Genomic DNA, 54,167 nt, shown 5'->3' with positions numbered 1-54,167 from the left:
AATATCACACTTAGTTCATATATAGAAACCTGTATACCAAATTTCAAAGCTGTTAGACCAGTACTTTTTGAGAAACGCATTTTTTGACCAAAATGGCAAAAATTGCCCAAAAATACAAATTACAGATTTCATCAAAATTCAAATATATTACTAAGCTTATCTGTAGAAACCTGTAAACCAAATTTCAAAGCTATCAGACCAGTACTTTATGAGAAACACATTTTTTGACCAAAAATGGCAAAAATTGCCCCAAAATTACAAAATTGCAGATTTCATCATTATTTCCATAAATATCATTTAGTTCATCTGTAGAAACCTCTATACCAAATTTCAAAGCTATCAGATGAGTAGTTTTGGAAATACACATTTTTTGACCAAAAATGGCAAAAATTGCCCCAAAAATACAAAATTACAGATTTCATCAGAAATTCAATGTATATTACTTAGTTCATCTATAGAAACCTGTAAACCAAATTTCAAAACTATCAGACCAGTACTTTTTGAGAAATACATTTTTTGACCAAAAATGGCAAAAATTGCCTTAAAAATGCAAATTTGCATATTTCTGCACAATTTGAACAAATCTGAAATAGATCATCCCTAGGGACATATGTACCAAATATAAAAGCTATCTGACCAGTAGTTTTGAAGAAGAAGATTTTTAAAGATTTTTTTACCAAAAATGACAAAAATTGCCTTAAAAATACAAATATGCAAATTTCACTACCATTTGAACAAATCTGATTTAAGTCACCCTAAACAAACTGCATATCAAATTTCAAAGCAATCGGACGAGCGGTTTCAGAGAAGAAGATTTTTTTACCAAAAACACCAAAAAATGCCCCAAAAATACAAATATGCAAATTTCACCATGATTTGAACAAACTGAAGTGAGGTCACCCCAAGTGAACTGCATATAAAATTTCAAAGCAATTGGACTCGTGGTTTCAGAGGAGAAGGCAATTGTTGACGGACGACGACGGACGCCGGACGACGCGGACGCCGACGGATAATCACCTATTTGATAAGCTCCGCGTCGCTGACAGCGGAGCTAATCAAAGCAATGAATAAACTGCTATTTAAGCTTCAGATAGTCTACAGAACAATTCTGTCCACCGGCAGAGCTAGTAACCAAGAGCAGAAAATCTTATAATTCAAACTCACAAACTATGGTACCTTTACAACTAGCAAAGAAATCTGGCTATCTCCACAAGACTACCTAGATTATCAGTTCCAGAGTTGATTTGGACAGCTTTCACATTTTTGTACCAAAATGCATAATTATTGGTCAAGTACATTAATTTAATTAGAATCCAATCAGTATGATACATATGACACATTTAAACGATACTTGAAAACTTGTCTTTTTAGAGATTGTTATAGTATGTTTTGTGATCTGTGATTTTAATTACCTCCTTTTATTGTAGAATGTACAGAGCACTGAGACGAAGTGGAGTGCGCTTTTAATAAATAAATAATAATAATAATATACATCTTCACTCAAATACTGAGTGTGTAAATGTACATTCTTAAGATTTTGCCAGGGACACATCTAGTAAAGTACATGTTACTTTAACACTATGGTATACGATTAGGATTGACAACAAGATTTATATGACAACAAGATTTATAAAACGTCTGACTCTCAGATCCCAAACACAAAAATGCTATGTATATATTAGTACGTAATTCACAAAGTATCCCATAACAGCACTATCAAACATATATGCCAGTATGGCAGAAGTGAGCAAGCCTGAAATGCCGGCTCAAAGAAAGATGTACAGTCACCACTGCTGTATCAACACACATGAAATCCTCGCATAATATATATTATAGCCCACACATGGGACTATGTGCCCGAGGGTAGGTGACCATTTGCCCGACGTAAGGAGGGCAAATGGTCTCCTGCCCCGAGGGTACATAGTCCCTTGTTTGGGCTATAATGTTTTTATTACATGCCTCTCTTACTCAGTTTGCACCAAAAATATTTACGTTTATTGGCAAATTATAGTCAAATGCTTTATTTTCATTTTAGACGAAAAACGGTTAAAATAGAACGATTTTCATCATCGAATGGCGCACTGATATATTTAAACTACTGTTATGCGGTTTATCAATATTTTTATGCAAAATTTTCCAAAAAACCGGATTTTCTGTGCAAAACATGAAATTTCAAGACTTTTACATCCAAAAGTTTTCAAGTTGAAAATAGTTCCGGTTCATTTTCAGTCCAGTGATGACTATGCGGCCCGCGACGTCATCGGCGAGTTACCATTGAATCCTATGGAGCGCGCGACGTTCGATATACGAGGCATGTAATAAAACCTTACCTGACATGGATGATGTGTTGTCCTGACATAAGGTGCTTGAAAGACTCTCAAACGATTTTCCTAACTCACGTAGTTGGTCAAATTGTCTTGCGGCTTTACAAATTGCTGAACATTCTGAGAAAATACAGAAAATGTCACTTACAATTAAGCTTAAGCCACATAGAATTGATGTATCGTGACTGCATATAGCAGTAAAATTCATTGTGGTCAAATGTAACAGATGAGTCAGACACATGACTGTATCTCAAGCCTCACATACAATGAAGGTAAAGTGCTGGAGATATTTTTTTACCATTGGAGTTCATTTGGTAGGGTGTAGAACTTGCATCTTCCGTTTGTGGACATACACAGAAAACTCTAAAAGTGTGCTCTACGGTACAGCACATCATTCTTCTCAATTCCCATTATGAATAAGTTAGAAAAAGCTTTCAATTTTTGTGTGACTCCCCCACCCCCTTCTATTCCTCCGACCCCTCCAGGCCGTAAATAATGCCGGCTCCCTAATCTAAACATAAAGTTTTCGACCAATGGCCGCACCCGCGGTTCAGCTGTTGGTGCAGACAGTAGAAGTGATAAACCATATAATATTATATAGGGCTCAGCCCTTGGTGTCGCGCCAGGGGTTATTAAAGATTGGCAATGTTATTTGTATTGATTCATGATAAACTGTAATTGTTACTTCATAAACGTTTATATGACAACTATGCCCAGTTTCCCGCTGATGAAAGCAGTTCACGTACTTACACGACGTCAAACACTGCAGCAGGGCAGTATAGAGTTCTGTAGCGTGTAAAAATTTTGGACAAAAATTGGCAATTTTTACAATGATAACAGCCTATGGCGTTAAACAAGGGACGTATTATGCAATAATTATCATTGCAATGGTAACCGCACTGCCCACCTTCCACTTGCAAGCTGAAAACTATAGCGTTCCGTCTAAAAACTTGCAATTTTTGAATCTAATTATTGACACAGGGGGCGCTCTTCTATAATTCAATCCCAGCATTCTTTGCGTATGCCCCCCGTTCATATGCACGACAGTTTTCTCCGTTTATCTATATCAACGATACTTTGTATCAGCGACAAGGTGTATAATAACATTTACTGGCTAATAAAAGAGGTATATTTTATAAAAGGCATGTTATATCATAGTAATTTGTTTCGTATTTGTTTATTTACGAGTACTCAAAAAAAAAAACATGGCGGCGCCCAAGAAGAGAAAGAAGGGTACACTTCCGGTTACTCGCATAGTATATTATGAATAAGCGCATGCGTAGTCAGTAAGCCGCTGGCGCGACTATTAATTATTCCACGAATGGAGACATTCTGTAATCCTCTATAGACCCACGGGGACTACTTTATGGGGTTGACATACATGGTGGAGTATTACGGAGTAAATACCTTTAGGACTGAAGAGAATGCCACGTGTACCGGTATATCTGCCACTGGATACAGTCTTGTTACGAGTCGCTGTCTGTTGCTCTCGATCCCGTAAAGTTGTGCTGTTATTACTCATTATTCCCAATGATGCCATCTTGATACCACGATTCCTGTTGCTCAAAACCCTTAAAACGTGGAAATATTCCAAAATGTAATAACAGGAGAACATTACGGAAGAAATGGCTATTTTTAGCGTCGGTAGAGTGCTCACACCCCACCTGCGAGATGCTGACCCTACTGGTCTAGTCAAACGTTTGACCTTTGACCTGTCAAAGAAACACCCCCACCCCCCCTATTGTTGGGGGCGCTTTTCGCTGACAGACTTGAAGCACACGCGAAAAAGACGTTTTTAGGGTCCATGAGCGGTGTGAGGCTTATAGTCTGTTACATGCTGCAAGTTTATGCTACGTGTCGACGTTCTGATATTCTCCTGCTTCTAATGAAAAGGACACGGAAATGCATTCTTTAGGCCTACATCATTCAGACTTCGAAGGAGGGTCGGCCGGAAATCATTGGGAGTTTAGGTTGGGCTTGCACAAAATGCATTCTTTAAAAACATTTGTCATACGCATCTGTCCGCACTTCGACGTGAACATAGGTGTGAAGGATGCTGAAACGATAGATTATGTAACATTTGGTCATGACAAACTCGTTCCAAGCATTGCTCAGCTGCAATGTACACTGTGCTGCAGACGTTTCGTGTGATAAAGAATGTAGTTTGTGCAAGCCATCCAGACCACAGGTCCAGTAGGCATAATTTGTGATGAGTTTTTCCTATTTTTATCATAAAATAATTATGAATATTAATAAATTATTAATATGAATGTTACAGAATATTAAAACTTTTTTACACACAATGTCGTCTACTTTGTGTAAATGCCATCTAGAAACTCCATTGTTTTGATAATTATGATTATAAATAAATTATGATTATGATTATTAAAGTCATATTTTACATATTGTAATGTGCTTATGTGAACATCCCTCTGGAAACCCTTATATAGTTTCACAATCTATTCCAAAATATACAAGTGACACCTTTGCCCAGGTTCAGTCTACGGCGAGAGTTACCATTGCCCAGGTTCAGTCTACGGCGAGAGTTACTACACAGTATATGATGAGAAGGTAGCCAGCTCCACTGGACAGTAAACTGACATACCCATGAATTACCTCCGTTTTCTTCACTTCTGCATGTTGATTCTCAAAATTTCTCCCGTGTTGGCAAGTCCATAAATCAGCCATCAAATCTACCCAGTTTTGGCCACTTAGACGGAAAATTTGTGAAGTTTGAGGCTGCGAGAAGGTATATATCGCCAATGAAATGATGCTGCCTTAGCGGAATCGACAGCATCCGGGATCTTTTAGGGCCGTTTGCGAAATTTGAATGTAGCCGCCAAGCGGGCCGAGGGCGGAGCCATGATTTAACGTTATTAGATATGCTGACATAATTGATCGTACGGCCAATGAACGCTCGTGACCTTTGATTAGACCTCTCATCAGTTGACCCGAATGTACATGTGTCTGATGTCTGATCAACATCAAAACGTGGAATGAGTTTCATTTCTCTAGTTGGACGATGTATTTTTCGAACTTTATAGCAGTTGTAAGGTTGCTCCAAAGCAGCTTACTGGGTATGCGATCAATGGAGGTGGTAGCTTCAGCGAAACGGGGACAGCATCAACTGAACAAACACCGCAGCAGGCAGCTCAATATAGATTGCTGCGATCGTGTTTGCCAGCATTATATACACCTTATCCATATTATTTGATGACACCGTCATCACGTACGTCCATTACAAACGTCCAGATGAACTTCCGACGACAGTGAGCACACCGTCATCAACTGTGACCGACTCCTCTGCCCCTCCTCCGCCAAACACATCAGCGACTAATCCGTAGCAATTAAAATGTTTCCACTAGCTGTGATATTTGACCGTGGCGGTGACCTTTGATTTGAACGCGTTCGCCGCTGCGATATCATGGCACACAGTCCCTCGTGGGCTATTCAGCTCTGGGACTATTCGCCCCATAGACGAGTGTACAGAAGCGAGAAACAACCCGCTTCTGTACACTCGTCTATGGGGCGAATAGTCCCAGAGCTGAATAGCCCACCAAACGACTGTGATCACAGCTAGGTTTCCACGGTATCCACCTATTCCCGAAGAACCTCCGCCATGTGCACACCGTACCCACAAATTCCTTGAATAGCAAGGAACACGACTAACACTTCCAGGCTTACAAACATGCTGACACTTTCTTGCCCGTTCTCGTTTCAAAATTTTAGTGTTTTTTCCATAGACCCTGCTGCATCCGTGTGTAGCGTCAATTGTTTTTCCCGAAGACAGAAAGTCCTCGAACAGTTTCTGAGTGTGATAAAACTGCAGAGCTTCGGTTAGGATTTCCAAATCTGCGTAAGGCTGTTCGAAAATTGTTTTTCTATTTGCGTAAAATGTACCAAAAATGCGTACAACATGACTACATGTAAGTACACTGTACCAAATTGCCAGTTTGACCTCCTATCCCGGGGTGGACAAATCATGGTTAAATTTTCGGGGCAACCTTTGACTGGGCTTAGAATATTTGTGAATACGTCCTTTCTTTATCTGTAGTGACATTCAAGCTGAAAGTCACAACTTTACTGTAATTTGTGATCATAATGACGCTGAAGCAGGTGTAACTTTGACTTGCTTTTCCGAGTGGAAGAAGGAGACGAAGTACCACCTTTGTTTATAATTATACTCATGTGTATACGTATACAAAAGACATAGTTTGTCGTAAACGCACAAGCAGTGATTTGTACATTGTTAATCACCCCCGGTAAATTGCCGCTTTCTCTCACATTTGCCGGCATTATGAAACACAGCTATCTTTGTACATAATCACCTGGCAAAGTTAGAAGTAATATACGTTTATATTCCTCTTGTTACAATGATTTATTTTATCGAAGTTTTCGTCATGGTTATATATGTGCAAATATGGTCCAAAGCATCCAGGCGTTAAACATGCATATTATCGCTTCATACATATGTGGGACACAAGTATGATATAGGTGCTGCTGTTTCAAAGGGACAAAATGGCGGGTTTTACTCTATTTATCGGGATGGGAAAAGTATGGTGAAATCTGGTGGCAGCTTTGCCTAGGCTTGGAGCATTAGTGAATAATTCGAACTTTAATTTCAGTGACAATCATGATCAAAGAGGTAACTTTGAACTGGTTTCTTGCTCATTATGATGAAGGAGAAAAAACTCCTTTGACGTTGTTTATCAAGTTGACAAACTACAGTCAGAGTACCCGCTCTGACTATATTAACACCCATGCAGTATAAATACAAAAGACATGGTTTACCCTAAACGCATAAGCAGTGATTTGTACATTGTTAATCACCCCCGTAAATTGCCGCTTTCTCTCACATTTGCCGGCATTATGAAACACAGCTATCTTTGTACATAATCACCTGGCAAAGTTAGAAGTAATATACGTTTATATTCCTCTTGTTACAATGATTTATTTTATCGAAGTTTTCGTCATGGTTATATATGTGCAAATATGGTCCAAAGCATCCAGGCGTTAAACATGCATATTATTGCTTCATACATATGTGGGACACAAGTATGATATAGGTGCTGCTGTTACAAAGGGACAAAATGGCGGGTTTTACTCTATTTATCGGGATGGGAAAAGTATGGTGAAATCTGGTGGCAGCTTTGCCTAGGCTTGGGGCATTAGTGAATAATTCGAACCTTTAATTGCAGTGACAATCATGATCAAAGAGTTAACTTTGAACTGGTTTCTTGCTCATTATGACGAAGGAGTATATCCCCCTTTGGCTTTCCTTTCTAAATGGATAAACAACGGTCAAAGCACCAACTCTGACTATAATAACACCAATGCTGTATAAATACAAAAGACATGGTTTGCCCTAAACGCACAAGCAAGTGATTTAGACATTGTTAGTCACCCCCGGTAAATTGCCGCCTTCTCTCACATTTGCCGGCATTATAAACACAGCTATCTCTTGTACATAATCACCTGGCAAAGTTAGAAGTAATATACGTTTATATTCCTCTTGTTACAATGATTTATTTTATCGAAGTTTTCGTCATGGTTATATTTGTGCAAATATGGTCCAAAGCATCCAGGCGTTAAACACGCATATTATCGCTTCATACATATGTGGGACACAAGAATGATATAGGTGCTGCTGCTGTTACAAAGGGACAAAATGGCGGGTTTTACTCTATTTATAGGAATGGGAAAAGTATGGTGAAATCTGGTGGCAGCTTTGCCTAGGCTTGGAGCATTAGTGAATAATTCGAACCTTTAATTGCAGTGACAATCATGATCAAAGAGTTAACTTTGAACTGGTTTCTTGCTCATTATGATGAAGGAGAAAAAAACTCCTTTGACGTTGTTTATCAAGTTGACAAACTACATTCAGAGTACCCGCTCTGACTATATTAACACCCATGCAGTATAAATACAAAAGACATGGTTTACCCTAAAGCATAAGCAAGTGATTTGTACATTGTTAGTCACCCCCGGTAAATTGCCGCTTTCTCTCACATTTGCCGGCATTATGAAACACAGCTATCTTTGTACATAATCACCTGGCAAAGTTAGAAGTAATATACGTTTATATTCCTCTTGTTACAATGATTTATTTTATCGAAGTTTTCGTCATGGTTATATATGTGCAAATATGGTCCAAAGCATCCAGGCGTTAAACATGCATATTATCGCTTCATACATATGTGGGACACAAGTATGATATAGGTGCTGCTGTTACAAAGGGACAAAATGGCGGGTTTTACTCTATTTATCGGGATGGGAAAAGTATGGTGAAATCTGGTGGCAACTTTGCCTAGGCGTGGAGCATTAGTGAATAATTCAATCCTTAAATTGCAGTGACAATCATGATCAAAGAGGTAACTTTGAACTGGTTTCTTGCTCATTATGATGAAGGAGTATGTCCCCCTTTGGCTTTCCTTTCTAAATGGATAAACAACGGTCAAAGCACCAACTCTGACTATAATAACACCCATGCTGTATAAATACAAAAGACATGGTTTGCCCTAAACGCACAAGCAAGTGATTTATACATTGTTAGTCACCCCCGGTAAATTGCCGCTTTCTCTCACATTTGCCGGCATTATGAAACACAGCTATCTTTGTACATAATCACCTGGCAAAGTTAGAAGTAATATACGTTTATATTCCTCTTGTTACAATGATTTATTTTATCGAAGTTTTCGTCATGGTTATATTTGTGCAAATATGGTCCAAAGCATCCAGGCGTTAAACACGCATATTATCGCTTCATACATATGTGGGACACAAGTATGATATAGGTGCTGCTGTTACAAAGGGACAAAATGGCGGGTTTTACTCAATTTATCGGGATGGGAAAAGTATGGTGAAATCTGGTGGCAGCTTTGCCTAGGAGTGGAGCATTAGTGAATAATTCGAACCTTTAATTGCAGTGGCAATCACGATCAAAGCGGTAACTTTGAACTGGTTTCTTGCTCATTATGGCAAAGGAGAAAATCCCTCTTTGACCTTCCTTTCGAAATGGATAAACCACGGTCAAAGCACCAACTCTGACTATAATAACACCCATGCTGTATAAATACAAAAGACATAGTTTGACCTTCACGCATAAGCAGGTGATTTATACATTGTCAATCACCACGGTAAAGTGTTACACAGGACACAGTCCCTCTATAATACTGTGCACAGGAAGTTTCCTGGTGTGATAAAAATTGTTGTTTACATGCAATTTTTCCATTGAGATTATTGCGGTTCAAGAACGTAGATCTATTGTATCTTTGCCGGGCGAACAGTTGGTTTCGTCCACGGCGATGGGAATTGACCCCGAAAGTTGACATTGCCTCGCATTAGGAAACCTGCCAAGAAACGCAATGGATGCACTTGGTCCAATGTCACTGATAAGCATATTTACGCATAGATTAAGGCAATGGAACCCATCAACACTGCATAAGATGGTCAGAGTGTCTGGTCAGAGTTTGAGGTCTGCATGAGTTGACGATGTAATTAAACCCGGGTACCAGTGTTCGTGTCCATAGCAAATGTCAACTTTTATGTTCATAAAAAAGGTTTAAAGTTTTGTAATACCGCTGATCACGATTCCAGGTTTAATTCTTTATAATATGCTTCGACAGAATCTGACCATCTCATTGCCTGGAGCCAGGGTTATACTCTAGCGCGACACTGACACGACTGATTGGAATTCGGACAAAGTTTGTCGTTGCATGTGGAGCGGTTGCGTGCGCTTGAAGTCATGAATTTTACAGTGTAACTTTTAGTATCCATTGTAATACTAGCGGATTTTATTTTTCGTCGTTCGTCGAAAATGTATATGAATATTTATTTTTGCGTATCAAAGAAAGAAGAATGACGTCATTTGCGATCAGCACTATTTGCAATACAATAGAAGAAACGGCCAGTTACGAACTCGGCGAGCGGGAAAGCTCACTATTATAAAAATATAGTTTATGTGTTTTGCTTATCATTTAACTGCGTTTGCTTCGAAGTGATCCAACATAACGCGACTAGAATTACAAACAGTAGAAGCAAGATGAGTAATTCAATCTCAGTCCAATTCAGTGACGTAAACGACGCCAGACCGTTCAATCGGTTGGCCGCGGCCCCCGATTAGTGATAATCTAGTTTGATCGTTGCCGTGCCGTTCATGCATTTTTTGAATTTTTGAGAAGTAACAGTTTTGAAGCGCAGATTTTCGTATTCTTCATATAAAGGCAAACTCCAAAACCCGGGCCTAGTCGAGCCAAAAGCCAAGCCTAGTGGAACTCTCTCTCTCTATAGGTGAGCGACCGAAAACGTCCGAACGAGATGCACGGCTGCCTATCATATGCAGAAAGATTGTTTTTGCGTCTATTCTGTACGGTATACCTTTCGCATGTTATTGTAAGCAATGGCAAATCACTTATACGGTCCGCACACGTTTTGTGGAGTGACCTTGGTTCCCGCTACTCGGTCAGCAGATAGCTTGGGCTGATGAACAAAAACATTTTTACACGGATGTAAACATTTTAAATTTTGTGAACATCCAAACGTGTTGTATTACATAAAAACACTTCATTTCCCTTTTGTTTGAAAAAATAAATTGAGATTACTGCCTTCAACGTTGCAAACACGTTGTGCTCTGGAAAAAAACTGTCTCAGAAATAGATAATTATCGTTTTTATCCAATATATCCTGGAAAAGTTGCTTATCCAATAGACCCTGAGAAAAACGTTTCTTCAGCGTCATCGTATGTAGGTCCGATTTCTAAATGACTCAATCTTTTGTGAGCACGCAGCCGGGAGAAGGCGGCCTGCACGGCCGGCAACATATTTGATAAGGCTATTAGCATTAATTTGCATTAATCAGCACAAATGGACGTAATCGTCGTGTAACTAAGATTATCTCAACGCACCTTGGTCATTTTGAATTCCGGCATTTTGGTTACATTTATTTACATTTGTCTTCACGTCACATACTTGGTTCATTTGTCCCGAGACAGTCGAGAAACTTTCTCGACCGTCTATGATTTGTCATAAACACGAGCGGTGACTATTTGACAGTCTTTGTTTTTGACGCTCAATAAAAAAAAAATTCACAATTTTTCGTCAGCACAGATTTTTAATGCTTACTTACTGCCACATTTCTATACTTTTCTATACTTTGTGACATTCAATTCTTGCCCGTTGCAATGATCAATTCTATAGGAGGTACTATCTCGGGGGGGGGGGGCTCTATTGGAGAAGTCACATTTGAGCTTTGGATTTTAATATTTACTTCAGGGAAAAATGATAGTATTTTCCTGGTTTTACAAGACTGCTCCTACAAGCTCACATATTTTCCCTTGAAACACGACAGAAAATATGATTACAACAGAAATGGTGTACCAATGTTTGTTTCTAAATTTAGAACGCTAATTAGAGAGCGATAATTATCGTTTTTATCCGATATATCCTTTGAAAACTTTTTCAACCTCAGACTCGATTTTCTAAATTACAGTTAATTTCTAAATTTAGGACGCTATTTCGAAAACGATAATTATCTTTTTATCCAATATATAAAATTTCCTCTGGCTCCAGGACTACAGCTACAGCTCTTTTCTAAATTTAGAACACTATTTAGAAAGCGATAATTACCGTTTTATCCGGCACGACTTTTTTAACTACGGCTTTTTTTCTAAATTTAGAACGCTGTTTAGAAAGCGATAATTATCGTTTTCCCCGATATGTTCTTGGAAAACTTTTTCAATCTCAGGCCCGACTTTCTAAACAACAGCTAATTTCTAAACTGAGAACGATATTTAGTAAAGTGATAATTATCGTTTTTATCCGATATATCCTTGAAAAACTTTTTCAATCTCAGGCCCGACTTTCTCAACAATAGCTAATTTCTAAATTTTGAACGTTATTTCGAAAGCGATAGTTATCGTTTTTATCCGATATATCCTCGGAAAATGTTTTTTCACAAGAGGCCCAACTTTTTAAACTTCAGCTAATTTCTGAATGTAGAGCGCTTTTTAAAAAGTGATCATTATCGCTCTTTTTGGCCTTGTTTATTGTTTTTAACTAATTTAGCTCCAATAGGAAATACACGTATTTTTGAAATGGCTTTGAGGAAAAGACACAATTCTGCACCTAACTCGAGCTTGTAGCGGCGATGAGGTCTCTCGATACCCGTTCAAACTAATAGGGAGCCCCAAATACTGCATATTAGGGAAAGTACTTTTTTCTCAACGATGATGTTGTCTTCCCACTTTTTTCAGAAGAAAGACGAAACTTGCAGCTTTTCACGGAATGAACAGCGACGACGATAGTACAACGCCGTATAGGTGTTCATTGGTATTGAACCCTGCAAAAATAAAGATGGCGTGGAATGAGTGTTATTGCTCTTGTCCGTTTTTAAACTCGGGACTTGTATTTCAAGTGAATGCTAAACCAAAGCACGGTTTCTAGCCATTACCAAAATTATCATTGAAAGTCCACCGTAATGCTTAGGACAAAGCATGGTTACATCCATGGACACAGTGAACAGTCGATGACTGCATAGGATACGGCTGATCTGAGTCGAGGACACCGCGACATTGGACTTTTATATCATATCCGATATTTACGGCTACTAGACTATATCGAAGTTCGATTGGCTTAGCTAGATCTATAAAGGGCTGAAATCTCCGATATATCGGATATTTACTTGCGATTTGACTGAATCTAGTATCGTCTAGTATCGAAGCTAGAGTCAGTCCTATGAAGTCTGGTTTGGCGAGAATTGTGAGGTGGTGAAATCTCCGATATATATCGAATATTTACTTCCGATTTGAATGAATCTAGTATTTAGTTTGGTATCGAAGCTAGAGTCAGTCCTTGGAAATCGAGTCTGGCCAGAACTGTGAGGTGGTGAAATCTCCGATATAAATCGGATATTTACTTGCGATTTGACTAAATCTAGTATCGTCTAGTATCGAAGCTAGAGTCAGTCCTTGGAAGTCGAGTTTGGCCAGAACTGTGAGGTGGTGAAATCTCCGATATATATCGGATATTTACTTGCGATTTGACTGAATCTGGTATCGTCGTATCGAAGCTAGAGTCAGTCCTTGGAAGTCGGGTTTGGCCAGAACTCTGGGGTGATGAAATCTCCGATATATATCATATATTTACTTGCGATTTGAATGAATCTAGTATCGTCTAGTATCGAAGCTAGAGTCAGTCCTTGGAAGTCGGGTTTGGCCAGAACTGTAAGGTGGTGAAATCTCCGATATATATCGGATATTTACTTGCGATTTGACTGAATCTGGTATCGCCGTATCGAAGCTAGAGTCAGTCCTTGGAAGTTGGGTTTGGCCAGAACTCTGAGGTGATGAAATCTCCGATATATATCAGATATTTACTTGCGATTTGAATGAATCTAGTATCGTCTAGTATCGAAGCTAGAGTCAGTCCTTGGAAGTCGGGTTTGACCAGAACTGTAAGGTGGTGAAATCTCCGATATATATCGGATATTTACTTGCGATTTGACTGAATCTGGTATCGCCGTATCGAAGCTAGAGTCAGTCCTTGGAAGTTGGGTTTGGCCAGAACTCTGAGGTGATGAAATCTCCGATATATATCATATATTTACTTGCGATTTGAATGAATCTAGTATCGTCTAGTATCGAAGCTAGAGTCAGTCCTTGGAAGTCGGGTTTGGCCAGAACTGTAAGGTGGTGAAATCTCCGATATATATCGGATATTTACTTCCGATTCGAATGAATCTAGTATTTAGTCTGGTATCGAAGGTAGAGTCAGTCCTTGGAAATCGAGTCTGGCCAAACTGTGAGGTGGTGAAATCTACGATATAAATCGGATATTTACTTGCGATTTGAATGAATCTAGTATCGTCTAGTATCGAAGCTAGAGTCAGTCCTTGGAAGTCGGGTTTGGCCAGAACTGTAAGGTGGTGAAATCTCCGATATATATCGGATATTTACTTGCGATTTGACTGAATCTGGTATCGTCGTATCGAAGCTAGAGTCAGTCCTTGGAAGTTGGGTTTGGCCAGAACTCTGAGGTGATGAAATCTCCGATACTGTATATATCGGATATTTACTTGCGATTTGAATGAATCTAGTATCGTCTAGAATCGAAGCTAGAGTCAGTCCTTGGAAGTCGGGTTTGACCAGAACTGTAAGGTGGTGAAATCTCCGAGATGTATCGGATATTTACTTGCGATTTGACTGAATCTGGTATCGTCGTATCGAAGCTAGAGTCAGTCCTTGGAAGTCGGGTTTGGCCAGAACTCTGGGGTGATGAAATCTCCGATATATATCAGATATTTACTTGCGATTTGACTGAATCTAGTATCGTCTAGTATCGAAGCTAGAGTCAGTCCTTGGAAGTCGGGTTTGGCCAGAACTGTGAGGTGATGAAATCTCCAAGATATATCTCATATATTTACTTGCGATTTGAATGAATCTAGTATCGTCTAGTATCGAAGTTACAGTCATTCCTTGGAAGTCGGGTTTGATCAGAACGGTGAGGTGGTGATATCTCCGATATATATCGGAGATTTCACAGATCCTGCGTGCCGAGGCACCGGCAAGTCATTCTAGTATCGTGTAGTATCGATATTAGAGTCCCCAAATCGACGAAAAATATCGGGTAAATATCGTCGATTTCATAGACGCGGCTTCCCATGGGGACAACCGCAGTACATTCTACTATCGTCTAGTCGTCTAGTCCCGAAATCGTCGAGATGTCAAACTTCGATACTAGATTGTAAATATCCGATATTTAAAAATTGTGCAAAGTCGCGCCTTCATGGGTGATCGATCTCGTATGCGTACACGGTCCCTCCACAAAATGCCAGTAAGGTGCGGGGATGTGTTTTATCGTTTTTAGAAAGTTTAGCTAGAAGTTTAGAAAGCTAAATTAAAATTGTCTAAATCTAAATCTAAACTCCAGCTAAATTAAAAGTTTAGAACGCCATTTAGACCGGGCTAAATATCATAATTATCAGATATATCACAGGAAAAATGTTTGGACTCCTCAGAGCCGAGCTAAACTCCAGCTAAAGTAGAAAGTTTAGAACGCTCTCTTAGATAGGCTCTATAAGGAGTCCAATTTTTTTCCAGCGATATATCTGATAATTACGATATTTAGCCCGATCTAAATAGTGATCTAAACTTTCTAATTTTGCTGGAGTTTAGGAGTCCAATTTTTTCCAGCGATACATCCGATATTTAATGAAGATAGAAAAATGCATTCCCATTAGTTTGTTCCAAGTCACTGTGGTGAAAATGAGGGTCTTTGATTTATTCCTTCATTTTGACTGACAGGTCACAGTCCCTCTATCCACAGGGACTGTGGACAGGTGTAATAACTTCTTTCCTACAATCTTGGCTCACAGAAACAAAGTCCGTTGATAAAAACAATTAACACGTTTTAATCTGACGATTGTCAAATTATTAGATCACTTGGCACGGCCACACAAATATGCTCGACCACACTAAACCTGGAGCTCCCTGGGATCAAGTTTGTTCTAGTCTGTAAGCGCACAATGGAATGTCATAGCCTTTTGTTTTCCATTGAAATTGCAATCTACTAAGTACCCGGTAGATTTCCTCGCAAAACAATCTGACGCCAACCTCGGAGAAATGCATGAATTCAGTACTTGTTGACGTGAAAAAGCAGTACATCACTGGGTAAACTAACATACTGGGTATTTTTATCTCGGTTCAACAAGTTCTTTGTTTTGTCACAGTCCCTCTATCCACTGTGGTATTGTAGACGCTGCCTGTCACTTCCTTGAACGAACGCCAAAGAGGTGGGAACTGATCAGCAAATATGTCAGCAAGCGTGGTACAGGGGTCAATTCATAGAGAGTTCAAATCAGAAACAAACCAACAACCATCTATTTTTACCGCATAACACATCAACTATCGAGCAGCGTACAAGTTAATTTGGTTGCCCTCCTATATTTTATATAATTTTCTGGGTTCTACAATATGTCGTCTTCGTACTTTATCATTCTCTGAAAAGCACGTTACCAATATATCACATCTAAGAACAAATCGGAACAGAGAATTACCAGTTCTGGGGCTATCTTCAGAAATTGGTCCCATTTTTAAATTTAATTCAAGAATTTTTGTTTGTCCTCCTAGTATTTTATATAATTTTCTTGGTTCTACAATATGTCGTCTTCGAACCCATCGATCTTCAAGTTTGAAACACTCGTTAAATATTTCACATCACAGAACAAGTTGGAAAAGAGAATTAGCGGTGTAATTATTCGGATACATTGCTGAAATTACTTTTTGCTCCTCAGAGTCGATCTAAACTCCAGCTAAATTAGAAAGTTAAGAACGCTATTTAGATTGTGCTAAATATCGTAATCTAGCTGTGTTTTAACGTATTTAGCTTATTTAGCTCCCATTGAAAATACACAGAGTTTAGAACAGGAACACGGAGAGAGACACAATTCCGCTCCTAACCGAGAGAGAGAGAGAGAGAGAGAGAGAGAGAGAGAGAGAGAGAGAGAGAGAGAGAGAGAGAGAGAGAGTAAGGAAGGAGGGGCACTGGGACAGAACCCAGTCGTGGCAATGGGAATAGTGTTTTCAGTATTAAACCACAGACAACGAAAAGACTGTCTGTGATTAAAGAACAAGTCGCTGTTACCCTTTGCCATGGATGTAAAATCCCGATCATGCCCTTTGCTGATATGAAGAATACAACGAATACGTGCATAAATACGCTCAGTGTGTGAAATGATGCCTATGCAGAACCTCAAAATTGATGAAATGTGTAAGAAATAACCCCTTTGCTATCTCCCCTTTGCTGTATGAAAACATACGATTTTACGTGTGGCCTCTACACGAAAGAACCACTATTTTACAACTTTCTTTCCTGTGACAAATAAATATTGCCACAGTAGTAGATGTAAACATGCTTATTTTCATCATCATGAAAGGAACCTGCATTAAACAACGTAACGCAAACAAACAATGAACAAACAAATATCCATAAACCACCAACAGAATACATGTTAGCTATGCTAAACATTATTCTGAAAAACAACACATTCGAATTTAACAACGAATTCTACAAACAGACATGCGGGTGCGCAATGGGTTCCCCGTCGTCACCGAATATTGCTGACATCACATTTCACGAATTAGAACTGAAAATCACACATCAACACACAACAAAAATATCACTATGGTGTAGATTCAGAGACGACATTTTCCTAATCTTCATTGGAACTGAACACGAACTCCACGAAGTCATTACACTAATTAACAAAATGCATCCCACTTTCAAATTTTCATATGAAAGTTCCTCACACGAAATAACATATCTTGACCTAGTCATTTACAAAGGTCAACGATACAACAAGGAAAACATATATACTAGACACTAGAACACACACAAAACCAACAGATACATTCCAGTTCCTACAAAGGAAATCATGTCATCCAAAATCAACCTTCAAGGGCCTAATCAAAGGCGAAACATTAAGGTACATGAGGACATGTAACAATGAAGAAGATTTCAACAACAAAGTCAAAACATTTATGAAAAGCTATCAATGCGAGAATATCCACAACAAGAAATATCAAACATCAATGCGGAAACAGATTACGCTACACGAAGAACACATTTAAATCACAAACAAACGCAAAACAACAACACAAATAAATTGATATTTGCTACCAAATATAGTCCACACATCAAAACAAAAGACATCAAACAAGCACTCCTGAAGAACTGGGAAGAAATAGAAAGAGACCAAACACTAAATAATTTATTCACAATGAAACCGATCATCGCTTACAAAAGAAATCCAAACATTGGCGACACACTCATAAATGCACAAGTACAGTACACAATCTTAGAGAAACGACTGAACAAAATGCGACACAACAAACTGACCCAAACATAAGTATTCTAGCCTCCCTTCTAGACGAACAAAACACTGACAATAATTAAACCACGAATAGTGAAACACAAATCTAAGGAGAGCAACCAAGAAAAGCGACTGAGGAAGAAACCACACACTGGTTTCGAAACGTAGCGTCAAAGGATCACCCTGTCATTCGACAGCAGATTACGGCTACGTCTCGCCATGGCTTATATCTACACCGATAGCCAAACACACAAAATCAAACACAAACGAAAAAATAGTGTAGGCGATGTGTGCAGCCGCTTTCCCTTTATTACATAACAACTTTTCATAGCAAACAAAAGTCATAAAATAATCTCAAAAGAGCGACTTTGTCCCATTAAACAGAGAACCACCGACACCGACACTGAGGTGGGTTTTGGTTTGTAATCACCGAGGGCGGCAGGTACTGACGTGGTTGTTACTGCATAAATACATGTATGTGTCCGCCACCTATAATTTGTAAATTAATTAAAGGTCGTTTGCTGAAAGAAACATCACGGTATCTTAACATTTGCGAAACGAGAATGGTCACCAATAGTCCTCCAAGAAAGTGCTACTTTGCCCTGCCTAATTATTAAAGTGGGGTGAAAGGTACTAACAGGTTCCAAGACACCGTTTTAACCGTTCACGTCATCGATAAAATCGTCGAACACTCCGGTAAGAGTTGTTTGTTAAGTGACCGTGATTAGAGTTGAGGCCAGATGCTGACGTGATGCCATATTATCAGTTAATATCAAATTAAAATGAATATTATCATCTAACTATTAAGTTAGAGTTTAGTAATAGAAAGGGAACATGGGATGTTCAACACTGCATTTTATTGGATAATATAGGAATGAAAGCGATAGTCGATGTTAGCGGCTAATATGGAGTATGGAGACGGGACTTGAGAACCACCAAGCCGTTTTGTTGGCTAAAACTGTATTTAAGTTACAGTGGATTGTCCACTCCTCAATGTCTCATGAAAACAAAGTTATTCATCAATAAAAAAGTTTTAATTTAGAGTAAAATTATCCAATCTGATGCCAGTGTCGCACCTTCATGGTTTTGCATTAAATTTGAAAACTTCTCTTACATCAAACTTTTCAATCGAGCAAAGGAATCGTAGAGTCCAACGTTTTACAAGAGGGGAATGCGTTTGCGGCCACAACTACAAACTTGACTATACAGAAAAGATCCAGAAAAGAAAAAAAGTTCCCGATCCCGATATTGACAAGGACAACACAATTTTAGAACTTGTGTTTTTAATTTCTTGTCGAAGTTTTTGGAGAAAGGGTTGCACTAGTACTAACGTGTACACGCATATCATGTTCATCGACCTACCTATCCACTAATGTACACCAACCTTGTTTCGGAAAAAATAAAGCTACACACTCGTCTTTGTGTGTATTTTTGTTGCGTCCTTTACTGATAAAGGCGTCCAAAATATAAATTGGATATCAATATAACGCAGCTCACTCTCTATACCGTGAGTTCAAGTTTAATTGGTACTGTTTTGGTACGGTATATCAACAGGTACATGAAAAGCATTCATTATGGATTATAGTTCAACATTGGAAAGCAATGGATGCATGTCACTGCACACAGTGAAGCATGAATGAAAGCAATACAATTACAGTTTCCTGTATTATAGTTCTGCTGGCTTTACTTTTCCATTGTAAATGTAAGGGACTGGTCAGTTTCTTGGCCTGGGGGGGCCGGTGGATTCATGGGGGGGGGGTCACCCTGTTTTTGACTTTGGTGATAGGGGGGGTCACCATGTTTTTGAAATGCCCAATAGGGGGGGGGTCAGTGTGTTTTTGAATTTCGACACGGGCTCATCATTGCCTAAAATGCATTGTGTCAGCCACAAATTTCATCCAGTTGCATTTTTCGGCGCGCCCTTCGGGCGCGTAACTTTAATAATCAGACATATTTTTCAGCAAGCCCAACTTTAACATATCAGGCATACATATATCAGAAATATATGTATGTTCAATATTTTTCAGCGTGCTCTTCAAGCGCATTACTTTAATATATCAGACATTTTTCAGCACACCCTTCCTGTGCATTACTTTAATATACAAGACATATATATCAGAGATATCAGGATGTTTCATATTTTTCTCCGCGCCCTTCGGGCGCCATACTTTAATAAATCAGAGATATATGCCAGAGATATCTTGATGTTTGCTAAGTGAAAGTGTACTATTATGAAATCTGCATTTCATATGAAAAGCATGACAAATTCCTGATACTTTTCTGTTCTCTCTATGAGAATTCAGTATGAGAAAGCAACATGCACAAATATCAATGTTACAAGAAAAGGTCATCTCAGACTCTGCACACATTGGCTAAAATGCCTCTCTATTGTTCCTCAGGAGATTTAATTGGATTGCTGGCAAGTCTTAACACCCATCAAAGTTTTTGATTTACTGCTTTTTCCTGTTTGATATTAATGATTGACATCCATTTCTGTACAACAGTTCAGGACATCTGGTTAAGCATAGAAAGTGTGAAATACATTCACAGCTCATTCAAAATGTACTGTATTCAAACTTTAAGATTGACACTTTGAAATTCCTATCTTACAACTGACATGCCAACAATTTCATTAAAACACAGAATGACTTAAAATATAAATGTATGTAAAATATAACATATATATTTACATATATATATATATATATATATATATATATATATATATATATATATATATATATATATATATATATTACAGTATTATATTATTACATATTACAGTTGTCGCGTGCGGGGGGGGGGGTCACCCTGTTTTCAAAATTTGGAATAGGGGGGGTCACCCTGTTTTCAAAATTTGGAATAGGGGGGGTCAGCCACTTTTTGACGTCGGCAAAAAATAATCCACCGCCCCCCCCCCCAGGCCAAAGAAACTGACCAGTCCCTAATTACAATCCTTTCAAATATGTTTAAAATATTAAGTCTTGCCCTGATGGGTTGAAGTTCGTGATTTGAGTTGTGGTTATCTATTTTTAGTTTTCTGCATCGACAGAATACGCTGAAATGTTGAAAATTGAAAACGGCTCCTTATTCACATTTGCTTGAACTTCTTGTTCGCTTTTTCTCAAACTGGGGGCGGGAAGCCAGCTCCTTATTCGTATAGTACTCGAACTCGTAACTAGGAACTGGGAGCAAGTTCCTTACTCGCATTTACTCAAACTGGGAACTTGGAGCTAACTTCACACACTTCCGAAAAGTTCAGATCGATGGCACCCATTATGACCCAGACTTAGAGCGAAATTTCAAATAGTAGAGAGAAATTTTAAAGGGATATACATGTAGTCGTCTACGTACGATGGTCATTGATGAAAAGTTAAAACATGTAGACCTGTCATGATCTACGTCGTATAATTTAAATGTTGCAGCTATGATGATGAGGTGCGTCTAGATTTCTTGCACGAAATACATTGTTTGTAAACAAGAAACTTGCACAGGTTCAGTCCTGGCCACTATTTCCCTTTAAACAGTGGAGATAAATTTCCCACAGAAGAGATTTTAAACAGGAGAGAAAATTTCAAAACAGCGCGGAGAACTTTAAACAGCAGAGAGAAATTTCCAACAGCGCGGACAGCTTCCAACAGCGCGGAGAATTGTGGCTTTCGTCCACGGTACTGAGGATTGGGTGACTGGAACAGGTGCAAATCACCTATACAAAGCCAGACCCCCAATTCCCATTTTTAAACACAGATACACACATGAAGCAATGAGAAGTAAAGTTCCTTGCTCAAGGGCACAACATCAAGGCCATGAACTCACCATCCTCCGATAAGTCAATGGCCATGTCCGGGTCTGGGTACCGAACGCACGATCGATCCTACGATTGTGCACGAGTCCAGCACCTTCCGGCACTGGACCGAGATGCCTCCATATATATTCACGAACGCATTTAATTTTTGTGTGTCACGATACTAGGGTAGTTTTTACAGAGCGTGCTAACCTAAAACATAAAATCACCTCTTTTCATACAACAAAAGGGTAATATCTGACACTTTGGGGATTCTGCATTGACATAATTCTGCACCCTGAGTGACTTTTGTACATGTGATAAAATTGAAAACGTTGTCATGTCTTTTTTGATATTTTATTCTTCTTTGTAATACTATCAAAATGTGTAATAAAATATGGGCTACCATGCTAGTTTCTGAAATCTACGGCCATGAATTTAGGCGATAATGGACAAAAATCACTCAATGACACTCTACATACATAGATCCATCCATCCATCCATCCATCCATCATACATACATCATACATACATACATACATACATACATACATACATACATACATACATACATACATACATACATATATACATACATACATCATCCATCCATCCATCCATCCATCCATCCATCCAAACAGGCAGGCAGACATATGTGTGCTAACAATGCAGAGCTTGTGCTTTTAATAAGCCATATGTTGTTATCTCAATCCTTGGCAATGAATTGGGTTATAAATTCAAACATTTGTATGCAATATTTCATGATGGCAGCGATATTTGCCTAACAGGTCCAAACATTTTTTGTTATGTTTACACTATTTCTGTTGTGTGTGTCATTTGAAAAAATTTTTCTACTCTACAAAGCATGTTACATGTAAAATAACTATTTATTTTGTCAACACAGCACCTATAGGTGTACCGGTAAGATGCATGGTTATTGTCAACATTTGAATTCTAGTCCAGACTAGAAGTCACTGATTGACAATACAATACGCTTTACACATTTATAAGCTGTTGAATCCTTATTATCACATGGAGTGGTATATAAATCTGCAATTGACATACACAACAAAAATAGAAAGCATCAAAACTGGCAGTTGCTGGAGCATTTAAATCTAAATTGTGTGTTCTTTTACCTGTTCAGCACTTATTACCCAGAACTGTCTCACTTTAGCACTCATTACCCACAATCATCTCACTTCAGTTCAGCACTCATGACCCTCAACCATCTCACTGCTTCTTTAGTGTTGAAGCCTTATACAATGTACAACAAATAACTTAAATTTGAATTTAAGTCAATTTTATTACAGTGAAACATTTGACCATGGACATGTCAACTTCTTCAATAAGGTAAAAGTAGAATACATGTTTACCATAAAAACATATAATACATTTTTGAGATGCAGCAAAGGTGCCATTTATATAAATGTAAACATAGTATAAAACAACTTTATGTACAAATATCTTTACAAGGAATAATACTGTTGTAACTCTGTTAAACCCTCTTCTTACACATGTCCATGCACATGTAACATAAATCATGCTTACACTCTACACATACAGTTTCATTGGATATGGAATGACACACATTACTTTTTCTCTATTGATTGTATCATAGCCTGCAATGAATTTACTGTGAATTTTTTGCACTGGTATGAAGGATGCAGGACCACACATTTCATAAGCATCCTTGCACCAAACTTCCACTGGTTCACCATAGTAATTTTTGTTGTGGTGTTGTTGAAACCATCGCACCTTTGCAATTATAAACACTTCTGTTTTACCATCAACAGCTAAATACTGTGAAAAGTAGTACTCAACAATGCCTGGTCTAAGTGGACCTCTGATAAAGTCAATCTTGCCACCCAGTGTACACCACTGTGCTAAAATTAGTGAAGATCTCTTGTAACGGGAGTCTTCAGAACCTAATACATCTTCACACACTTTAACTGCTACAGATTTCTTTATGAATCCACTGATGGTATGCAGGAGAGATTCTCCGAGCAAAACACTGTACATATCTTTTAAGTTTCTGACCCATGATGCTTCTAGAAAGTCCATAGAAATAGGGCCCACCATGTCAAACAAATGCATTGTTTGAAGTACCCTTGAAAGATGGAAGTCAGAATTTCCCAATGACATTCTACTTAGCTGCATTATAGAAAAATCATTACTACATATTTGCAATGACTGAAAACTTAAAGGAAAGTATGCATTGAAATCCTGGTAATCAACTGGTCGAGGCATATTGTTCAATAACTGTTCATTCAGAAATTTCCGCATAATCTGTATCTCAATAGATCTATGATTGGCACAATAATCAGAAAGTATTCCATTGTAACGTTCATATGGAAATGTCCAGAAGGAATACACCGGTCCGTAATCTAAAATACAGTCAACCAGATGGGTGTGGTAGTGCATATTAGGTGTCGTCATTTCTGAGCCATAAATACTCTCAAATTGCCGACAAAACTGTAGTAGGTAAGAGTGGCCTTTTGCAATATTACTAATACTAATCACTGGAGAACAAAGAAGATGGCAAGCCATCACAAACAGACGCCACATCTCCATGTCTTTTCTAGGTAGAATGCCTTTGAGTGAAAACACAGAAAAAAGAGTGATCCAATGCTTCCATTGATCAGCAGTAAACCCACCGAAACTTGTAGCAATCTTTAATGGCATTCTACCCATTTCAGATGGAACCTTGGTAATATCAATTTTTTGTTGAATGGTTTCTAACTGTGCTTTAGAAATTTTTGGTTTGTCTTTGTTAAGCCAAACATTCTTCATGATGTGTTTCCCAGTTCCAAGAAATAAGTTATGAAGGGGGTCAATAACATGAAATCTAACGCAGTCAAAATAAGTCAGTTTCATTAATGATGTGTAACGCACACCATACTCTGACACTAATGAATCTCTCTTTGCTTTGGACATTTGCTCATCAGTCTCCTGTGCTTGTTTACGATGACGTGCATTGTGTCTGCTGTTTACTGGTTCAAACCACCAAAGTTAATTTTGTCACCAAATTTTCCAGTTATAAACTCTTTCTCACACTTAGAACACCCCTTTTTAGCCATATGACCAACAAAACCACACAGTTTTCTCGTAGCTGGTACATCTGAAACAACATTAATCAAGGCTGCTCTAAATTCACAAACTACCTTCTTACCAGATTCTATTATAGAACATGATAGTCCTTCACCCCATAACAACTTCATTTCATCAACAAAGGGTTCAAGAAATGCATTAATATTCAATGCAGGCTCCCTTGGACCTGGTAGTAACCCAACAAGAATGACATTTTCTTTTTTGTATCTCTCCGCACGTGGCAAATTCAGAATGACCAAATACAATGCTCCAACGCTATATGGCAGGTGTTTAAATGGACAAAACCAATCTAAATTCAACTGCATTGCATAGTTTTTAGGAGAGCTTAAGAATGGCCTGCCATTTACAGTTTGGAACTCTCTCCAAATTCTGCCATCATAAATATCGGACAAAACACCAGGAGATGGTGTCCTGTTACGCCAAAGTTCACATTTTTCCACGAAATTCCCTCGTTTGATAAGTTCTGACAAAGACTGTGTGACTGATTTGTAGCAATACACTTTAAAAGGGTACAACCGTTTTTTGTTTCCTTTTAGTTCTACTTCTTTAAGTAGAGGTGCCCCACAAGGTTGTCTGTGCTTTTTCTGTTTATGTGCTGGAAACTCTGTAAATTTGCATTTTACTGGTACATTTTGACTTCCTACACGTTTGTGACAATCCTCAAACTTGTAAATTGAACTGCACTTTGGGCAAACAACATATTTGATAAATCTGTCTTCATTGAGCCCTAATACTTTTTTGAGTTTGTATAAACTTGCAGGTAAAAGAACAGAAAAGCAATGAGGCATGGGAATATTTGCCCTAAAATAAGGAACAGTGTCCTGAAAATTCCAGTATTAATAGCATACATGTATCTGTTAAATTATGGAAATACCATAGGTAAGACAAAAACAAACAAAACCAATTTAATAGTGTCAACAACCTTGGGTCAGTTGACTCATCTGCAGACACTGAAACAAAGAGATTGGATGAGTTTGATTTTTCATTAAAATCCTCATTAAGTTCCTTTTCATTTACATTGTCCCAGATCTCAAAATTACACTGATCACTCCGGAAACAGCTCTCTTCTTCTGTATAAGGTTCATAAAAGTACTCTCTGTCTTCTTCTTCTAAAGTGTCTATGAAATTGTCAATGTTCTCTTGAGGTGTTTGTCCTCCAGCATTATCACCAGTAGTTGATTCATGCAAATCAAAAAAGCTGTTCAGGTCACCCTCATCGCAAGTGTTGTCGTATAAAACATCACTGATAGTCTGCAAGTCATCAGTTTCTGATTCAAAGTCATCCACTTTGGTCCAACTGTTGGAACGTTCATTGTAGTATTGTCTGCGATGCCGCTTGTAGACTTTGGTTACCAGTTCTTCATCACAGTGAGGACAATATTTTCGTTTTGTATCCATTTGATCACTAGTTAATAAAAACAATAAGACAGAAGATTACACACTAATACAAAGTAACACGCAAATGTGTGTGAAAACAATTCTGCTGGCATTATTGGTACAATCGATGTAGCTGTACCTTTGTGGAATTTTTAGCATATGCATTTTTAGAACTGTTCCTGAAAACATACAGAAAAAATCACAGAGTTTGACTTGTAAGGAATTACATTACCCCTATAAAGTTTTGTTTAGTTTGAATCCATTTTTCACTGATAATATCAACTATTACACATATACAAACTACACAACAAAAAAAATTTACACCTGTGACGGGCCCTGCATTGGCCCTGACACTACCCTCTGGTACAGGTCTGCATCAGCAAAGATTTCCCATTGCTGTGACAGGGGCTGATGTACATGTACAGGTCTGTGGCAAATGCTGTGAGGACATGGCTGTGTGCACAGTGCTGTGTGCACAGTGTTGTGACAGGGTCTGAAATTTTTGCCTGTCCCAGCACATGTATACACAGGACTGTATACAGTGCTGTGAACACAGACCTGTAACAGGTCCTGAATTTTTTCAGTGTTCACACAATAATGCTTGTATTCACTTCTATTTTCAAAATTGACCCATTTTACTAAACATGTACAACCCTGAAATCTTGCAATTTTAGGACCCTGTATCAGGCCCTGTAAATTCAACACTGGCACACCACTGTTTATACACTAATGTTTCAGCCCTGTGATCACAGCACTGGATACAGTCAGAAATTACACAAATGAAATTCAGGCCTGCACATGCAGCCCTGAAATCTGACCAATTTTACAGGCCCCGTAAAAGAGGTTTTTTTTCTCAGGACCTGTTACAGGTACTAATCAGCCCCTGTTACAAGCATATTCTGAAATCTGCCTGTAGTTTTCTAGCTGTATATATTTATAAACAAGACACTCAGAATTCTACGATTCAGTGTGTGTGTGTGTGTGTGTGTGTGTGTGTGTGGTGGGGGGGGGGGGCAAAAATGGTTGACTACAACAAGAGAGAAAATATCGAAAACTTGATGTAATTTGGCTTTTGACCACTTTTTGACAAGCAATCTATGAATTCAGATATGAGTGTCTGACTTAAGCAGCCATTCTTTGACCGAGCAACAATATCTCGTACCAAAGAACTCTTAAATCTGTTTTACTACAGGCTCTCTATCACACAGTCTTTTTTTTATCCTTGTGTACAGCTTCTAACAAAATGTCAAGAATAAAAATCATTGGCCAAAAAATCCTGGCACAGTCATACAATAGCCAATGCATGCTTTTATGGATCAATGTACATGTACCAGTATTTGTATGTATCACAGTAAATGAATTTTCTTGTGTATATTTTGTTCTTTGTTATCATCTGTTGTTATGTCTCCTGTTGCACTGTCAAAATAAAAAAAGGTGTGTTTCCTGTAACAGGGGCTTCAGAGCTTTTTCATTTTGCGACTCGGCTGAACGAAAGTGCGACACATTATTGATATTGAGAGGATGTTTACAATGATAAAGATGCAGTTATCATGTTGGACTGTGTTATATTACTGAAATAATGCTTGATTTCACTTTGTTCCCATGTCATGTAATCTCGCCCGACTTCCTTTCAATGTGATTGCTATACTGTCATGGTGAAGCCTTCAATATTGATTGGGGAAGCACTGTAAAATCAAAATGCTAAAAAGAGTTTAGGGTTGAGGCGAGGGGGGCTTGTTGAACTTGGGTAGGTCAGGTTACTGAAACACAATTTTTTTCTTGGTCTAAAAACACACTTTTTTAAAGCTTTGTCAACAAATTTATATACAACAGATTGCAGTTTGAATGGAGTGCAAAAACCAGCAACACCTTTATAATCCTCCTATCTCATTAAACAAACCTAATCCCAGGGATTCAGGAAACAGGTCAACGTACTATTAAGTAACATCTTTTGTGTCAAGGATCACCAGAATCCATCCTTGTCAAACTATTTGTTCCTTATTTGTTTATTTCTAAAAGGTGTCTGGCCAGCTGTATGGCTGTTTTTTTCGGCATGACATGTTGTATTCCTCCCCCCCGTTGTGAACCACTGGGGTCACAATGTCTGAGCACTTTACACTATCCATGACTATTGTCTCACAGCTTGCTGTGACTGCTTACAGGTGACATTTAGAATTCAACCCAAATTCCTAGTATCATGTTTAGGCAATTTGACCTTTTCAGATTTCAGAAAGGTTTGGATGTTGCAATGTACGTTACTATTTACAAGTCAGAAACTGAAAATTTTGTGGATTTAAAAGAAAAAGATAAAACTGCATACAAAAAATGATGTCTGGTCAAATAACCCTTATTTGCCTTAATTCTCTAGCAGACTGAGAAAAACAAAAATACCAAAGTAAAAAACTATTCTACTATAATAGTATGGCTAATTTTGTCATAACCTGAACAAATTAGAATAACAACCCTGTATACCATATAGTTAAAATTTCAATGCAATCAGGAAAGTAACTTTGAAAGTGTACAATAACACTTGTTAAAATGGAAGCTGGAATCAAGGCATTTGAGTGGGACAAGGCTTCCTTATGTTCCCCCATTGTAGTTGCGTACAGCTGGCATGCATTTAATTTTTAAAATCAATTTTTAAGTAAAATATTGCAGTACCCCTCACAAACTACACAACACTATACAACACCATCCCTACAAACCATTTTTCTTTTAGCAATCTGACCAAAAGATTCTTGAAATTTTAACTGTTGACCATTTTACATTTTCAGCCAATTTGCATGTTTGAACAAAACCCATTTACAAGTCCAGTATTAATCTACCCACCAAATGCCATGTTTTTGGAGAAGAAAGATACATTATACATTTAGAAACATACATATACTGTTAGATAATACAAGAACTATTTCTGGTCATGTCTTTGTTTCAAAAGTTTGACAGGTCTGGTTTCAAATCACCAGGTAGATGAGGAGGCTTTTATGTGATGTACACACTTGCCATTTCTACATTGAGTTGACACTGAAGTAACTAAAAGTATCAAGTCTAAATCAAACTACCAACACTCTGTCAGCAACACAATCTAACGCTTATGTGTAGTGACTAATCAAAGTTTTCAACGTTTTGCTTAAAGGCCCATGTGCTGCAACTATTGATATCATTTTCATGATTTTATATTTTGATTAAATTATTCACAGAAATGTTCCAACTCAAAGATGTTCACTCAAGTACAATTATCCACCAATTTGGACTGCATGCGGAGGTCTTAGCATGCCAAATAATAAACGGGTCCCACACCCAAATACGGACACCTCCATGCTACTATATCCAAAACAGCAAATTGTTACACATTTAAATTTTACAAATACAACACAGTGTAACCAAATGAAAGGATGGGAAAGGGATTCAATCCACATTGACAAAAAATGCTCCATTCTATACATTACATGACAAGATTTTGAAAATAGTGGGAATATGAAATGAACAAAAATCTATTCAATTTCTTGCCTACTTTGCCAGAAGAAAGTTGATGAGGCAAAGTTAATGATTATATCTGTCAGTTATAGGTAGCAATGAATATCTGAGAAAATTGGAAGGTATCTGAGGTTGCAGCTCATGGCTCTTTAAGGGAATGGGTCAGGGCACTGCAACTGTGCATTATAATGTGTTATGTTGATTAGCATCAGAAATCACGATAAAACCTAACAGCATCTTGCCCACAGTGGTCATTTGTATCAAAAAGATTAAAAGTTTGGTAGACTTCCTGTCATCTCCTTGAAAGACAATGAATCTTGTCATGGTGACAAGCCAAGAAAAGTGCGAATTGCAAACTGGGAATCATAGATTGACCAAATTTGCATAATAAAAGTCACAGATAAGCATTTATTTGCTAAAACTGTGTGCACAAAAATTGGTATGACTGAGGCATGTTTGGAAAATACACCAAATGAATAAAGAAATATACATTTCATAGTCATGAGATATAGATCTCTTAGATCGAGAAAGCATTACTGAAAATTCATCGCAGATCTGTGTCTGCCGACTTCACTGTGAACTTTTAACAATCAGCAACAACAGCAGACACCCAGGTAAAAAGTTAATAAAACAGGTTTTTTACATTGTACTTACCTATTGATTAATTACACAATCTGTTGAAACAGCAAATTACCGGAATGGTGCTGCAGGGAAAAAATTGGGAAAAAAATTGTTATAATATTTATGTGCAGAAGTCAGAGGAACCGAAATACAGTACATTTAACTTTGGGACCAACCTGTTGCGGTTCCGTACACCACAATTTCATCAATTATGTGTGGAAAGTTGTGCACTACGAACTGCAGCAACTTACCAGTACTTCGATAGGGGAAAAAGTGAGACCGGGTTATCTAGAAACCCTGCACTCCGCCCGATCCCGCAGCAAGAGCACACGCTTAATTTAAACAGAACTTATAAGATTTCGCTACGGCGAGTTTGAAGCAAATGATATACGTAGATATATGGACCCTCAGCACACGCAAACACCGCTGAGCTATTCGACGTGTGTTCCCGCTAAAGTTTTCACCTCCATGATTAGCCGTTCGAAGCGAGGCGGCTGCGAGTCGCCGTTGGCGAAGTAAAGGACATGCAATATCTCATAACGTTGGTTAGATAGCCGTTCGAGGCGAGCTAGCCGGGGGCTGCCGTTGGCGTAGCTACCTCAACGGCGGCCCACGGCCAGCTCGCCCCGAACGGCTATCCAGGCAACGCGCAGCGTTACGATAATCTGCGGGATAAGGTAAGCCAGCAGGTGACCTGGCTGTCTCGCCTCGGACGGCCTGCAGAGCAACACTACGAGAACCTGTATGAGCCCCGCGTGGTTTAGGGAGAGTAAAATTGAGTGATCAAAAACACAATCCAAGTTTGGGTGATCACGTTTTCAAACTCGGCCTATTCGAAGCACTTTCAAACACCGGCAACGGAGGCAACATGTAGCACAAGTAAAGAAATGATGAAAGAAAACTTCGTGCATGCCATCATTCATAACGCCGGTACCGGACAAGCAACAACCGATCCAGATTACTTGCAAATATTAATTATTTTTGCAGTAATGTTCTATAACTTACCTAAAATATCAGGAACTGCTGATTCAGCGTGAAGCTAGTTTACAGATAAATACAATCACTAATGTTACTTAGACGATAACGGTTATGTTAGAGAAGAACATAAACAACTGCACTACCGGAAGTCATCACATTCGTTTTCTAAACATCCCGGATCATACAGAGTAAAACATGGATTTGATTTGATGGTAATACTGTGTTCTGTTTTTGTATATAACCAGCGGTTTTCTTCTGTAAAAGTTAAAATATCATTCCCTTTTTTGAGCACAAAAAGGCAATATAAATCGCGTATTACATACTATAGAAATATTAGGATAATTTTCTTATATACGAGGATGTACCAACAGTTCAACGCTCAAGGTAGCTGTAAATATGGCTGATAGGCCGCGGGAGATTCATACTGCGAGAGTATCATCAGAAAGTCATCCATGATAGAAGATCAGCTCAGCACCATGGCAACGCCGAAAGTTTCAGTGCCGCTGGCCAGCTCCGAGTCAACATCATCAATGCCAGGTACACGTCGAGCGCTCCTGCAGGAAGACGACCCTGTCACCATCAGCAGGATCGAACTGCAGCACCTTATATAGAATCAAGAAGAAATGTTAAAAAAACGACAATTCCTAGAAGAGCGACTGGCGTTTGAATCTCGAGGAAGAAAAAAGCTACGACCAACATTGAAATTGAAGGTAAGGTGTTTTAAAATCTGGTGCGCTCGGCCAGGCTGTCTGATTGTTGTAAAGGTAGAGTGCACTCATGCCTTGGCCAGGCACTGGAGACGAGGGACGTGTTTTATACGTTTGACCACTCAGAGTCAGATCGGGAGTCAGATACACACACAGCACCTTTATTGTCAGCTCTGAATGTCAGGGCTGTGTGTTACCGGCGTTATACGGCCTCGGCCGTATAACGCCGGTTACACAGCCCTGCCATGCAGAGCTACATTTTTTGTGTGTTTCATTTGACGATAGCTAAAAGACACACCCCCTGAATTACCACGTTTCCCATTTTCTGACTAATTATTGGTATGTGTTCTTCAGGAAATACAACAATAGGCGAATAGGCGCCTTTCTCAATTCCTGGTTCTCGCATTAGCGAATGTGTCAACAGCCCATTAACAGTTTGTCATTCTTTTGTTTTCCATTGAATATTTTATCAAGGAAATAATGTAAATATTAGATAAATCTGATAATTGAGTGGGGCTTTTTAAACACCATTAACACCTTTCTTGATACTCCAGACTATTGTCCTGGTTGTATTATGCAAATTTGACTTTTAAGTTAAAAGTTCAAGTTGAGAATTTTCTGTACAATCAGCTTTTTGTACAATATATTTCTGTCTCACAGAAGTCGTGCAAACAAAGAGTAGAACATCAGCGTGAAAATTAGTAGATTTTCGGACTCTGGTGTTGCACTTGCACATGCAAGCTGCTGCTCCAAGTGGACCTTTCCTGTAAATATCTGGCAAAATCTGGCACAGAAACTGCAGTTATGATTATTCAGCTAACTCAATTAAGACATTTAGCTTACTCTCAAGACAATAACTACCTGGTTTTTGTGAAGTTTAACGTGATGGTTTTCTTCTGAATTAACTGATGTATGTCTCGCTTTCAAAATCAGTGATTTGATTGCAAGTGATGATGTTGTATACATCTTCAGACTTAATTCAAAATTAGGCCTTAAATTATTGTGTATTTCCAGATATGCCATTTTCAAAAGCATAGTTTGTTTTTCAACTTTTTGTCTCTGTCAAAGTAAAACAACTATATTTGACATGATGTACAGGATAGTGTCTGGCAACAGCAAACATGTTGTTTTGGTCAAACTGATAAAAATCCTGGTTACAGTACTCATGTATTTGAAAACTCCTTTTAAACATTTATGAACATGAGGTGTAACATTTCTGTTTTGCAGAATACAGTTCACACAATCTACAATGGACTTGTTGAGAATGGCCAGACATGGGATACAAGTAAACCGTAAGTATTACATTTGTAGCAAACCTATTTCCAACTCTTTTTACATAATTATTGGAGGCCATTTGCACTTAACCCCTAGGAATAATTTATTTTGCTTTCAAGAAGTGTCTGTACATTGTAAGTGTGATGCAACTAGTGCTGACTGATAGGTTCCCTTCAGAAATGCTCAATACTAAAGAAAAACTCTGTGTGCTGTTTTATATGATATCTAAATTTACAATAATCTCTGATCATAAAATAAAAATAAAATATTTCAGTGTACAGTTTTCAACACTTAACTTAAATCACATGCTTCTTCTAGCTTTGGTCATGCAATCACGTCGAAATAAATGATGAGATAAAGAAGGCATTGAATAACCAAGTGAGTGCAGATGAAGCAGTTATCCAAGGTGAGTCGTGTTGGTGCATGTGTATTTTCTTCTTTAATACCTAGTATTAGTCCAGTAAAACTGAAGATTGAGTACACTTCTGGAAATTGATTATTCTCTCAGTTTTGGTCATTTTAGTTTCAGTTGCCTGATATCCTATTAGTTGTAAGGAAGGGATACAGTTCTACCAAAATGTTCATGCTCTTTTAAGCTGGTAACAACAGCATTGATTCTGCAACACACACCTTGAAAAAAAGGTTTTGGTGATTTCACTAATTAGAAAATGTGGTTTTTCCACTTGTTTGATGAAATGTCAAAGCAAGTGAATTGTGTCCTTTGAGAGCCCAAGGTAAGCTGGTAAATTTTGAATTGCTGACAGAAAATACATCTTACACATGAAAAGGATGTGTTCACTGTGTAAGTATTGGGCTTGCCAACAGAAATACTGAGTAAAAGAAGGTCTAGGTACTGTACAGAATAAGATTAACTGGTTTGATGAAATCTTACGTTTATTTTATTTTGACAGTTGCCATGAAAACGTACTTTTTGACAAAAAGAAAAGAAAAGAAACGCTTGGCAAGTGGGAAGATGGATGCATTTCGTAAGAAGCAAGCCAGACGACAAAGAAAGCAGCAGGTAATGTATTAAGTAATGTTGTTTTGCCATTGGTTTTGGTTTATTTTGAAATAGTATTGATCTTGTTCAGTTCACTGAAATTGCTCATTCTCTGACGCAGACGAACTCCACCCGATACACTCAGATGATGCAAGATTGACTTCTATCATATGAAGATTGACTTCTATCATATGAAGTTTCCAAACTTTTAGTATGGAAAATAATTGGTTAACTTTAAAGCTTATTTATGTGAGAGTTTAGCCCTTTTCCTGCGCAGACAGTAATAACTGCATCATTTCCCCATTAGCCAAGTCAGTAAAAAGCGGTATTGAGCCAAAACATAACGTATTTTCACCCACTTGGCTTGGTATGTTAGAGCATCTTTTGTCCCAAAAAAATCAACTTTACAGTATTATGTTTTCAACAGCCTTCAAATGTACGGTATTATGTTAAAATACATCATGTGGAATACGTTGTGTTTTCATTAATTTTAACCATCTTGACCTGGTGGTGAAATATGGACTTGGCAGGAAAAGGGTTAGTACTGTTTTGTGTTTTAAATTGAATTGTTTTATTCTTGCTACAGACTGTATGGCCATGTAGAGGTCATAGGAGTGTAGATTACATGGTGTTAATAAATGTCTAGTAAACTTCCCTTCATTGTAAACAGGCAGACAAAAATGTTAGTATAGTTGTAAATGTTGCCTCAAACTCTACCTCTGTCATGAAACAGTAATTAATGTTAGCTAAAAATGTATGACTTGTTGTATTTAGGTGTTGATGCAAGAAGTAATAGCAACATTCATTCAGAGAGAATAATGTGATTGTTTATTGTCGCGATAAGGAAATAGAGTACCATGGCTGGTTTGCAGTCGATTTTTCTCTTACTATAGTTTTTTTTTCCCCCCAGAAATTGTTGAGGCGCAAGGAAGCCATGGAAAAGTCATCATCGATAGGGCAAACTGAAAGAAGTCTTATGAAGATGGTCATGACATCTTCATATATTTCAAGTGAGGACACTGATTCTTGCGTATCTATGGAGGAGTCATCGGATGATGATTTGTGCATCAGCGATAGAAGGAAGTCAAAACCTTTAAGGCGGCGGCCTCTGATTTGGCGCTCAAAAAGAGTTAATGACATTTTTGATTTATTAGATAGGAGACAAGAAAAGAAATTAAAAAAATGGGAGGAGGTTTTATACACAAACGAAGTGAAGGAGCACCATCACAACGCACTGCCCCTGAAGGTGCGCCATCTTGGGCAATCATTAATGAAACATAAATTTGATAATTAATTTAATTAACTTATTCTTATTGGTATTTTGAAATGAAAAGCAATTTTTCTATTTACAGTGGATTTGTATTTCTTAAATCAATTTTTGGGTCTCTTTTCGACTTTTTGTATAAATGATTTGTCAATTTTAATACTTCTTTGCTGCGATTTCTGTATGTTTGGATTGGTTATTGTGAAGGTCTGTTATGAAAGTTGTATGTATGCCCCTCGCAAGAATTTGTACTCGCAGCCTTACTTGTGGAGAGGTGACACAAGAGGTCACATTTTGCCATCATTTGTCAATGTCACATTTTGACCATTGTGGTAGCCCTTTTGCCCACCTTTGCCACCCCTGGCATTTTTTGGTGAAATTCCTGTATTTGTTTAGAGGTGACAAATAACAACTTTTGACATCATTTGTCAATGTCATATTATGACCATTGTAGTAGCCCTTTGCCCACCTTTGCCACCCCTGGCATTTTTTGGTGAAATTCCTGTATTTGTTGAGAGGTGACAAATCACAACCTTTGACGTCATTTGTCAAGGTCACATTATGACCATTGTAGTAGCCCTTTTGCCAACCTTTGCCACCCCTGGCATTTTTTGGTGAAATTCCTGGATTTGTTGAGAGGTGACAAATCACAACTTTTGACATCATTTGTCAAGGTCACATTTTGACCATTGTAGTAGCCCTTTTGCCCACCTTTGCCACCCCTGGCATTTTTTGGTGAAATTCCTGTATTTGTTTAGAGGTGACAAATCACAACCTTTGACATCATTTGTCAAGGTCACATTTTGACTGTTGTAGCAGCCCTATTGCCAACCTTTGCCGCCCCTGGCATTTTTTGGTGAAATTCCTGTATTTGTTGAGAGGTGACAAATCACAACCTTTGACATCATTTGTCAAGGTCACATTTTGACTGTTGTAGTAGCGCTTTTGCCAACCTTTGCCGCCCCTGGCATTTTTTGGTGAAATTCCTTGATTTGTGGAGAGGTGACAAATAACAACCTTTGACATCATTTGTCAAGGTCACATTTTGACTGTTGTAGCAGCCCTATTGCCAACCTTTGCCGCCCCTGGCATTTTTTGGTGAAATTCCTGTATTTGTTGAGAGGTGACAAATCACAACCTTTGACATCATTTGTCAAGGTCACATTTTGACTGTTGTAGTAGCCCTTTTGCCAACCTTTGCCGCCCCTGGCATTTTTTGGTGAAATTCCTGTATTTGTGGAGAGGTGACAAATCACAACTTTTGACATCATTTGTCAAGGTCACATTTTGACCATTGTAGTAGCCCTTTTGCCCACCTTTGCCACCCCTGGCATTTTTTGGTGAAATTCCTGTATTTGTTTAGAGGTGACAAATCACAACCTTTGACGTCATTTGTCAAGGTCACATTTTGACCATTGTAGTAGCCCTTTTGCCCACCTTTGCCACCCCAGGCATTTTTTGGTGAAATTCTTGTATTTGTTGAGAGGTGACAAATAACAACTTTTGACATCATTTGTCAAGCTCACATTTTGACCATTGTAGTAGCCCTTTTGCCAACCTTTGCCGCCCCTGGCATTTGTTGGTGAAATTCCTGTATTTGTTGAGAGGTGACAAATCAGAACTTTTGTCATCATTTGTCAAGGTCACATTATGACCATTGTAGTAGCCCTTTTGCCCACCTTTGCCACCCCAGGCATTTTTTGGTGAAATTCTTGTATTTGTTTAGAGGTGACAAATCACAACCTTTGACGTCATTTGTCAAGGTCACATTATGACCATTGTAGTAGCCCTTTTGCCCACCTTTGCCACCCCAGGCATTTTTTGGTGAAATTCTTGTATTTGTTGAGAGGTGACAAAATAACAACTTTTGACATCATTTGTCAAGGTCACATTATGACCATTGTAGTAGCCCTTTTGCCAACCTTTGCCACCCCAAGCATTTTTTGGTGAAATTCCTGTATTTGTTTAGAGGTGACAAATCACAACCTTTGACGTCATTTGTCAAGGTCACATTTTGACCATTGTAGTAGCCCTTTTGCCTACCTTTGCTACCGCACAACACAGTGGATAAAAGTCACTTATCTTTTGGATCAACACTATGTACACATATATCAACGATTTTCCCCGTGTTTGAACCATAGGTATAGGACTAAGTTTACACATCTTCATACCCTGTTTAAATCTTGAATCACAGTAAACTTTACTGAGATGGCATAGCAGGGAAAGACATGCCTGTATGTCCATAAGTAAAAGTAGCGAAATTGTAAGAATCATTTTTATATTTTTCTGTATTTTACCATCCTAATCAAAAGTGGTACTTAGTCTAGTTGCACCCCACCTGTCAAAGGTGTGTGAAATGTGTAACTGTGAACAAAGGTGTAGGAAGTATTATGAGGTCAAATGTTGTACTTCGCCATGTTTGTTAGGTACTTTACCTACCCTGTCAAATCCCTTTTTGGTACAGTGGTACCTATATATAACAGCTGTCTAAGCGATATCGAAAACCGGTTCAAAAGTCAATGAAAAAGTGTTCAATAAACAACATCAGTGACAATGTTTTTTCTTTGATATTAGTTTCACAATTTGTTCTGTTATATTTTCTATCGACGATTTTCATTTCTTACTAATCATTTAGACTACAACTTCCCACTATTGCCTTCGCCGCCTGACCTATCATTGCTGCTCTGAAGTCAAATTCACTTAGTCTCGGGCCTTCCATGGTTATCACCATCAGATCATTTAGATCAGGCATAGTCACTTAGACAGCTACGTTTCGATTTTGTAATCCTGTTTTGGTACTGAACCCACGCGCTCACACGGGACAGATGAGACTGGAATCACGGCTGCAATTATGGCCAATTTGCAATAATCTGGAATAAGTTTGCAGACCGGCATAAAACTATTATTTTTAAGTTTGCGTAGCATTAACTTAAACTTGATATTCGACTAGGAGATCTTCAGGGTTTACAATTATGCATTGGGCGCAGCGGAAAAAAAAAAAACCTTTTTTTTTTGCAATAACGACGAACTCTATTGAACTTGTTACATTTTTTGTTGGTACAGACTTGAAGGAAGACTTGAAGGAAAACGTGATTGACAGGATGTAGGACAAAATATTGCTAAATTATGAACATTTTTATCAGCAAACAATTTATTTTTAGTCCTGGATAAACTTCACATTGAAGGGAAACTACGTGTGCTCATGTCTTTGTTACAGAGACTGCGCTTTTTAATGCGTATCGGACTACGCAGACGTCATTTTACTTTGCGTACTTCAAAGTAATAACATGCTTGAAATACGCAGGATTTTGCGTTAACGGAAGCTCTGTAATAAAACTATTGATAATATTATTAAAATTTTACTTTTTCTCAGTATTTTTTGCAAGACATGGATATATTTGTCAACATATTCATAAAAAAGTAACAGGTCCTCGTAACGCCAGCACACGTACGCCTTTTCAATAAAAAAGATATCGATTTCAAGGTACATTGTCTGTGCTTTGTCTGTAAAACACGTCCGTGACTGTGTTTTTAATATTTTGTTGGGCAGCAAAATAGACGACAGTCAACGCTGCCTGTATTTTCATTGTAAATCTCTGAAAATCACAAGTTCAATTGGAAGGTGACTGCGTGTTTGTACGTACGTACGCTGTTTTGAGGTCTCCTCTCCAAGTCGCTGAACTTGACATATTTTCACAATGTCAACCGGGTATCTATCATAAACAAACGCATCTGCAACCCTCATCCGTTTGTAATCACACATACATAGCTTGGACCGTTGACTTGAGGCACCTCCATCCTTGGACAGACCATGAAGTAATCGTACAGCGTAAGTGTAACTTTCATGTGTAAAAAAGGTCACGAGCGTTCATTGGCCGTACGATCAATTATGTCAGCATATCTAATAACGTTAAATCATGGCTCCGCCCTCGGCCCCGCTTGGCGGCTACATTCAAATTTCGCAAACGGCCCTAAAAGATCCCGGATGCTGTCGATTCCGCTAAGACAGCATCATTTCATTGGCGATATATACCTTCTCGCAGCCTCAAACTTCACAAATTTTCCGTCTAAGTGGCCAAAACTGGGTAGATTTGATGGCTGATTTATGGACTTGCCAACACCGGGAGAAATTTTGAGAATCAACATGCAGAAGTGAAGAAAACGGAGGTAATTCATGGGTATGTCAGTTTACTGTCGAGTGGAGCTGGCTACCTTCTCATTATATACACTGTGTAGTAACTCTCGCCGTAGACTGAACCTGGGCAATGGTAACTCTCGCCGTAGACTAAACCTGGGCAATGGTGTCACTTGTATATTTTGGCATAGATTGTGAAACTGTATGAGGGTTTCCAGAGGGTTGTTCACATAAGCACATTACAATGTGTAAAATATGACTTTATTAATCATAATCATAATTTATTCATAATCATAATTATCAAAACAATGGAGTTTCCAGATGGCATTTACACAAAGTAGACGACGTGTGTAAAAAAGTTTAATATTCTGTAACATTCATATTAATAATTTATTAATATTCATAATTATTTTTTATGATAATAATAGAAAAAAATCACCACAAATTATGCCTACTGGACCTGTGAACAGAACAAACAAAATTTAAAAAAATTGCCAAAGTTACAGCTAATGGATCTTTAAATATCGGATATTTAAGCTTACTTTCTAGTTTCGAAGTTTGGCGTCCACAATATTTCTGTCATACATAACAATCTCAATATCGGGTCTAATATCGGTATTAGACGACACAAGAATGACTTGCCTTCTGTTGCGGCACGCCAGGTTTGCCAAATGCCGATATTTTACCTCAAGCTGATATATATCGGCGATTTTTTGGACTGTAATAATCGATACTAGACCATTGTATAATGACTTTGCCTTGCGTCTCGACACGCCGGATCTGTGAAATCACAGATATTTACTTCATATTTATTGGAAATTGGGACTCTAATATCGATACTGGAATGACTTGCCTTGTGTCTCGGGCACGTCTGGTCTATGTAAAATTGCCGATGTTTATCGGCGATTTCGGGACTCTAAGATCGATTCTGGTCGATTCTTGACTTTCAAATCGCGGGTAAATATCCAATATATATCAGAGATTTTACCACCTCACAGCTCTTGACAGGCCCCGACTTCCTCAATCCGACTCTTACTTCGATACTAGACGATACCATACTTGTCAGATTGTGGGTAAATATTAGATGTATATCGGGGATTTCACTATACCTTACAGATCTGGCCCCGCTGTCTGGCCAAGCCCGATTTCTGTAGTCCGACTCTATTAACTTAAATTATACGAGCCTAGACTTGCCTTAAACTGTGGGTAAATATCCTATATTGGAGATTTCCCCAATTCACATATTTGACCAAACAATTCTAATTTCGATATTGTGCTGTCCAGTAGCTGTAAATGTTGGATGTCATATAAAAGTGCAATGTCGCGGTGTCATGGAAATCTATTTTACCTCGACATACGCTAAACAATAACTCTTTTATGACCACAAGGAGATACATGCTTAACAAATGGGTAGCATATTGAATAGCGCCACTACTCTCGCGAGAAAAGGTGAGGTAAGGTCTTTCGCCTGGATGCATTACCGATCAGTCTGTTCAGTTTTATTTGCGAATTTCACGTTTTGCAAATCTCTTCAAAGAATAAATTTCGTATCTCTGAATAATTTTGTTTAGCAAAACGTTTGGGTAAACTTCTTTCCATATAGTGAAAATTACTGGCCCGCGTCTTTAGAAACTGCAGGACATCTTTCAGGAATTACTGGTCCAGCATGAAAATAGCTGGTCTCGGGCCATCGGGTCAGCGTGAATTTCGCACGCTGGGTATGCAACATTTTCCTTATGTAATCATCCCAGGGTCCTGTCTGGAATTTAGGTATTGATGATAGGAATTCACTCGTATACTGCCTTGACAATAGATGTCACTAGTACAAGTTTCTACCTGTATCCTTGATACTTAGGTATCAATGACGTAAATACATTGAATGTCCCGGACAACGGAGTTTTAACCAAGATTTAGGAAAATTCATAACGATCATTAACCCTTACAGAGATTTGGAAAGTTCAGCCGTCTCAATCACTGACCTTTACACAGATTCCAAAATTACAAAAAAAAACATCAATAAGCCAAAGAAAGTTTAGTCTGTAACACTCCCCTCATTTCAAGGAATGCGTCCCGCATTCAAGTATAAAAAAAAAACTTTTAACATGCAAGTAATTATAATTTGATAAAGTGAATAGATACTATAAAAATTACATAATTGATCAAATGTTTGGGTAAGATACAACATAATTCAAAAATAATAAAACCCATGAAATATATGTAAAGGCTAAAATATACTTAGATGGTATACATACATATAGTGTAAGATTGAATGTATATCATGAGACTGACGTATTTCCCTATTCTTTCATTCTTAATGGAGGGGTCTAGGAAGTAATTCAATCGAGACATTTGGTATTCAACTCTTTCATCCTTTTTGAAAGGTAAAAAACAACTTCTGATATAATATTTCTAAGGTTGAACTTAATTTAACTTATATTAGGTAAGTCTGTGTCTGACCTCAGTCAGCGGTACACACCTTGAAGTCAACACCTTCAGTCGAAGTATTTCTAATTTTAGATCTGAATCCCAACAACAAGTAGTGTTATATAACTCGCAGGGTCAACGAATTGGGTCATTTCATCCATACACTCGGTCAAACTGGAGCGCTCCATTTTCATAAACAAACACACTATGATGGTTCACGCGAAGTCAACTTCTTTTCACTCATTCACCTAACCACAGTTCCGAGGCAACCCAATGTAAAGTTAACTTGTCTAACATACCTGGCTATTACGGGTTTGTCTGCTATTTTTACAGGATGTCCCTTAAGAAGTTCCAACAAAGTGTCTTTCAGGTTCTCAGCATATTCCCATGTATTTTCTTTATGAAATAACCCTTTCACTTTACAAAATACATGTCATTTACCATTTCGATACCGGCTTATCAAAACGTTATCAACTACAGTCACAAAAATAAAATGGTTATTGGAGGCAGAGTGTGTATTTATCACTGATTTCTCAATTCATAGTTTCAAAGAATGACAGCTTAAACTATTCCCGTCCTTTTGACTTCGTGTTGCTCCCTTTTTGCGGGGCGTCAAAGTTTTCATTTTCTCTTCTTTTTTTTGGAGAGCTATTTACTGAACGCAGAATAGAAATCAATACAAGATAATTTCTCGAGGTAAGATATTCATTTAACCATCAAATAATTACCACTCACAATACACATCGTTTTCTGTATAAACAAGACTCAAATCAATAATGTCTCGGCTGCTATACGTCGATGCTTCAAAACGTGCATCCTCAAATAATATAACACATATAAAATCTTCTCTTATATGAAGTTCTCCATTACTTCGTGTACACAAAGAGTCACTTTTACTCGTCGTGACTGTATAAAATTCCCTTTAAATCTCTTAAATTCGGCTTCTAAATAAACTCAAAAATACCAAGACATTATTCTCAGTACCGTTTACACAGGCAATGCATCAATTACAGAAATACGTTTCGCATCTGATTTCCATAAAACATTAAACATATGAATGATAAAAGTAATTAGCGAATTACATGACAACCAAAGGAATACAAGTTAATTCAATAGGTAGTATTACACTACACACAAACAATTATTCTGCCGGCCTCATAACATGTATACAGTTCAATCCTTCAACCCATGACTTAATATCGAAATTTCTCATGTTTCGAAAGTAAGAAACGTTTGTAAATTTGCTATACGATAAAAAGCGCTCTTTGATAACAAAAAGCAAAGATAATCTGTCATGAATTCCGATCATACGTACATAACAATCGGCTAAACGCCGGAAATGATATGTCTTACCTTATAAGTTATTACACACTATTTAACTTTCCCAACAAAGAAGAGATCAAAACCATTTCAATAATTATACCATAACCGAAAAATACAATAAACATCACGAGTCTTCGTGCGAATCGTTTGTTTGCTTAGAGTTCATCGAAAATTAGTCAGTTATATAGAGTCCTGGATTGATGCTTCGAACGTCGATACGATACTCACGGATATCTTCACTGAAGAGGCCGGTGATGTGCGCGTCCGATCGTTCTTCGCTGTCCTGTTAATGCTGATTGGTTTTCACATTTCGTGGCCACATCATCGGTGTTCTTAGTTGTTCTGAGTCGTTCCTCAAGTTGATATTTTGCGAACATCGTCTGCTCCCTTAAGTGATTTGTTGAGTTGTTAGTGTCTGTCATGTTTCACAGAATCGGTTCTTACCGGAATCTTATATCTCGTAGTCGAATTCAAAGCATCATTTTGTCGTTAACGGGTCATGGGTCGTCGTCATGGTAGCCGGCTGCCGGTTCTTGGACGGCCGTAGTGTCTTCCATAATGAGTTGTCAATACTTCGCTATGTGAGCTAGGTATTGATGATACGAATTCACTCTACTGCCTTGACAATAGATGTCACTAGTACAAGTTTCTACCTGTATCGTTGATACCTACGTATAAATGACGTAAATACATTGAATGTCTCTGACAACGGAGTTTTAATCAAGATTTAGGAAAATTCGTAACGATTATTAACCCTTACACAGACTTGGAAAGTTCAGCCGTCTCGTTCAATGACATTTAGACAGATTCCGAAATACGAACACAATATCAATAAGCCAAAGAAAATTTAGTCTGTAACAGCCTAAACTCCGTGTTTAGCTGGAGGCGAAATAGCTGATCATGAAGCTCACTCAGATTCCGGTGTTCCCATAGGGTACCAAAATATCCGGTTGTTGTTGTTGTTGGTCTTGTCGTTTGTATTGTTGTTTCTGTTGATAGTGGTCATATTGTTATTGACCAATGAAATTCAACGAACATACCGTAACTGTATTGTAAACGTATACGGTATGTCCTTAGAAACACTACAAGGATGCTATCATTATGTGACCCGATGCAACTCTCTCCCAACGTACACTCTTCACCTATGTTGGGAGAGAAATTTTTAAATTCACTTGTCACTAAATCCTAATCAGAATTGAAAAGAAAGAACAAAATCACAATGAACATGTTTATTATCATGATAGCCATAAGAGGAAAGATGCCAAATAGGAGTCGAAGTCAACTTAATATCTAAGAGAATGTTCAAATACACTAGGAAAACTTTAAAATCTTACAAAACAGAAAAGCCTGAGAAAACACGATTGGAACTAATTTTGGATAATTGGATGGTGAAGTTATGTCGATTTAATCTACAAATGTTATCTCATGTGCTTTTCTTTTATAGTACACTCTTGTTTTTTATGAGTAATTGGCGATATTGCAACATTCAGCTATATGGCACCTAAAACGTTTGAGAAATTTGCAAAATATGAAAATCCAATTATCCCAAATTAGTTCCAATCGTGTTTAAAACAAGATGGAGTCAGTTTTGAGTTTTCAACTCACATTTTATTATTGCATTAAGCGCTTTCGCAGACAGTAATTAATTAATTAAGCAAAATGAACTTAAAATCAACTAAAAATAAACAAAAAGTGCACAAAAATTTTAAAAATAATACAAGGCATGCACCACCACAATTTGAATATTTCTGGCCACATTTAAACTAAACGATGCAAAACAACGAAATGATAAAAACAGTGGTTTTAAGGACAAATTTCTAGTACTGATTTTCACAAAAAAGCTTAAAAAGTGACTTTAAAATGATTTAATCGAAAAAAGTAAAAAGCCGATTCAAAGCTTCCGTCAACGCAAAATTCTGCGTCCATCACCCATAATTACTCTGCAGTACGGAAAGTAAATTAACGTCTGCATAATCACATACACACTGAAAAAGACGCAGTCTCCGTAAGAAGGAAATGAACACACATTATTTCCCTCCAATGCGTAGTTAATCCAGGACAAAAAATAAAATGTTTGCTGATAAAAATGTACATGATTTTGCAATATGTTGTCCAACATTCTATCAGTTATGTAGCATCAATTGCTTCTTTCAAGGCTGTACCAATAAAAATGTAAAATGTTCAAGAGAGTTTGTCGTTATTTCAAAAAGATGTTTTTTCCGTTATGCCCAATGCATACCTGTAAACCCTGAAGATCTCCGTGTCGAATATCACATATTTAAGCTAATGCCACATGACATTTTGAAAAAAAAAACTATAATGCAAATTAATCCCTATATGCCAAAAAATCAGACCTCAGCTCTATTCGCTTGCCCAGAATTAGATGTGTGCATAATTAATGAGGTAAAGCGTATGTTGTCATTAAAGGTCTCCCATCCTACTAAATACAAAGGATATAGCACTTGTGGTTACTTATTTATGGACATAAACATATATTTTAGGTAAAAGGTCATCGAGGTCACATGACATTTGGTCAAAAAATTTCTCTCCTATAGTTATCCCTATATACCAAAAATCAGACATCCAGCTCTATTGGATTGCTCAGAATGAGATATGTGCATAACTAATGAGGTACAGTATGTGGTGTCAAAAGGTGTCCAATCATACCAAATATAAAGGGTGTAGCACTTGTGGTTGCTGAGTTATGGACAAATATGTATATTTGAGGTCAAAGGTCACCGAGGTCATGTGACATTTTGTCAAAATAATTGTATTGCTATGTTATCCCTATATACCAAAAATCAGACCTCTAGCTCTATTGGCTCACTCAAAATTAGATATGCGCATAATTAATGATGTACAATATTGGGCATCATAAGGTGTCCCATCATACCATACATGAAGGGTGTAGCACTTGTGGTTACTGAGTTATGGACAAATATGTATATTTGAGGTCAAAGGTCACCGAGGTCATGTGACATTTTGTCAAAAAAATTGTATTGCTAAGTTATCCCTATATACCAAAAATCAGACCTCTAGCTCTATTGGCTTCTCAAAATTAGATATGTGCATAATTAAGAGGTACAATATGTGGCGTCATAAGGTGTCTGATCATACCATATATGAAGGGTGTAGCACTTGTGGTTACTGAGTTATGAATAAATATATATATTTTAGGTCAAAGGTCATCAAGGTCACATGACATTTTGTCAAAATATCCGAGATATCTGCGTGAACGGATGGACTCATGGATGGACGAACAGACGGACATGACCCAATCTATAAGGTCACTGGACTTCATCCGTGGGGACTAAAAATTGTGTCACTGCATCCTTTTTGCAATATGAATACGATGAGAAACTAAATTTTTATTTTTCGTGGCCCTATACATGGGAGTCTATGGAGATCTGCCTTATACATGGGAGTCTATGGACGTGTAAACTAAAAATATGCAAATTTCACCATGATTTGCCCAAATTTGGGAAAGGTCACTCCTATGCACTTTCATACCAAGTTTCAAATCAATCGGACTTGCAGTTTCAGAGAAGAAGATTTTTTGACCAAAAATGGGAGAAAATTACAAAAAAATTCATGAAAAATAGCAAGTCCAAGATACTGACCCAAGATGTGCACAATCATTTCAGGTCAGCCCAAAGTACTTACATGCTAATTTTTCATGTAATCTGCTCAGTGGTTATTGAGTTTTTTCAATTTTGACTCTTTTTACATTTTTTCACTTAATTTGCATATTTTTGGCAATGACAACTTCATTTGAACAAAATCTCACCTACAGCCCATCATCCATGTACACACCAAATATCAAGATGAAATGTGCAGCGGTTTTGGAGTTTTTGATGTTGACGGACAGACATACAGACATACATACATACAGACAGTTCCCTAGCCTATAAGAATAGCTTCCATTGCCATATATACGTATGGCTATGGGAGCTAAAAATTGGTGTTTGACTTAAGTATAGGTGTTGTTTTAAACTGTAATTGTCCATCACATAGAAAATAAATTTGGGCCATTGTCTAAAAAACATTTGCTTTGTTCACACACACATCACATGTACTTTCTCAAAGTCCACAGTAAATTTTCAATAAAAAACAGTTTATTCAATTGTGTGGAGAGACTGTAAGTCAACAGTGCATTATAATCTATGAGACTAAATATAGGGCCTAAGAAATCTTACCCTCTTCCAGTTTGTTCCATACTCTCGTCAAATTTACAGATTTAATTTGAATTACGCAAAGAACTACATACAATATGGTGAAAATCAAACTAAATATCATAAAATGAATAAAATGATATGGAAATGTTGTGTGACGAGAGACAGTAAGTCAACAGTGCATTTTAATCTATGAGACTAAATACAGGGTCTAAGTAATCTTACCCTCTTCAAGTGTGAAAACCAGTATATCGGCAAAAAAAAATTTAATATGAATTACGCAAAGAACTACTTACAATATGGAGAAAAAGAAACTAAATATCATAAAAATGAATAAAATATTTATGAGTAGCTATTCATAAAAGTCATACAATATAGCTTTCATACTTGTCCCCTGTAGAAATTTTAAGATAACTTTCTCATTAACTGTAAATGCTGGCTTTTTCAGCATAAACATCATGATACTAAAATGTTTTGATATAATACTGAGTGACTTGCGCATATGCAGTCGATGTATTCATAATATGAGAATCCACTTTCAAGCATTGTGATGTTGACACTGACATGCATGCTGTCTGACCAGCCGTTTTGAAGGAAAAAAATTGACCAAATGTGAAAAACAGCCTAAAATACAAACTCGTGGATTTCATCATAATATGAAAAAATTTTATTTGACGCATCCGTAAGGCCATACTAATGCTGTCTGACCTGAACTCATAAGATTTTTCACAAAACACGACAAAAATTTCCTTAAAATTACAAATTTCATCACAATGAGGATAAATCTCTATAAGGTCCTCCCTGCTGACCAGTACACCTCAAGTCAAAGGAATTATAGTTTGGCAGAAATACCCCAAAATTACAAAATTTTCCATACTCATATGCTGCAAAATTACAAAATTTGTCATAATCATATGATGCATCTACACACCAAATATCATGTCTGTAAGTACGGTATGCTGTTTTTCAAAATATTTGAGTGAACAGACATCCTTTCAAACGGACAAAGATAGATACTGGTACATACAAACATATTCAAATACATACCTTGACACACAAGTCATTGACAATGACACAGTCCCCACTTGTTAATGGGTACTTTAATTACAAGTTCTCTGAGAGGAAAGAGTCCTCTTTATTAATTAGGTCTGTGATTAAAAATATGTTTCAAATAAGGACATCAATACTATAATAAGATAATGACTGAATGACCAGATAATTACATTTTAATGAGTTTTTATCAATATTACATTTTTTGGCTTATTTGCATATTTTTCAATGATAATTTTATTCAAACTAATTCCCTTTGGAAGTTCAGAATGCATCTAAACACCATACACATTTAAATGAAATACAAAGTGATTCTCAACACTCTGCAATCAGACTACCGGTACTAGGGCATTTTTAAATAAAGATATTTGATTTGATATTAGGAAAACTGTTGACATTACACAAATGGTCACTACTCTGACAATTTGGTGCCCCTGTCAGGAATGTAAGATGTATAATAATAAGGTTATCATGAAAATACCGCAAAGGATGCACTCGGACATTGGCACCATGCATCGCCCTCCGCTTCACGTCGGGTGATATGCTGCGCCAATGTCCTTGTGCATCCTTTGCGGTATTTTCGTAATAACCTCATCATACAAAAAGGAAAACTTGTCCCCAATATACCGGGGTACAATGTTGCAACTGGCAAGTTTCATCACAATTTAAAAAAAAAAAGGACAGTGTGCTCACATTCAGTTTGAATTGGTCCACTCAGGAAATATTTAAACCAGAAAAACAAGAATGACAAAAGCAAATAAGGTCTGCAACTTAGGTACTGGAGGTCATCTTTAGGAACATACATCAACTTCTATAGCAATAGGACAATCAGATGCTACATACATAAGCAGATGTCAACAAAAAAAATAGCCAGAAAAGGCTTGACAAAAAGTAAAGGTTTGAAGAGTTGGGAGATAAAGAGTGGTAAAAAATGTACTAGGGATCTGGTAAAAAGTAATGCTTTCTCATCAATCTTCTAGAGCCTACTCCCTTCTGAATATCAAATGTTCCACCCCTTCGTGGATCATAGTTACATAAGGCCAGATGGCAAAAAATGTATTTACAACATTGGGATTTTTTAATTAATGCTATAAGAGCTATCATTCCAATGTAAACGGCACTTAAATTAGTTACAGATGGTGAAATGTCTTACTTTGTGGGTGGTGATTACAACATCGAGAATTATCGTGGATCCAAATTTCTCACCAGTTCTTATGTGTCTTACATGCAAAAGTTGCAAAAATTGGTTGGCAATGAAAAACTTTACCTCAGCTTTGTTTTCTGGATCACATTTTACTACAAATCGATACCAATATGATAACATTATGTTCAAAGCCTTTCAAACTGTCTCATAACATATCCTGGGTTGGTGTAGGTCATTTAAGGTCACAAACTGAGAAATTACCTAAATATAAAAATTTAGGGGTTTCCCAACACTTTGAGCAGAAAATTTATACATCCCTCGGGACTTTTGTACCAAATTACAAAGCTATCAGACAAGTAATTTGAGAACAAGTTTTCTTGATGAAAAATGACAAAATTGTCTTAAAAATACAAATGTGTATGTTTCAAGACAACTTCCACACATATAACTATTGTCATCCCTGGACATCTGTAGACCAAATATAAAAGCTGTCTATCCAGGGGCTATAAAATGAAATATTTTTTTATGATTTTTTGACCAAAAATGAAAAAAATTGCCCCAAAACAGTAATATTTCCAATTTTGTCATAATTTCAACAAATTAGAAGAGTAACACCCTAGCAAACATCGAACCCAAATTTGAGAGAAATTGGGCTGGCAGTTTCAGAGATGAAGAATTTTTACTGAAAATGCGGAAATAACCAAAAAATTTAGCAAAAATACAAAATTCAAGATATCTTCACGATATACATAAAACTGTATAAGGTCTACCTAAGGTAATTGCAGTCTAATTTTCCAAGCAATCAAACCAGTGGTTCTTGAGTTATTGATATTTGACCATTTTCACATTTTTAAGCTCATTTGCATAATTTGGGCACTACGAACTTTATTTGAACAAAATCCCATCTACAGCCCACAGACCATCCACAGACCAAATACCGTGCTAAAAAGAGCAGCAGTTTGTGAGTTTGAAGTTGACGGACATACTGTACGTACTGGTACGTATGTACATACTTACATACATACATACATACAGTACATACAGACACCACCGACTTCAGCTTATGATAACCTCACATTGGTATTTAGAACCAAATGTGAGCTAACAAAACTGATGACGGTTATCCTCTGGACCTCTAAGATCAAAGAAACATAGGGCCAAAGTCCCTGAAGCTACTATAGACATGGATACAAAATTAAGTATTTCCTGACTCTATAAAATTATCTCACTAAGATCATCCTAGGGACCTGTAAACCAAATATTAAAGCTGTCTGACAAGCGGTTTGGAAAAAACAAGCGACCCAACAGTTGACAGAGCTCTGCAATGTTATGTAGAGAATAACTTTTTGTGACACATGTACTGATGAAGAAGTAGATATCTTTGATAGCTCATTTCAGGATGGCCTGGCCAAAAATGGCAAAATTAGCTGCAAAAAATACAAAATTGATGATGTCATCATAATTTCAATATATTACATTAAGATAAAGCCTAGGAACCTGTATACCAAATATCAAAGCTATCAGATGAGTAACATTTTGAGAAACAAATATTTTGACCAAAAAATTGCAAAAATTGACCAAAAAATGAAAAAATTGAAGATATCATCAATTTCAATATATCACACTAAGACAAACCCTAGGGACCTGTATACCAAATATCAAAGGCATTGGACAAGTAGTTTTTGAGAAACACATTTTTTGACCAATAATGGCAAAAATTGCACGAAAAATACAAAATTGCAGATTTCGTCATATATTCAATATACTAGTATTATATTTAGTTCATCTGTAGAAACCTGTATATCAAATATCAAAGCTGTCAGACGAGCGCTTTTGATGAAATAAAGTTATGACCAAAAATGACAAAAAATTCCTTAAAAATACAGATTTGCATATTTCATCACAATTTGAACAAATCTAAGTTGGGTTATCCCTAGGTACCTGTATACCAAATAACAAAGCTATCTGACCAGCGGTTATGAAGAAGATTTTTTAACCAAGACGCCTTTTTTGGTGCTAATTTGCTTATTTTCAACAATATCAAAAAAAAAAACTCGTTTCTCAAAATCATATTTTCATCTACACAACAAATATCAAATCAGTAAGTACTGCGGTTCTCAAGATATTTGAGTGGACGGACGCCTCACAATACGGTACATACATACCGTACATGGTACATATACATACCGGTACATACATACATACATACATACATACATACATACAGACTGATGCCGGACGGATACCCTTCCCAATAGCTTTTATAGACTATACCGGTAGTCTATAGTAGATAATAAAGCATTCTTACAAGCAGTTTACAAGACGAGATCTTAACCCTTTGATGAGGACAAATGTCCCAAAATAATAAATATGCAAATTTCACCACAATTTGAGCAATCATCGTTATGAACCCAGGTAGCAAATTTCACAACAACACTTTTCACATTTATACTGTATGATATTTGAGTAGAATAACATGTAAGCCTTGAGAGAATTATTTGAGTGCAAATGTTGTATTGTAAACTTGACATGTGGTACGATACACAAATGAATCAATCTGTACAACGTAAGAGTACATGTATCGATGATATCATCAAACTCTTCACATTCCTAAGGCTGAGATGGACCATTAAGTGGAGAAATTTGTGACTCATAATGATAAGACAGCCCTTTTGTGTGAATTATTTACCACACTCAGTCCATTTGTATGGTTTGACACCAGAGTGGTTCATCGGTTTGACACCCGAATGGATCAGTCTATGCTTCGTAAGATTGCCCTTTTGTGTGAATGCCTTGCCACACTCTTTGCATTCATATGGTCTGACACCTGAATGGATCAACATGTGCTTCGTAAGACTGCTCTTTGCTGAGAATGCTTTACCACACTCTTTGCATTCATATGGTTTGACACCCGAATGGATCAGTCTGTGATGCCTGAGCTCGTCCTTACGTGTAAATGCTTTATAACACTCTTGGCATTCATATGGTCTGATGCCGGAATGGGTTAATCTGTGCTTCTTTAGATTGCCTCTATCTTTGAATGCTTTATCACATACATCACATTCATATGGTCTGAGGTTTGAATGGACCACATTATGCCTACTAAGAGAAGTCTTGTTTGTGAATGTTTTACCACACTCTTTGCATTCATACGATCTGAGGTCTGAATGGATCTTTGTGTGCTTCGTAAGAGCACCTCTATCTTTGAATGCTTTACCACATACTTCACACTCATATGGTCTGAGGTTTGAATGGACCACACTGTGTACGTTAAGACTGCTCTTTTGTGTGAATGTCTTACCACACTCTTTACATTCATAAGGTCTGAGACCTGAATGAATCAGTTTGTGCTTCATAAGATCGGTGGTACGTGTAAATGCTTGATCACACTCTTTGCATTTGTGGGGTTTGAAGCCTGTATGGGTAAATCTGTGCCACCTAAGAGAGCCGCTATCTTTGAATGTTTTACACATACTTTACATTCATATGGTCTGAGGTTTGTGTGGATCACACTGTGTCTCATAAGACCGGCCTTTTGCCTGAATTTCTTACCACACTCTTTGCATTCATGGGGTTTGACACCTGAATGGATCAGTATGTGCTCCGTAAGACTCCTCTTTGCTGAGAACGCTTTACCACACTCCTTGCAATCATATGTGCTGACACGTACACCAGAGTGCGTGACTTGATGTGTCCTAAGATGGCTCTTTTGTGTGAATGTTTTACCACACTCTTTGCATTCATATGGTCTGAGGCCTGAATGGATCAATCTGTGCATGTTAAGATGTTCATTACGTGAGAATGTCTTACCGCACACTTCACATTCATGTGGTTTGACTCCTGAATGGATCAGTTTGTGCGGCCTAAGATCACCCTTGCGTGTAAATGTTTTACCACACTCTTTGCATTCATACGGTCTGAGGCCTGAATGGATCGAACTGTGCACCATAAGAGTTCTCCTGTCTTTGAATTTATCACCACAAACTTCACATTCATACGGTCGGAGGTTTGAATGGGCTAATTTGTGTGTTTTAAGATGGACCTTTTGTGTAACGTTTTACCACACTCTTTGCATTCATATGGTCTGAGGCCTGTGTGGACCATACTGTGCGTCATAAGACTGTCCTTTACTACGAATGTCTT

The 54,167-nt window shown here is 37.6% G+C and overlaps 3 protein-coding genes and 2 long non-coding RNA genes across 5 annotated transcripts in view; 1 reads left to right on the top strand and 4 right to left on the bottom strand.

The window, feature by feature from the left end:
• The window catches only part of LOC139128825 (zinc finger protein 660-like), a 13,331-nt gene extending 9,352 nt beyond the window's left edge, over positions 1 to 3,979 (bottom strand). Inside the window, exons 1-2 of the mRNA XM_070694533.1 lie at positions 3,732 to 3,979; positions 2,331 to 2,444 (exon numbers count right to left, since the gene is read on the bottom strand). Coding sequence (XP_070550634.1) covers positions 2,331 to 2,444; positions 3,732 to 3,939 — 322 coding nt within the window. The 5' untranslated portion in view covers positions 3,940 to 3,979. The remainder of the gene's footprint in view (positions 1 to 2,330; positions 2,445 to 3,731) is intronic.
• A 21,931-nt stretch (positions 3,980 to 25,910) lies between these two features.
• Positions 25,911 to 31,609, bottom strand: LOC139128831 (uncharacterized). The gene is made up of 3 exons (XR_011551423.1): positions 31,558 to 31,609; positions 30,586 to 30,635; positions 25,911 to 26,485 (listed from the first exon to the last, which is right to left on the bottom strand). It is a non-coding gene; the product is annotated as an uncharacterized lncRNA (long non-coding RNA).
• Positions 31,610 to 32,136: 527 nt separating this feature from the next.
• LOC139128821 (uncharacterized) lies at positions 32,137 to 35,938 on the top strand. The gene is made up of 5 exons (XR_011551420.1): positions 32,137 to 32,240; positions 33,465 to 33,529; positions 33,831 to 33,918; positions 34,424 to 34,533; positions 35,423 to 35,938. It is a non-coding gene; the product is annotated as an uncharacterized lncRNA (long non-coding RNA).
• A 16,767-nt stretch (positions 35,939 to 52,705) lies between these two features.
• On the bottom strand, positions 52,706 to 53,380 carry LOC139128820 (zinc finger protein 92-like). Its single transcript, XM_070694530.1, has one exon. The coding sequence runs from the start codon at positions 53,378 to 53,380 to the stop codon at positions 52,706 to 52,708; it is 675 nt and encodes a 224-aa protein (XP_070550631.1).
• Positions 53,377 to 53,973, bottom strand: LOC139128819 (zinc finger protein interacting with ribonucleoprotein K-like). The gene has a single exon (XM_070694529.1). It carries the CDS (start codon positions 53,971 to 53,973, stop codon positions 53,377 to 53,379), a length of 597 nt encoding a protein of 198 aa, XP_070550630.1.
• Positions 53,974 to 54,167: the final 194 nt, after the last annotated feature.

The sequence above is a fragment of the Ptychodera flava genome, unplaced genomic scaffold (genome assembly GCF_041260155.1).
Source record: "Ptychodera flava strain L36383 unplaced genomic scaffold, AS_Pfla_20210202 Scaffold_72__1_contigs__length_606033_pilon, whole genome shotgun sequence".
Classification (NCBI taxonomy): Eukaryota; Metazoa; Hemichordata; class Enteropneusta; family Ptychoderidae; genus Ptychodera; species Ptychodera flava.
This window is presented reverse-complemented; position numbering and strand designations above follow the sequence as displayed.

Excerpts from the sequence above, each read along its gene's own strand:
- LOC139128820 (XM_070694530.1), bottom strand. The coding sequence starts at position 53,380 with ATGAAGCACAAACTGATTCATTCAGGTCTCAGACCTTATGAATGTAAA.
- LOC139128819 (XM_070694529.1), bottom strand. The coding sequence starts at position 53,973 with ATGGTGCACAGTTCGATCCATTCAGGCCTCAGACCGTATGAATGCAAA.